This window comes from Punica granatum, chromosome 1, assembly GCF_007655135.1.
Source record: "Punica granatum isolate Tunisia-2019 chromosome 1, ASM765513v2, whole genome shotgun sequence".
NCBI lineage: Eukaryota > Viridiplantae > Streptophyta > Magnoliopsida > Myrtales > Lythraceae > Punica > Punica granatum.
Window position 1 is genome coordinate 15,166,634 of NC_045127.1, and position 71,757 is coordinate 15,238,390.

The 71,757-nt window shown below is 36.9% G+C and overlaps 5 protein-coding genes and 1 long non-coding RNA gene across 13 annotated transcripts in view; 3 read left to right on the forward strand and 3 right to left on the reverse strand.

The window, feature by feature from the left end:
- Positions 1-9,980: 9,980 nt before the first annotated feature.
- LOC116201176 (mechanosensitive ion channel protein 10-like) lies at positions 9,981-14,643 on the reverse strand. Of its 3 annotated transcripts, none has more exons than XM_031532315.1 (6): positions 14,380-14,643; positions 12,343-13,768; positions 11,995-12,115; positions 11,308-11,601; positions 10,697-10,899; positions 9,981-10,446 (listed from the first exon to the last, which is right to left on the reverse strand). In XM_031532315.1, exons 2-6 carry the CDS (start codon positions 13,731-13,733, stop codon positions 10,182-10,184), a joined length of 2,274 nt encoding a protein of 757 aa, XP_031388175.1. In that variant the 5' UTR covers positions 13,734-13,768; positions 14,380-14,643; the 3' UTR covers positions 9,981-10,181. The 3 variants fall into 3 exon arrangements, with proteins under 3 accessions (XP_031388175.1, XP_031388169.1, XP_031388182.1); XM_031532309.1 differs by having other exon boundaries at positions 14,416-14,642; XM_031532322.1 differs by lacking the exon at positions 14,380-14,643 and adding an exon at positions 14,255-14,276.
- Positions 14,644-29,931: 15,288 nt separating this feature from the next.
- On the reverse strand, positions 29,932-35,112 carry LOC116203743 (serine/threonine-protein kinase STY46-like). Its single transcript, XM_031535643.1, has 5 exons — positions 34,800-35,112; positions 34,148-34,462; positions 32,863-33,385; positions 30,227-30,369; positions 29,932-30,123 (listed from the first exon to the last, which is right to left on the reverse strand). The coding sequence occupies exons 1-5, from the start codon at positions 35,040-35,042 to the stop codon at positions 29,932-29,934; spliced, it is 1,416 nt and encodes a 471-aa protein (XP_031391503.1). The 5' UTR covers positions 35,043-35,112.
- Positions 35,113-49,761: 14,649 nt separating this feature from the next.
- Positions 49,762-54,550, forward strand: LOC116203753 (PHD finger protein ALFIN-LIKE 4-like). Its single transcript, XM_031535655.1, has 7 exons — positions 49,762-49,864; positions 50,349-50,387; positions 50,457-50,691; positions 50,900-50,953; positions 51,025-51,142; positions 51,324-51,444; positions 54,432-54,550. The coding sequence occupies exons 1-7, from the start codon at positions 49,762-49,764 to the stop codon at positions 54,548-54,550; spliced, it is 789 nt and encodes a 262-aa protein (XP_031391515.1).
- LOC116197019 lies at positions 53,294-56,545 on the forward strand. Of its 4 annotated transcripts, none has more exons than XR_004154965.1 (6): positions 53,294-53,524; positions 53,612-53,807; positions 54,196-54,350; positions 54,432-55,463; positions 55,622-56,036; positions 56,140-56,545. XR_004154965.1 is itself a non-coding variant. In XM_031527014.1 (4 exons), exons 3-4 carry the CDS (start codon positions 55,042-55,044, stop codon positions 55,782-55,784), a joined length of 585 nt encoding a protein of 194 aa, XP_031382874.1. In that variant the 5' UTR covers positions 53,294-53,524; positions 53,612-54,350; positions 54,432-55,041; the 3' UTR covers positions 55,785-56,545. The 4 variants fall into 4 exon arrangements, 1 of the variants encoding a protein (XP_031382874.1); XR_004154966.1 differs by having other exon boundaries at positions 54,201-54,350; XR_004154968.1 differs by having other exon boundaries at positions 53,623-54,350.
- Positions 56,546-60,187: 3,642 nt separating this feature from the next.
- On the reverse strand, positions 60,188-63,615 carry LOC116192260 (ankyrin repeat-containing protein BDA1-like). Of its 3 annotated transcripts, none has more exons than XM_031520750.1 (3): positions 63,390-63,615; positions 61,721-62,455; positions 60,188-61,212 (listed from the first exon to the last, which is right to left on the reverse strand). In XM_031520750.1, the coding sequence occupies exons 2-3, from the start codon at positions 62,288-62,290 to the stop codon at positions 60,412-60,414; spliced, it is 1,371 nt and encodes a 456-aa protein (XP_031376610.1). In that variant the 5' UTR covers positions 62,291-62,455; positions 63,390-63,615; the 3' UTR covers positions 60,188-60,411. The 3 variants fall into 3 exon arrangements, with proteins under 3 accessions (XP_031376610.1, XP_031376611.1, XP_031376612.1); XM_031520751.1 differs by having other exon boundaries at positions 63,288-63,615; XM_031520752.1 differs by lacking the exon at positions 63,390-63,615 and adding an exon at positions 62,601-62,625.
- A 7,726-nt stretch (positions 63,616-71,341) lies between these two features.
- Positions 71,342-71,757, forward strand: part of LOC116197179 — a 1,245-nt gene continuing 829 nt past the window's right edge. The window contains exon 1 of the long non-coding RNA XR_004155000.1: positions 71,342-71,757. This exon is cut by the window's right edge and continues 300 nt beyond it. This is a non-coding gene — a long non-coding RNA (uncharacterized LOC116197179).

Here is a 71,757-nt window from a genome sequence, read left to right on the forward strand (position 1 = left end):
CACGTATAATTTACTCAAAAATGTAATAGCTTTCCATAGCACACCGTTGATCCCATCGGCTTTACCTCTTTTACCCACCTTGAGGCTTTCGGGCTAAGAATGGTCTCTATCGAGTCAAAGGTTCCGACTTAAGACTCTTTCTTTTCGGCTACCTTGTAGCTAAAACCTACCAAACATGAACCTTCTGGGGACTATGGCCTTATCCTTCCACAATCGGCTTTAGGCCGTGACTTCACCTTTCGGCTACCTCTAGCCAAGACCCACCTTCACGGGCCTTCCTCGGGTCTTGATCCTTATTCTTTAGACTAGCTTCCGATCCGTCTTGACAACACAAAGACAAGCTTTTGGGTCATCTCATATAAATGTTGGGCTAAACATCACGTGCATTGTTGGGAGAACTTAAATAGCTTAATCCTCAAAGCTGTGATATCGTATGCACATGTACAACCTCTCAACCGACAACATCACATCGAAACCTAGTTGCTAGCTAATCCTATGGGCCCCAAGGGCCGTGGTGCAACGCTTTAACCCAATGAGAACGGCTAGTGGTTTCGCATTCACTTACATCTTAGGACTGCACCCCGGCACGTCTGGTAACCTAAATCTCACACGGTAGTTGGAAAGTGGATCGCGAATTCCAAGCGAAACAACTTTCTGACATGCCCGATAGGACCCATCGTGCATACCAATATATCCTGCAAAGACACGTGCAGCCCTTCACAAGGACACAGCCAAACACTACACGGCCGATTCATAATATTAAAGAGGATCCAGCCCACGACAAACAGCCAAGCGACACACAGTTGGTGATAGCTCAACCATATACTATCTAGCCATCACGATTGGAAAAATTAGTTCAAGTGCACGTAATCGTCACGAGGAAAAACATCAAAACTTCATCCAATTCATCCAGCTAGATGCAGTCTAGTTAGCCTAGGCCACCTCATGCCGGCTAGAATTATCCAACGTACCCATATGGGTATTCTTCTTATGGGCCGCCATCCCATACATTAGCGGCCTTCTCTTCTTCTTCAGCGTACAATGTGCGCAAGTGAAACCGGCTCTTTACATATCCCAAGGGGAACAGTGTCATTTTCAGGACAGCTGAATTCGTAGCCGTTGGCCAGCCAGCTGACTATCTATTAGCACCAACAGCCTATGCTGCCAACTATACAGATCTATCAGCTGGCACAGCATTAGCCCGTGCACTCAACCAGTCAGAGGCAAGCACATGTAGCTTTTAACATCCCTTTGGGCAATCCTTTAGGGTATGAGTAGATCCAGACTTATCAGCAGCTGGCTGTGACCTTTTAGCCATAGTTAGCTGGACCTCAGAGCCGTCAATGGCAAGTCCCACAAGTGCCGCTAGTGGCACCACAGAGGTGTGCGGGTTCGGGTACCCTATTTACTTCACAATACCCGAACCTTACCCTGTAAATGATAAGTTCCAAGATTTTAGAATCGAACCCTACCATGTTGAGTCCTGAAATCGAAACATACCTGGAACCTGTATTATACCATAGGTTCCGGGTATCCTATTAGAACCTGTAAATTTTTTTATCTCACTAAATAAAATCGAAAATGTCTAATCCATAATTAGTAATCACGCAAAACAGAGTGTTGACATAGATTAATATTTTTAAAAAAATTAGTGGCTATACTTTTTAAATATAGGAATAGCTTAATAAAATTATATATATAATGGGGAAAAAAATTATCCGGGTCTGGGTATCAGTTCCGGTTCTGATTTTGGGTAGTCTATATGCAAGAACCGGAACCAAAACCGGTTTTCACCAGTTCCGTATTTTAACACATGGACCCTACCCTATTTTCAATACGAGTTACTTGGACCATACCCTAAAAGGTAGGTTTCGACCAGTTCTGGATATATTCGGTATCCATGCACACCCCTAGTACCAGCTAACCAAATAGTGCAGCAGCCGCAACAATATCAGCTGGTTGCGATATGTCAACTAGTGCATCAAATGTAGCAACGCTAGCCAACTACAACACATCATTCAGCTGCAGCAATACATCAACAAAGGCAGATTGATTGCAATCAACGGCTAACATCATCTCCTCTTTCAATTGCAGAATTACACACAAGCATCTTCTCCGCCTCAACTGCAGAATTACATATTAGCTTAAGACAGGGAGAGACGATAAATCAATCCACTTCAGAGGTTCGGCTATGAAAACATGGTTGCATGTGCCTTAAGCGTGCCGAGAGCATTGATTTAGCCGATCCAACTAGTTACTCTAAGGCGGTTTAGGCTCATGATTCCAGCAAGTGGATTACGACTATAGAACAGGAGCTCAAGTCCCTTTAGAAAAATGGGACTTGGTAACTTGTTAAACCACCCACCATGAAGAAGATCGTTGGCTATAATGGGGTGTATAAGAAGAAAGAGGGATCGAGTTCGAAAGACACCAGATATAAGGCTAGATTGCTCACAAAGGGCTCCAGTCAGGTGGACAGAGTTGATTTCCATAATTTTTTTTCCGATTGTGAGGCACACGTCCATTGGGCGTTACTTGCCCTTGTTGCACTATATAATCTTGAGTTTGAGCAGTTAGATGTGAAGACTGCTTTTCTGCATGGTGATGTAGAAGCATATATATGTAGCAACCTAAAGGCTTTAGGATTGAAGGCAAGGAAGATCATGTTTGCCTTTTGAGGACATCCTTATATGGCATGAAACGGTCTTCTCAATCAAGGTTGTCAGAATCGCGATTCTACCTAGAATCGGTCGAGGGTCGTAGAATCGTAAATCGCGATTCAAATCGTGAATCGTAAGATTCTACCTATAATTAAAAAAAATATATATATATATATATGTAACATACTTTCATGAGCAAAAAAATCAATTCTTGTTCATTCCAATAAAGACCACAAGCCAACAAATCAATAATAAGTCATAAAAACACAAAATTTCGTTACAAATTATCGAATTTCAAGGCCTAAAATCCAAATCATAACTCAAATTTCCGAAATAAAAAGTTAATAACATATGTCATAGCAGCAATCAGGAATTCGACAACAATTCAGCAGTCAACTATGGGCCAAATTCAGCAGCAATCGGTAATTCAGCAGTAATTCAACTAGAAATCGACTCCCGGCCGAATCTTTACCATTGGAAATGAAATTAAGCAAATACTCTTAGGGTTCTCTCAGCTAGAACTTTGTTCTGTCAGTACTAATAAGCGGCCTATGGACTTGACAAAAAATACAGGACCAATCCACAATTTGCACAAGGTAAAGCAAAATTGATCAGCGATTACCAAAGAAAAGAGGAGCTCCAGACCAGAGGGCTCTTCCGCTCGGCAAACTCAAGTGGACAACCAACTAATCAAAGCACCTATCAAAACTTTGCCGCTCATTTATCCCATACACGAAGATACTACGCGCTTATGAGTACCCAACAACAGTTAGAAGACAAACTCGAATCTTGGAATGGTCAGAATGGTTTAGGCATTTCATCGAATGGGCCAAGTGCAACACCAACTGCGACCCAAGAAAAAACATATCGCGAGCATCCAAAACTAAGAGCTCAAATCAAAATGTTTGACGGAAGGGGAGACCGTACCTGTAATCAGGCGATTCCACAATCAGTAACCACAGGTCCGCAACTCTGCCAACCGGAGGAGGTGGATGGAAGCTCCGAAGCTCCGAAGGTGGACAAGCTAGCTTGTCGGAAGAAGCAAGTGGAGGACCGTCAATCGAAGCTCGTAGAAGTAAGTAGGTGGATGGAAGATTTCGTAGAAGCAATTGGACTGGAAGGAGGGAGAAATTAGGGTTCATCCGACAGGGAAGAAGAAAGGGCGGGCGGGAGAGGGTTTCCGGCCCGCTTCCTGACCCGGACTTGGGCCGAATTTGCGCCTGAACGTAGAATCGTAGAATCGGCCCGATTCTGCGATTCTACGACCCAGCGCCCGATTCCAGCGCGATTCTACAATTCCGACTCACCCCATAGAATCTGAATCGGGGACCCTCCCCCTCTCGAATCGTAGAATCGTACGATTCTACGATTCGAATCGTGATTCTGACAACCATGTTCTCAATAGTGGTACAAGAAATTCGACTCTTTCATGTTAAGTATCGGTTTTGCTAGAAGTAAATATGATATTTGCGTTAATTTGCATCGCCTAGATGATGGATCTTTTATGTCTTTGCTGCTTTAAGTGCATGATATGTTAATTGTTGCTCAGGACTCATCTGAGATTGACTGGTTGAAATCTTAACTCTAAATTCAAGTTGAAGGATCTTGGTGCAGCCAAGAAGATTTTAAGGATGGAGATTTCAAGAGATAGACACTAAAAAAAACTATTTTTATCACAGTAGAGATACATCGAGAAGGTCCTTGAGTGTTTTGCGATGCATGATTCAAAACGGGTCAGTACTCCCCTAGCTGCGTATTTTAAGCTTTCGGCTTTAGCGTCACCATAGACAAATGAGGAAGAAAGGTACATGTCTAAGGTTCTCTACTCCAGTGCAGTCGGTAGTTTGATGTATGCAATGGTTTGCACTCGCCTCGATATTTCACATGTTGTTAATGTAGTGAGTAGATACATTGATAGGCTTAGAAAGTTACATTGGCAGGCTATTTAGTGGATTCTGAGGTATTTGCGGGGCACTTCTGATATTTGTTTGGAGTTTGGAGAGGCTCGAAGAGTATAGTTGGCTACATAGACTTTGATTATACAGGAGATTTAGACCAAAGAAGATCTCTCACACGTTATCTATTTGCCTTCGGCGATTGTGCAATTAGTTGGAAGGTCACGCTACAAGCTATAGTGGTGTTATTGACTATAGAGGCAGAGTACATGGCAGTCACAAAGGCTGTGAAGGAAGCCATTTGGTCGAGAGGTTTGTTCAGGGAGCTGATTATTGAAGAAGAAGTGACTATCGTGTATTACGATAGTCAGAGTGCCATACATCTACACCAAGGATCATATGCATCACTAGAGGACGAAATACATTGATGCTAGGTATCACTTCGTTCGAGATGTGGGGGCTCAAAGGGATGTTGAGGCTTAGAAGATTAGCACGAATGATAATCCAGCTAATATGATGACCATGTGTTTGCCCATCACGAAGTTCGAGGATTGCGTGGGCTTGGTCGGTATCCTACATAGATCGAGCTAGGCTCAGAGGGGCCTTTGGCAAAGGAGTGCATAGTGAGCATATTATTTAAGTAGTTATGGAAAATTCGAGTCAAGGTGGAGATTTGTTGAATGTGTCTTGCATTTTCGGATATTATGCGGACATTTCGGATCATGGAGACACATTGAAACGAGTAAAGATTGAAGAGAAGATATGAAGATGTCATTTTCTGGTTCGGGAAGCTACTGTTACAGAGAATGAGGGTTGCAGCCGTATGTGCTGCAGCTGCGGCTGTGGCTGTCGATATAGTCCGTACAGTTTTAACCCGTGACATGTTTAACGAACCAAATTGTTTTCTTCAGTTTTAGCCAATTTAAGCGGACCTAAAGGTCATCTTTTAACCCTAATTACTCTGTAATCTCATTCAAGACCTTTTGGGGAAAGTTTGTGAGATTGAGAGCTGTTGTATTTGGGTTAGGTTTTATCGTTTCGGTTCAATTTCTCCACCTTTCGTACTTTTTGATCGTTTGCTCATAGTGAAAGTCAAGGTCTCCTTTACCCGTAGATGTTTGCCTCTTGATCACATCGATTGAGAGGGTTTTACCACTTAAACTGCATGCGTTGATTTCTCTTTTTGTTTTGTTTTGTTTTTTCTCTTTCTCGTTGATCGATTGAGTTGATTTCTCCAACAAACACCAATAGTGAGCCATAATAAAAAACATAGAACTAATCAACTGCAACTTCCCAAATAAGACGTTGGAACTGGAAGTTAATTCTGCAGAATGTGAATTCTATTGTCAAAGCTGCAGAATTCAGGAAGCCATTTGCTTTTCTCTTTGCTTTTCTCTTTGCTATAACTGGGGGAATATGCCTTAGTCTGTTGAATAGAGTGGGGATTCCAAAAATGGTTTCTAACGCTAATTGAGCCGCAAATATTAGAGGCATAATCTTTGATGCTATTATTCTCGGGTTTCTTTGAACTCTTATAAAATTTATCTAGTGTGGTTCGAGTGAAACAATTGGGTCTTTCAGAAATATGTATTGTGGCTGTTGTTATTTGGAAGATCTTTGATTCATCAAGTTGAGAATTATATCTTTGAAAATATTTCCCACGAGATTGATAGTTAAAAATTGGCGCCATTTCTTGATCGCTCAAGACTATCCGCAGCAGGAGAGACTCCATGGGTCTCTAAACAAGGCCTGATTTTTGGCACATAGGCACCACATAGATAAGAGATATTCTAAAAAAAAAGAGAGAGAGAGAATTAGAACTCCAATGATCAATATCTATTGAGGTCCTACACTTCTTCTTTTTTTTTTGTTAAAAGTCCCACACTTATTTAAAAAAAAATTATTGTGTGGCTTAGTGAATATCACGTGACTTTTGCTAATCAAGGGCTCTTTTGCCAATCTCTTTTTCCATAAATAAATTTTTAAAAAAATAGCGGTAAAAGCTATTGCATGCAACAACTTTAACATGAGCAGCCATGTTTGTATTAAATTTTCATTTGGGCTTATATGGGCTTGGACTCATTTTCACTTAAAAGCTCAAGCTGATAAGTGGTGGTACCCAAGCCATATATTAACTCATGGATTTTTCTTTTCTTTTCCGATGTGGGATTTATCCCATTTTACTCCTCAACACCAGCCCTCACGTATAACGTGTGGTCTATTTCTGCCTACACGTTGTCACATGCTCTTAAACACCCGTCCTCAACAATTGACCTCGAGCCAGGCTCATCTTCCGTGCTCGGACGAGGGGGGACACTAACACGAGGCGCACTCTTGGCTGCACTCGACATACTGGGCTTGATGTGGTATGGGTGCGCACACGCACGTAGGCACGCATACGCATAATCTAGACTCTGATACCATATTAAATTTCCATTGGGTTTATACGGGCTTGGACCCATTTCCACTTAAAAGCTCAAGCTAATAAGTGGTGGTACTCAAGACATATATTAACTCATGGATTTTCCTTTTTTTTCCTATGTGGGATTTATCCCATTTTACTCCTCAACGCCTGCCCTCACGTGTAACGTGTGGTCTATTTCTGCCTACACGTTGTCACGTGCCCTTAAACACCCGTCCTCAACAATTGACCTCGAGCCGGGCTCATCTTCCGTGCTCGAGCGAGGGGGGACACTAACACAAGGCGCACCCTTACTGCACTTGACATACTGGGCCTGACGTGGTGTGGGTGCGCACATGCGCGTAGGCACGCATACACGTAACCTAGGCTCTGATACCATATTAAATTTCCATTGGGCTGATACGGGCCTAGGCCAATTTTCACTTAAAAGCTCAAGCTGATAAGTGGTGGTACCCAAGCCATATATTAACTCATGGATTTTTCTTTTCTTTTCTGATGTGGGATTTATCTCATTTTATATTAAATTTCCATTTGGGCTTATACGGGCTTAGGCCCATTTCCACTTAAAAGCTAAGACCGATAAGTGGTGGTACCCAAACCATATATTATCCCATGGATTTTCCTTTTCTTTTCTAATGTGGGATTTATCCCATTTTAGTCCTCAACACCCGCCTTCACGTGTAACGTGTGGTCTATATTTGCCTACACATTGTCACGTGTCCTTAAACTCCTGCCTTCAACAGTTAACCTCAAACCGAGCTCATCTTCCTTGCTCGGGCGAGGGGGGACACTAACACGAGGCGCACTCTTGGCTGCACTCGACGTATTGGGCTTGGCATGGTGTGGGTGCGCACACCCGCGTAGGCACGCATACGCGTAACCTAGTCTCTGATACCATATTAAATTTCCATTGGGCTTATACGGGCTTGGGCCCATTTCCACTTAAAAGCTCAAGCTGATAGGTGGTGGTACCCAAAACATATATTAACTCATGGATTTTCCTTTTCTTTTCCGATGTGGGATTTATCCAATTTTACTCCTCAATACCAGCCCTCACGTGTAATGTGTGGTCTATTTCTGCCTACACATTGTCACGTGCCCTTAAACACCCGTCCTCAGCAATTGACCTCGAGCCGGGCTCATCTTCCATGCTCGGGCGAGGGGGAACACTAACACGAGGCGCACTCTTGGCTGCACTCGACATACTGGGCCTAACATGGTGTGGGTGAGCACACGTGCGCAGGCACGCATACGCGTAACCTAGGCTCTGATACCATATTAAATTTCCATTTGGGCTTATACGGGTTTGGGCTCATTTTCACTTAAAAGCTCAAGCTGATAAGTGGTGGTACCCAAGCCATATAGTAACCCATTTCCTTTTTAGGTTAATATTTGGCTTGGGTACCACCACTTATCAGCTTGAGCTTTTAAGTTGGAGATGGACCCAAGCTCGTATAAGTCCAATGGAAATTTAATATGGTATTAGAGTCTAAGTTACGTGTATGCGTGCTTATGCGCGTGTGCGCACCCACACCACACCAGGCCCAATATGTCGAGTGTAGCCAAGAGTGCACCTCTTGTTAGTGTCCCCCCTCGCCCAAGCACGGAAGATGAGCCCGGCTCCAGGTTAATTGTTGAGGGCGAGTGTTTAAGGGCATGTGACAACGTATAGTCAAAAATAGACCACACGCTGCACGTGAGAGCAGGTGTTGATGAGTAAAATGGGATAAATCCCACATCGAAAAAGAAAAAGAAAATTCATGGGTTAATATATGGCTTGGGTACCACCACTTATCAGCTTGAGCTTTTAAGTGGAAATGAGCCCGAGCTTGTATAAGCCCAATGGAAATTTAACCTTGAATTTAAAGAAAAAGCACTAATAGTGCGTTTGATTTCAGAGTTAAAGTAACTTTGATTTTGATTGTGAAAAAGGACAAAATATTATGTAGCGTGTTGAGTTAAAGTTAAAGTTAAAATTTTTGACTTGGAAAATGTGTATTTTTATTGTGTAGTGAGTTGAGTTAAAGTTAAAGTTAAAATTTTTGTGATTTTAACCCTAAAAACAAACGGACCATTAGTTTCTGTTATGTTTTGTTTATAACAAAAAAACTAAAAGGTGCCATTTAAAAAAACACCAACTTTGAGCTTTGATTAGAATCCAGCCAAAAGTTAATGCCCTTAAGTTTTCCGTTAAAATCCAGCCACATGTCACCATTGCATTGGATAAATTATATTTGAACTCTCTTTGCTATTCTAAAAAATTAGAAAAAAGATATTCAAAGGTTGAAAAATAAAAAATTAAATGGGATAAAAATGGAGAACAACCGCACAACCACGCTCGATATGGGAGGCAGGCAATTATGACAGCCTCGGCGGGTAGGGGAAGGGGCTGCGGGAGCAAATGCGGGCCATGCTCATGCCATGATTCGTGGATGACAGAGGACGGACATGGGGAAGATGCGGCATGTGGTGGAGATGGAGAAGTAGAGGCCGCATTTGGTGAAGGATGCGGAGTTGCAGAAGATTCGGCTATTGATAACGGTGCAACGATGATTAAATCAATCACCGCTCTACAATCCTTCCATTCTTCGAACATTTTTTCGGAAGTCAGGCCAATACCGCCGTTGCTCTTGCTCGGACAGAGATAGGGTCTCCGGTGACCCCATCGCTTGGGTCACGAAGTGCAATTTCAATGAGAACAAGAATGCATCCTTAGCAACTACTTAAAAAAAAAATGCATACTTAGCATATCAATACACGGGAAAGGATCGGAACGGAATGAAAATCTTATCCTTCCACTCCATCTCCATTTTTTCGTATGAAGACACTTCTGAGAGTTAGAACAATTCATTTGGAGTATAATTTTTCTTCAACTCGATGAAATAAATTACTTTTTTCAACAAAGTTAAGAAGTGCTCATTCCATCATTTCTATTAAGTTTTATATATATCATATATTTTCTTTTAATTTTATATATCTAAAAATATATTATGTGAAACGATATCTTGAAAAACTACTAGATCTAATTAATTATAATCCTTCATATTTTTTAGTTCAACTCAAAACTCACTACTTTTCTCTCAATATAATTTACATATTATACAAAATTTCATTCTTTTCCATTTTATTCATGCGTACCAAACAAAGCCATAGAGAAGTCAAATACCAAGAAGCGATGATGCTGGATCAACCTCTTCGAGAATTCTATATGGCCAGACACCTGGTTTCTGTATCCCTTTGACACACGTGAACCTCCTGGGGGATGAGGTTGTACTTGATGTTCAGTTCCTCGAAGATCCTCTTCAGCTCAAGGACTAGCTCGGTCTTCCGCTTGGTCTTCTCCCCGTAATCTTGGAAGTTCATCTTGTGGTTCACGAGCAGTGAGATCTTGATCTTGTTCACATTCTCAATCTCGCTCACCACCACGACATAGTTCTCATGCCAGTGCGCTGGATTCTTGTCCAAGTATCTGAGCACCAGAAAAGGCAAACATTTAGGCATAGATTTCAAAACCAGTCTGGGCATTGAACAACCCGCTGCAAATCGTAAGCTCAAATGATGTTCTATTATTGATTTAGTTTCTTAGATAATAAAATATATATATATATAAAGTATTTTATAAAAATGAAAAGAGAGATATTTGGTAAATTGGAGTTATAAAATGGCAGTTCTGTCTTTCTGATTAGAAACAATGAAGTAGATAGGTTCAATGAGCTTACTTCTTAATCCGCTCTTTCATTGCTCCGATTCTCTCCACTGGGGTCATAAAATCGATTGAGAAGTCCACTTTATCGCCCATGTCTGGGCTCCTGCGGTAATTGCTTATCGGTTTTGTGGCCAAAACCGAGTTCGGGTAATATACCTTCTCGTAGTCGAGCTTCAAGAAGACTGTCGATAAGATGTTCATCTCCTCCACCAGCAACTATCAGTTGTAGCATAAGAATAATTCACATCAGGGAAGCTCATTACTAAGAAAAATGACCATGATAAAAGAAATAAAATAAAATAAAAATTCACAATACAATAATTCTCCAGCAGTTCCTTGAACCATGACATTGGTGATGATTGACCGCATAACTTCTATTTCAAGACGGTTTAATTTGTTTAACTGTAGTTTCATGGCATTTTCACTGTCACATACAACGATATATGGTTGAGGTTGAGCTTAAGATCACAAATTTTATATAAAAGAATGAAGGAAGCTTTGTCGTGTCCTTAATTTTTGAACTTTGAAATAAAGTTTGCAAACGTAATTGTCACCGCCATATTAGTTTAAAGGAGCAGTTAAATAATTGTCCAAAAAGAGAAAGGTCGGCCTCCTGAAATTTACCGGAACACCATCGATGACGCATCGGTCCCCGACATCAAAAGGGTGCATGACAAAAACAAAGATGATGGCCTCAAAGATTGTCTTGCACATGTTCTTAAAGATGAATGCTGCCACGAGGAGCTGAGATGAGAGCAGGACAAGGGCCTTGGTCGAGGCTATCTCAGTCAGGAGGAGCCACACAATGATAGTGACTACGATCAAGATCCCTGTCACGAGCTTATTAAGTTGCTTCACAGCAGTTTTCGTATCGGTCAGGGCGTGCGCCAGTGCCCGACGTTCATCAAAGACTTTGATCTGTGAAATTCAATTCAATGTCATAACTCCTGATAAACAAATTGAACTATTTGAATGTAATTTTGTTAGTACGCAAGGAACAGGGGATGTGATCTACAAGATGAAACAAAATGTTGATGAGATGGAGAGTGGCACACAGATGTAATACTCCAACGAGAGGAGCTAAATTTATACAATAGTTTGAAGAGATCAGAATCAGACCATTTGCTCATACTGATTTTGCTCATGTCTGTCTATATAATGGACGCTTGTCGGAAACAATAGTCGGATCACTTTTGGTCTCATTTATAACGTTTAAAGAAATAAGTTATAAGAGTGAACAACTTAAAAAAAGGACCAGAAAGGCCAAAAATAACTATTTACACAGAAAGGGAAGAAGGTTAAAGGTCTAACCACCCAGTTCCTAAGGGATTTTAGGTCAATTCGATCCGTCTCCCAACCTTCAAACAGCGGGAAGATGAGATCAACCTCCTCTTTTATCAGGAACCTCAATAGATCATCCTCGTCAAAGTACCTGCATGAAGGATGCATGTGGTTACCAAAGAAAGACATATTTGATTGAAAAGAATGATAGAATTCAAAGAAGGGCCCGCACTGCCAGCTTTTCCGAGCATCAGCAAGGGAGACAATCGATCATAACAAGTTTCTATATAAATAAATCCAATCATACCCCAAAAGCCTGTCATTAATGCACTTAATCCCATTTTTGATATACAATTAGACAAGAAGAGGCTTCCTTACTTGCAAACTGGCTGAGCTACATTTCTGAATATATGGTAAGCAGCTGCCATTGCCTCCATGTCATTCGTTATTTGATTGTCAGGCTGCTCCCCTCCTCCATCATTCACACTCTCGTCAAGCGTGTTCGAAATTGTCGAGTGTCCTGAGTTCATCACCGCATCAACTAGCATCTTCATTGTCCAGGCTGAGACCTTATCCCGCTTCATCTTGTGTATCTTCCCCATATCGATCACCTTCTTCTCCTTTCCTGGCTTCCCTTTTTTTGCGCTCCGAAAGCTAAACTGGCCCGCACTCAGCGCCCTGCCAACCTTCCGAGCCTCGTCTATGAGTGGCGGGCCCGAGAGAGTTTGTAGAACATAATGGTGGAAGATTGAATCCTGAATCCGGTCGAAGAATGTCGTTACATGGAAGTTTGAAGCCAAGATCTTGAGGAAAAGGTTCTTTAAAAACCAAAGGAACGATCCAATGAGGATTGAAACAAGAGTCCATGTCACATAGTTGAGGATCTTCTCTGATAATTCTGACCGCTTGATCCCTCCTTTGAACATTAGGATCCACGTGAGGAGAACCAGGGCCAACCATACAAAGACCTGCACGCTCTTCTTTAACCCATGCACAAAGTAGAGAACCTTCTTCCTCAGTAAGAAGTGCTTCTCAATCAAGAAAACAATCAGATGCATGATCCAATTCGTGACCAATAAGCCTGAGAAGATCACCATCACAAGCACCCACCATTTCCACAGCTCCAAGCTCCAGATCACAACATCTTGCAACTTTTCAACTCTTAAGCTACAAATCAAGCATGCAAGTATGAAACCAAAAGTGATCCACTCGATCAGCGCCTTCGTCTTCACTCTCCTGCTCTTTGCTCGGCTCAACTCGAGGGTGACCTGCTTGTAGATCTCATCATCATCGTCATCCCCTCCCGCAGGCCCAGGGGATGCTATCAGGTGTGTTCTTGGAGTGACTGGGATAGCCCTGGGAGTAGTCCCCCGATTGGCAGGGCTCCTGTTATAAGGTGAGCCCTGATCTTGGAAGACCGAGGCAATAGTCTCCTCATCAAACGTGCTCGAATCCACAGGGAAAGGTTGTTCCCCAAACCTCGACTTTTGTTTCATGAGTGATCTCCTTCGGAGCATAGCTTCATTAGTGGTGGGAGGCTTTGGGGGCTTACTTGGGCTCGTTCTGAACCTTCCAGCCTCAGGAGAAGGAATACTGATCGGGGCCAGTTTGTTTGGCTCAGTTGAAGACGAGTCCTTTGTGTTTTTGCTCTTGGTTCCTTCACTTGAGATTGTCAGCACCACCTCATTAGCCCCATTTGTGGTTTTGTTCTCTGGCAAGTATCTTTCGCCACTCTTTATAAGGGGCTTCCCGGCAGCATCCACCGACATCTTCTTGTTCAAAACACAGCAAAGACTCCAATTAACTGCAACAAAGCTCACATCAAGAATCAGGGGGAAAACAAAAACAAAAGAAAAATCAACTTTAATGCTTTATCCGAAGCAGCAACTCACAACCGGAAATAATACTTTTGCAAAATAATATAAGCTGTCCTCACTGGAGCTAAACATTCCCAAAAAAGTGTGAACCTTTCTGATATGCCGCAGCAGTTAGCTGATTCCATGACAAGTATAACTCACTTTAGTCTACAACCAAACTATAACATCAAAAGCAAATTCAGCCAAATCGAAAACGCAAACTCATAAAACCCAAAAAGTGTTTGAAGATCCCTTGAATCAGTGGACCACAAAGTCCGGTTATAAAGTATAGCTTAGTAATGCTGAAATTCATTCAGAGAGTATAAAGAGAAAAGAGGAATCTGAACAGAGATCTGTGAGGCCATATAACAAACGAATTCAAAGAAGGGTCTCGCTGCAAATCTTGAAACATGCTCTATCCACTTCCCACTAACCAAAAATCAGCCCATGAACTGCAGGGCAAGCAAAGATTAAAGCTTTTCCATAGCAGATTGAACACACGATCTGTAATGTCCGAAAGAGAGTGAACGCTTCATTAAAGAAACTCAAAATCTTCTACCCCATAAAGAGAGGAAGCAGTAGAACTGTAGAAGACCTGAAGGCCGCGCAGATGACGGGGCAACTAGTCTCGAGCTCGATCACTAACAGAAGAAAACCCCCATTTTTCTTTCTTTCTTTCCCAATGGCTTCACCGGAAAAAGTTAGGAGCCTCCGGCGAGAGAAATAGATTGAGGGGGAATGGGTTCAGTGAGGAGCAGCAAACGGCTAGTGGGAAGAGAGACACATTGGAGCTCATTTCTCCGGGTAAAAGGAGAAGCAAAGAAACCACGTATTTGTACGAGTTACATGGGAGGCGGCTTGGCTAATATAATTAAATAAAAATTTTAATAGTTAATAAAAAATATGTGTAATTATCAACGAGTATCGAGACTAAAATCTTTTGATTACTAAGCGAAAGACGTGTGTCGTATATTCTTTTTTTCCCGATAGTTGAAATGAGGCCAAGCTCAAAGGAAAAAGAATAACAATTCACGCTAAGCAAAGACGAGTATGGTGGCTCAAATGATATCACTAAATAGTGACCTTTCAATTCCGGTCGGGGTGCTAAAAGATGTGGTTCCCAAGCTGCAAATGAACAGTATTCACGGTTAACTAATCCGACCAAGAATTCCCTTCCCTATAAAGTTGGGCAACCCTATGGTCCAATCTCTGTTAAGAAACTCTATGATAGGCGTCACGATCATTTTCAGCTGAGGTGCACAAGGCTTACGACTTCGATAACGCAATATGCCACCTCTGAATCAACCTTTAGGATAACCTGCGATCTACCTTGCTTCCCTACTAACTCAAACCATACACTCTCTTTTTATTTAAGAGTTATTTCATCTAACTCAATTTTAGCACGTTCTTTAAAATTTTCTAGAAAGGCATGACAATATGTATGTATAGTACTATGAAAACTCTTCATCCGATTGATGAGGAGTTTCCACTCGTAATCCTCAACTTCTAGATGATCGACCATTTGTATCCCCTATACATTAATGTATACATAGATTTTTTTATATTTTAATAGTTAAATGTTTTTGAATTTTCACAATATATTTATACATCAGTTATTTTTTATGAAATTACCTTTTTAATTTTTTATTATTTGAAAATTCATAAATAGAATAATATCAACATAAAATAAAAGCAGTAAAAAAGTCAGCGCAAAGCGCATGTTAGATTACTTGTTTATTTCTATTTCAAATTTAGTCTATCATTAATTTTCCAACCAAATTTGATGAAAAATTAAAAAATGTATAAGAAATTCAAATTAAAAAAAAAATCTCACCCTAGCCCCCGTATGGGGAAGGTGCTTTGCTAAGGGTGGGGACGACCCCGTTGGCCACCGTCAATTTTTTATCTGGGCTCGACGATTTGTGTCAATTTTTGGTAAATTTTGTACGGAAAAGTGAAGGGGGACCGTTGAAATTTCTTTGTTTAAATAATGAGTTAAAATAGGGAAAATTCCCAATTATTGAGTTAGATGAAGTAATTTATCATTTTTTTTATCAAAGATAATATAATATTCCAACTCAAAGTAATTTATAATATCTGACAAGAAAAATCCAAATATTTGTAGAACTTTCATGATGCAAGAAGGTGACGAATGTCTCCAACTTTTTTGTGTCTTGGCCAAACGGCCCCGCCGTGTGACATGATGTTTCGTTTTGCTCTGAATCACGTGATGTTTGCACAAGGAAGCATATGGTTCCTACGTTTTTTTTTTCTATTTTCTTTATTTTTTGAAATCCTAAGATTCGGAACCTCTATGGGTCCCGCCTAATCCAGTTAAGTCGGATTAGTCTATTAAGTAGTAAAACTCTCTCAGCGTGAATTTTCTCTATCCACAAGTAGGGGTGGGTGCGAAATTGTTTAGTACAACTTCTAATATGAACTGTAACCATCTCGAAATCTCGGGACAAGTATTTTACTAGCCATAACCGTAATCGAAACCGAATTAGAAGAAGAAAATCTTCCTGAAAAAATAATTGATTTTACTGTTCCATTACCAATATTGAAAACTCTTTTCTTAAAAAATTTAGACTTATGATTTCAACTGTTTTCATTATTCCACTTATCACAGACACTAAATAAAATCATTTCAGCAACATTCATCCATAAAGAGGAAGTTAAAAAAGAATCCATCTAGAAGTGGGATTAAAAATTTTATACTATTTATTCACTTTTCCCTTCTATTAAAAAATAAAATTTCCAAATTTCACATATAATATATATAATAATGCTATAAATATATATATTTGAGACGGGATGATTAATCATGATTTTCTAATTTTAAAAACTGGAACCGTCTTGCAATCTATTTTTGCTTTGAAACTCCGAACCGACTATTTCTCATAACCAATTAATTCTATTCTTTTGGGTTTGGAACGGAGCGGTTTTGCGGGACGGATTGGTTATCAAGATCTTTTTGCACGGCCATATCCATAAGACTCGAATTTGAGACCTTACTTAAGGAGAACAAGCGTCGAATCGCTTGAATCAACCCACATTGGTCGATTTCTAGCTCTTTGTTGTTTGAGCTGAGCATCTTAAGACTCGATTTGTTTCATGAAAATGGTTTCCACTCATGTAACTGCAGTTGAGATCCTTCTTTGTTTAAGTATGAGAACATAGATGTCATGGGAATATCTTCTTTCTGTCGGCGAAGTTCGTCGCAATTATAAATAATGTCTGATTTCCTTACTTGATTATTTTCTATGGTTTTTTTCATCTGTTTTGTGGATCTTAATTTTGAGATTTTTGATAAATATGTATAGAAACCTGCGTACCAATCTGCATATTAAATCGAAACTATCCCAATACAACCAAAGTAAAAAATGTGGATCTTGTCTAGCACGGGAGCGTCCAATTGTCAACATCTTAAAATATTGGTTTGTGCTTAATCTACAAAAATTTTCTTAAGCATAAGCTCTTATATATAATTAATGAAATACATCTTGGACTAGATCTACAGCTCTTTACAGCAAGGAAACATGCTTACATTATCTTTTTTTCCCTATTTCTATATAAATCAAACAGCACTCACTCAAGCTAGGACGCGGGTGATCTCACCTTGACAGTGGTGGCCGAACTGATCGTGCCATCACTACTCCGATTTGCCGCTTCCCCTCTCTCTTCTATTGTGAATAGAGAGGCAAATTGGAGCCTACTGAAACCATGAACCCCCTTATATCTCTAATTTTATATAATTTATAATATTTAATCAGTTACTTTTTAAAAACCGATCGAACCCGATAAACTGGTGAATCCATGGATTTTCTGGTTTGCATATCTAGTCCAATCCTTTTGTTCATACTAACTTGCAATATATGTAGATATGTCCTATATGTTGCGCGTTGGATTGAACATCTGGTTTTAGCCAATGCTCGTATTCTATCGTTTTAAGTCTGTATGACGTGTGAGAATGTCCAAATATTAGTTGCACATTTCTCAATCAGGGCCTACAAACATATACTCCCATGCACATACGTTATTGGATCGGATGAACATACCATAAGAAAATACGTCGTCTACTATCCTCATTCAATCCATTACTTCTTTCTATCCGCATCAGATGTAGAACATCTCTCTAATTAACATTGACCACAACTTATATCACTTGAGCAACCATTCCATAGCTTAACATGTATCTTGGACCCCTTTTTTGTTAAGACTAGCAATAACACCCGTGCATTGCCGCGGGTCAAAATAGCCCATTCAATTAATACTAAGAGATGAAAATTTTAATCTGATATATGCTGATATGATCGAATCCAAGGATATATAGATTTGGGATTAAAAAAATTATTCAAGGAACAAATTTGATATATAATAAAGGGTAAATTGCACTGGTGGTCCAAAAAGTTTCATGAATGTTTCAAATTGGTCCAAAATGTTTTTTTGGTAACTTGTTGGTACAAAAAGTTTCAAAACCGTTTCAATGTAGTAGATTCCGTCAATTGCCCATGACGCCGTCAACATTTTGCTGACATGGCGTGTCCTATGTGTCACTTTTATTACGTGAAACCAATCATAATGCGCCATGTCATTTAAGAGAAAATAAATTCTAAAAAAGTCCAATAAAAATACAAAAAATACAAAAAAAGGTAAAATTTTAGAAAATAATTTTTAAAATAATAATAATAATTTAAACTTTCAAAATAATTTTAAATTTAATATTAAAATTATTTTTAATTTAAAATTAAAAGTATAAAATTATTTTTAAAAGTTTTTAGAATTTTAAATTATTTTTAGAATTATTTTTAAAAGTTTAAATATTTTTAAATTTTTAAAATTTTTAAATTTTTTAAAATAATTTTTTAAAATTTTTTAAAATTTTTACTATATATTTTTATTATTTTTGTATTTTTATTGGACTTTTTCAAATTTTATTTCATCTTAAATGACGTGGGGCACTATGATTGGTTTCACGTAACAAAAGTGACACACAGGACGTGCCATATCAATAAAATGTTAACGGCGTCAGAGGCAATTGACGGAATGTACTATATTGAAACGGTTTTGAAACTTTTTGTACCAACAAGTTACCAAAAAAATATTTTGGACCAACTTGAAATATTTGCGAGACTTTTTGGACCACCGGTGCAATTAACCCTATAATAAAACATGGATACTTATTCTCAAATCTTCTAGTTGCAATCAAGAACAAAATTGCTAAGGAAAACAATTCTATTTATCAAATCATATTATAGACGCCACGATAAGTGAACTATATATAGAATCGATCCGTAATCCAAGACTTATATCAAGTATGATCCTATAAATATCATAGCTAGGTCATTTCGATTATGCTCATGCCCAATATTGAGCCACTCATTAAGGGTGTGTTTGTTTCTTTGAAAATTTTTTTACTCAACTCAACTCAACTCAACTTATCTTCAATTCAATATCACAATCATTACTTTTTTCATTTTTAAAATTTTTTTAACCATTCAATTCAATTTTTAATATTAAATTCTCTTAACTATTCATTATTTTTTCACAATTCAATAACACAATCATTATTTAATCATTACTTTCTCTCAATTATTTATTACTTTTTTACACTTTTACTCATAATTCAACAATACAATCATTACAAACTAATTAAAATCAAAACTCAACTCAACTCAACTCTACTCTAAATTCAAACGCACTCTAAGCCTTCTATACGGCCTTTCATATGTTAATTGGACCTAAAGTAAAAAAGCAACAACCAACATGGGTTCGGTTAGGTTGTTCGACACCTCTTCTTTTCAAGTAAAGTCTCCGTTCAATTCTTGCTATGGAGAGAAATCACGATAGCTGCATAACAGGTGATATATACGGGAAAAATAACAAAACCGAAAAAAAGCAAAAAAGTAAGTAATTTGAAAATAAAAAATATGAGGAAATTTTAAGAAAAGAAGGGATAGGCGACTTATTTATACTACCACGCAGCCGTAATAGTCCGTTTTCGGAAGCATAAACAAAAGATAACGATAAGAATAAGAATTCTATTTTAGAGTGATAGCTGCACTTGCAATATTATTACGTGGAATGGCAACGATCAATAATTAGCCTTGAGGGGTCTATATCTTTACTTTTATCAGCCCAAAAGAAAAGTCTCTCATCAAACTTTAGCGTGGAATGCATGGGACGATTATTCCAGAATCCTTTTGCCCCTCAACAATTGGCGTTTTAAAGTTGCTTTAGCCTAGCTACATGTCATTATCGATCACTCTTCAATGCACCGCCACTAAAAAGAAGAATAGACAGATGATAATTAATTAATTTCCTGAGAATGATAACATATTTAAGGGGCAATTCTCTATTCCAACCGCTGAATATTCATTCAGGGTCCCGTACGAAATGTTATTCTCCTTGTACGAAATGTTATTTCTCAAGTGCTAAAACATTTTGTACAAAATATTAATCGATTTATTATTTTGCACAAAATGTTATTCTCTAAATATGAAAACATTTCATACAGGACGCAATGACTAAATATTCAGTCACTGAATCTAAGAATTTCTCCATTTAAGGAGGAGCATTTTTGAATATATGATGTGGTTGGTAGTTATTGATGATCGATGGGATATATATCTCATAACATATTTATTTTAGATTAAAAAAGAAGTTTACGAGTTGAGAGAGTTTTATGAAAAGTCCCAATAAAAATTGATCCCAATAAATATCTTAGTTACCTGTGATAATATATGCAAACATGTATTACACCCCTTTCTTATGCTATTAATTTTTCTCTATCATAACGAAGGCCCATAGAATCTAGTAAAAGTATAGGAAATAAAGGGGAAAAAAAAAGACTCATGAATCCTACTTGTGAAAATTGAACTGAATGATTTTTCATTGAATGACTATTCTTCATTTTTACCCAAAAAAATTACTATTCTTCATCTATTGTATTTTCATGGAAATAGGGACGAGAAATTTCCATGGAAATATGGTGGTTCAATTCGATATTTTCTAAGGGCAACTTAGAATATAGGTGTGGCCTAAGTAAATCAAACGATAGTTCCTATTGAAAATACCAGTATAAATGAAGACGCAGTTATAAATGATAAGATTCATAGTTGGAGTGCTAAATCTAATTACAATAATGGTAGGATTCTATAGTAGGTGTAAAGAATATTCGGAATTTTATCTTTGATTACACCTTTTTAGTTAACAATAGTAATAGTAATAGGGATATTTATTCCATATATCTTGATATTCAAAATCAATTTTTTGAGATTGACAATGATCTTTCTTAATTGAGGGTTTCCGTTGATAACAACGCGAAGGAAGAAAGCGAATCGGTATACTAATTCTTCCTAATTTTAGTTCCATGACAATTGTTCAATTTATTTGATAGATAAGTTTTCACTTGTGTTTTTTTTTTCCTTTCAATAGTTTATAGTTGTTCAACTTCATTTTAGAAATATTTCTTTTATAATTATATTGAGCATACTATACTACATGATAAAAGAGAACCTCTTAGTTTTGAGTCGGCACCTTATGCCACTATACTAAAATCTCTTTTCTTATCCTTTTAATTGAGATACTTAAGTATGCATCAAGTTGAATTTTTTAAAATATTAAGAAAGATAATTAATATAATATCCTATGTGCTAAAGATTAATGAATATCTTCAATTTCATATTCTTATATTAGGACATGGGTCTTCCTTACCATTAAAAACGAAAAGATTGATGGATATCTGCTAAAGATTAGTGGAACCCATGTATGTTGGCCCCCGTTTTGGAACCTAATTTTCTCCTCATTTTTCCTTCTTAAAACTGTACATGGTAAGGTAACAGGATAAAGCGCTTTGACGTACTCACAAGAGTTAAAAGAACATAAAATACAAATGAAGTTTTGATATATAAGAAAAGCAACTTTAACTGGAATCTTTCTCTTGCATCATCCCTAATAAAAGTTCCATTTTTAACTTTTTCGATAGGCGCAGGACAGGTAAATAGATAATAGTCAAATAAAAACTCGTGGCTGCCTATTTTGTTGATGAACACATAAATCACGTACATGTAAATAAATTTGCAAGCATGCAACTATATTACAACTTACTGACACGGATTGATTCAGATAATTCTATACATCTTCCTCTTAAGCAAGTTTTTATGCGTTTATTGATCCTCGTTTGACTAGAAAGTGATGAAACAATATATCATCTCACTCAATCTTATGTAATTTTACATACACCCATTTGTTTTGTTTCAACATATCTATCTATCTATTGAAGAATGGAAATTGAAAACCGAAAAGTTCTCCGTGAGCAAACAATTTGCTCCCTCTCATATCATTTTCTCCATTTTCTTTTTTATACTGTGTGGAAGTTTTATAAAATCAATGACTACTGGCCAACGTTTCGTTTTTATCAAAAAAATCTTTCCAGATATATATCATTCAGCAATGCTATCCACATATATACGAGCTTTTTGACTCAATGACTTGACATTAATTGCATGCTTTTCTTTATTGGGGTCCATCTAATAATGTACTCTTCTTAAATAATTGAGCTTTCACAAGGAGGAGCTCATCCCGGGGGACTTTGAAGTGTGCCAATTATGATTCCGGTGTTCATTTCATACCACGAACTGGAAGTAATAGCGGAGCAAAACTTCATAGAAGATATTATTGACATATATATACAAATCATAAGTTAATTCTAACTCTTTTTTCCAATTATTTACATTCTTGTAATTGGATAAGGCATTGCGACCTTAGGATTTTCCAATATTACTGGATCGGGATGTATTTCAAACCGTACGTTAGAATCATTTCAAAAGGCTATGCATATAAGATCGCCATTTCCCATTTTTTTAAATATATTATATCCAAAGCAAGGGCAGAGAGAGGGTAAATGCGAGCAAGAAATGAGAAAATTAAACAGACTTTTAAATGTGTAATTTTTCGGTTAGTGTCAATACTATGCAATATCAATCTACACTATATATAAAGTTGAATACACGTGCATTAAGTAGTGATCTAATTGTAAATATAAATAATTAATTCACATTAACAAAATATTCAAATAAATAAATGATAAAATAACTATATATGTTCTAGATATATATATATATATATATATTAATTTTCTCATACAAAAAGTTGTTTAATAATAATAGCTTTAAAGTTTTACTGATAAAGATTTTACTTTTTATCGGATAAATTTTTAATTTTATTGAGTGCATTTAATTTTCTTATACAAAATAATTTCTATAATAATAGATTTAATGCTTTGATCGAAGACTATTTTTTTAAAGAAAAAATCTTTATATTAAGAGAAAATGATTTTTTTAAGTATATAGAATTTTTTAGAATTTCAAAAATATGTGTAGCGGTTATATTAATCTTCTTATGAGAATAGTTCTTTGTAATTATAGATTTAAGGGAAAACTATAGTTCTAATCCCGTAAGTTTAAGCACTTTTCTATTTTTGTCATTTTCCTTTTTTTTCGTCTTATATGTTTAGATGTTTTTCTATTTGCATCCTTCCGTTACTAACACCATTAACTATCTTGAATTGGAGCCACAAGACCGCCACATAGGATGCCCATGCCACATCGATATTAGAAAAGGGCAAGTCAACAGGGAAACAATAAAATTAGTGGTAAAAAAAGAATTGGAGAAAAATCAATAAGCTATTGAAGATTTCGCCTAGCAATGGCAGTGAAATGTCGAGAATGGAACTGGATGGGAGGCCGATCAAGTCGATGACGATTTTTATGATCAGTGCCAATGGGTGATTTGGCTCTGAGTCTTGCATTTTCTAGAACTTCCAGTTCTGGCTTGATGATTTTGCATCTTCATCTTCTCTTTTCTCTTTTCTTCAATTTGGTAACTTTATTTTTTTCCATGTTGACTATCCATTTTCTAATATTGACATGGCATGGGCATCCTACGTGGCAACCATCTGGCTCTAATTCAAGGATAGTTAATGGTGTTAGTAACGGAAGGACACAAACAGAAAAAGCATCTGAACGTATAGGACGAAAAAAAAAATAAGGAAAAGGACAAAAATAGAAAAGTTCACAAACCTATAAGATCAAAGCTGTAGTTTTCCCAAGATTTAATGAAAAGTAAGTTTTTTAGTTCTAGTTTTCTCGTTTTGAACTAAATATCTATTATTTTGTAATAATATATTTTTTTATATTTTTTATGAAATTCTATTTATGGGCGAAGCATGGGCCAAAATCCTATTATGAAATCCTTTTAATAAACAAAATATTTATCAAATAAATAAATAAATCGTAAAATAAATATATATGTTCTAGAAATATATATATATATATATATCTATTTTGGCAATTTTTTAAAATAATTATTGGTAGATAATTGATCATATATTTGTTTAGACAAGTGAAGTAGCACGTGTGTTAACCATATTTGTCCTATATTTAACCTATATGTAGGTGCATATATTTTGGATATATTAAAACTACAAACAATTAAGTGATTACCGAAAAGAAGGTGCAATAGATAATCGTTAATTCCATTGGAAATTGAAACTATTTTCGTTGGAAAAATGTTGGTTTCAAAAGGCTTCCGACAATTTATTTATGAAATTGTTCATCAATAAAAATGTTGATAGTCTGAAATAACCGATGAAAGACTCCGTCAAACAATAAAAAGTATGAAGATCCACCTTCAAAATGGAAACAACCATGGGCAAACCGGACCGCCCACGCACAAGATTTAATCCGTCCATTGGGGTGGTTCAAACTCCTTACCTCCCCTTAAAATGTCCAGCACTTTTAAAATGCGTCGGAATTTTCTTTAATAAATAATTTAAACGAAATTAACTTTCCGTCAGGAATTTCTAACGGAATATTTCGTCGACAATTCAAATGGAGATTTTTTAAAAAATACTAACGGAACTCCATGAGTAAGTCCGCCAAAACTTACCGACAAAATTACTCAATAAAAGATTTCCATCGTTAAAATCCAAAATTTCTTTTAGTGTGTAATGCTTGTATGGAATAGATCTTTAATATACACAGAGCCAAATAATGCACATAATAATCTCAGCTGGAGATTACTTAGAACAACCTCTCTTTGAGACGACATGCCATTGCTAAAATATATTCAGTTATACTGACGTACTTTGATATAATTTAAAGGGCTATGGAGTTCTAATATTGAAGCTAGCGATGTCATTGTCTATGATGGTCTATGATGGCCTTAGGCGGTCCTCAAATTCAAACCTCATCAGATCCCATAACCCAAAAATGAAAGCCTCTTTACTGCATGGAAAAAGAATCTAAAGTCCACCTGCTTCTGTTTGTTACGTTTTCCCTGTAAATTGTCATTTAGCATAACATTACTATTTTTACTGAAATAAAATCTTAAAAAAAGGGAAAAACTGAATAATGGGTACAATTATCTGATAAGAATATTATAACTTGCACCAAATCATCATCCTCGTGTGGATCGATTCACTGATAAACATATTCTGGTAGCCCGTTTACCTAGATAGGAGGACCACGAATAATGAAATCCATGGAAGTAAGTCCAGATTACTCGCTTGTGATCTTACAAAAGTCATTGAGAGTCAAACCTATAACAGAGGTGCACACATCGGCTAACTAAACTTGATGTTGTCTAGTTATAAGCACCCCCAATAGTTTCAATAGGAGTGAAAAATGAAATATTTCAACAGCAGTGTAGTAACTTTGCAAGTGGAAAATTGCTTACATAGGTGCAAGTCCATGCAGCATTTGAAAACAGATAGAATGTTAATATTCCCAACGTGAATTCATCAAAGGGGAGGTAACTACTCACAATGCACTTGCATATTCATCATTGCAATGAATTTGGAAGAAACAACCAGCAAATCCCTGTCACGTTTGTTAGTACAAAGCAAGAGTAGAAAATTGTAACAATAAAGTGAGAAAATTTCTTAGATTCCTGACAAGATTATGGAAAGCATAAGGCTTGAATATTCAGGATAAAGTAACAAATATGGAATATTATTACCAACTTTAAGTTCAACAATAACATCTTTTAAATATGCTATTCTAGCAAGGTTAGAAAAACCTCTTGGCAACTTTTGAACCATGCATTGCAGCTAGACACTAACAAATACGCACCAAAATTCTACACTGCACTCTAACTAAGCTCCCCTCTCCGATACATTAACCAACAACAAAAGCCCCAAACAGTCAAACTTGTTTGCCTTCTTGTATTGCTATCAGTGTTTGAGTAATAATTGGCCAAAGAATATCAGGAATGAGGACCTAAATGTGAAAATCTATCCACATTATGAGCATAGGAGCATACATACACATATTACTAATCACTGCTTGCACCTTACGAGATGTTTTCACAAGTGGAAATTTCCAGCTTGGGTGATGCCTATAATAATCTTCTGAAGCAGTCTATAGAAAGGCCTTAAACATGTATCACTAGGACCCCTTGTCCAAGAGATGTATAAGTTCTTGCTCTGTAACTGAAATCTATGCCGTTTGGGACAATCCTATCAGAAACTACTGCAATTGAAGACCATGTCCTCACGAGAAAACTGCCATAGAAATATCTAATTGTTTCTAATGCAAGGGAGAGACTAACCTTGATCCCCTGATGTACGTGAAAGCAATTTCGTCCCACGCTGTTTGTTGGACGAAGAGGATCATTAATGTGAATAGGATCAATGCTGCAGAAAAGCATGAAGCAAGTTCATCATTGACTCCCAACGGCTAAATCAAACATTCATTTCACATATTGAACAAACAGAGCTGGTCTGATATTCCTTGAATAAGCAAAGATGCAGACAATAAACATTTCTCAAATCCAAAAGGAAACTAGCGAAAGCAGGAGGACAAGCAAACAGGAGGCAGAAGATTAGAAAACGTTCATTGCCGCCCACCGATCCCCCCCACCCCCCCCCCCCCCCCCCCCCCCCCCCCACAAAAAAAAAAAAAAAAAAAGAAAGAGACAAACGCTGAGGGATGGGAGGGCTGGAACAGAGGAAAACGCAGAAAAGCTCTCCTCTCCCACGGGGAGCATCGGCAGTTTAAGCGGGCGGTTTGTAACGGTAAGGAAGAGTCACGTTGTTTGATTTTCCCGAAAGGTACATTCCTGTCTTTGGGCGGTAGGTAGTGTCCGAAGGGGGCGGAGTGGCATGGATGGACGGTTTACAGGCGGCGTCACAACGGAGCATAAGGCGTAGGGGGCAGGCGGGTCGGAGACAGAGGGCAGGGGTGATTGGTCTGAGCGCGGAAGGCCAGTGCTGTATCTAGGCGGGAGGTAACGGGTTGTGAGGAGAAAGGGAAGAAAGGGGGCCTGAGGGGCGCGAGCGATGTCAGACTCAGTGGGGTGGCAGACTAACGTTCTATTTCTTTTAATTGTATATACAGAGTGATATATAAAAATTTCTTTTTGTTAATTTATTTGAATTATTGATATTATTATTGAAATATAATGCAATTTTTCGTTTTACATAATTCTACATATTTATGTAATTATAATTACTAAATAGATCCCCAGAAAAAAAGTTCACTCTTAGATTTAACTATATTCTCTTATTATAATATACTCAATATAATAATCATAGGATTTAAAAGGATTCATATGGTCTATCTTTTAGAACAGAAATATCCTCACATATGTACAAAGTAAATATAATTTATTTATACTATGTAAAAGTGAAAATAGTGAAGAATATGAATAAATTATGTATTTTCATTCTATATTAATTTATACAGTGTAAAACAAATTTTGTATGTTATATACATTTGTAACTATAAAATTCACATTAGCAAATATTATTGAATTCAATTCCTTATATTATAAATAAATTAAATCTTCTATTGTGAAATTCCGTTTATAGAGTGCGTGCAATGTACGGATCTAAAAACCTAATTATAATATATAAACTAAGATACAGAATGTGATTGCATCATGTAAGCCAAATCTAAAACTCTGAACTCCATGTTAGTTGACCTTTCAAATTCAATTAAATGAGTTTTTCTTATATTTTATTTGTGTCATATTCAATAAATTTTGAATACACATCCATTTTATTTGTATGAATTCATATATAATTATTTACCTTTCCAATCAAAGGAGAATAATTGATATAACTAAAAAAGAAAAAAAAATTAAATGATAAGAAAACCTTCCAATTGTTTGGTTTTTTTGAGTTCAACTCAATTTATTCTACTCCACTTAACACTACTTGTCTTCAATTCAATAACACAATTATTATATTTCTCTTTTTCTTCAATTTTTTTCTCAACTACCATTCGATTCAATTTTTAATATTAAATTCTCTCAACTATTCATTATTTTTCTCTTAATTCAACAACACAACCATTACTTTTTTTTATTTTCTCCCTCCACCTTATTATTACATTCCAGTTAAATATATATATATATATATATATATACATTGTTGGAATGGAGTTGAGTTTAACAAAACCTTCCCTAAATTGTTTTGAATTTGGGGAATTAGAAAAACCTCTTTTCTAAAAATTGTTTATTATTTTAGGTAGATAAACACATATTTTATGATTTTCCTTTTTATGAAAATTATCACAAAAGTTAGGAAATTTTCTCAAAGTAAAGAGAAAAAAAATGTTTTCAAAAAATACGAAGATTTTTGGAGAAATTAAAAAATTGTTCAACACTTAGATAGAGGGGGCACGCAGTTGCCCCTGAATTCGGGAAAAGTTATGAAATTTCTATTAAAATTTGTCGAGTTTATCATACTTTCAAAGGAATTATCCTATTTCCCCCCTCCCCTTAAATTTTATGATACAAAGTTCCTTCGAACTTCACATCCCTTGGACAAAATTCCTAGATCTGTCCCTGCACACATATGCTAGTCAATTACACCAAGACGATATCATTTTCCTTCACTCTATGTCCTAAGGTGAATATTGTTGGTCGGAAGAAGGAGTCCTTTTTATCCCTTTTCCGGTTTCCTTGCCAATCCATGAGAACTATTAGGTAAAAGGTCTTGTTTATACTCCTTCAATCCAGATGCTCGGAAGAGGCTCAGCCCGAAATCACAGAGAAAAGGTTCCGCAGTCCAAATTGATATGGTTCTAAAAAAATATACTGCGCGCTTCCTTTGGGTTGGGTAGCCCTGTGGGACAGACTAGGTAGTAAGGACAGATCGATTGATACGGCATTGGAAGTTAATGGTGCAGAAAGTGAATTCCATTGTCAAAACTGCAGAATCCAAGGGCCACTAATATGCTTTCAACTTGTGCTGTCGAGAGGGGTATATGGCTTAGTCTATTGAATAGAATGGGGATTCACAAATTGGTTTCTAACTGGTATATGAGGTTGATTGAGGTCCAAATAACAGAGCCAGAACTCTGGTTGCAATTATTCTCGAGCTTTTCTGGACTAGTTGTATTTATCAAGCGCAGATTGAGTCAAACAAAAGGGTCTTTCAAAAGGAGACATCTACCATGGCTGATGTTATTCGGAATATACTTGATGCGGTCAAGTTGAAAATTTAGATCTTTTGCTGAATGTTTTCCCGAAAGATTGCACAGGCTTGGAGGCCTGCTGGCTTCCCTTATTGGTAGCAACTCCATCAAACTGCATTCGGAAAGTAAGCGAAAAATATTAGAAATAGTCGATCGCTAAATCACATGATTGATCATCAAATCAGAAAAAAATTGATGCTTACTTATCAGAAACATCAAACTGTTGATTTTCGAAAAATAGCATACAGCCACTCACAATAACGCCTTCAGCTGAGTCTTACACATTATTTTATGTAAATTTTTCCTTTTCACTATTGGGAATAGATATAATCATAAAGGGGTACACTGTGATAAGCTGCGTCCATCGACCCCTTTTTTCCCTTGTAATTTGAGTTCGTTTCAAAATGCATTATTTTCGAAATATAGTGGATCAGTTTTTTTCTTTTTCTTATTACTTAACATAACTGTGACATATCATAATCTCTTCTAAAATTCCAAAATTGATACGAACAGCTGCACAAATGAAGCTCATGAAAAGGATGTCCCTCCTGATCATCTCTTATGATCATCGGCAATTAAGTCTGAAATCATTATCTAATTTCTCTTTATATATAAAATCAATCAGATTATGATACATTAATCTCCGCGAATTTCCTTTGGATCTCTTTGAGTTTTGGGGTTATTGAAGATAAGGGCAGTCTCAAAGAGGGGTCCTGATTCCATGAAAGGCAGATCAGCTCTATAAGCTCTCCTAATTGGACATCATTGTCCGCAGGAAGTGCAGGCCTTAGGATTCCTTCTGCCACCTCCATTGCTATCTGTTTCATCGCAACAGAAAAATAAAAATAAAAATCACATATAGGTTTTTTCAAGTTCGAACAAGTAGGCCATTGTGTTGGTTTAGTAATTATAGCAACGTACCTTTGCTGGACCAGCATCGATGTCGATATAGGGATGATCTCCGGTGACAAGCTCATTGACAATGACCCCGAAACTGTACACGTCACATTTCTCATCATATGGCTCACACTTGATCACTTCTGGTGCCATGTAAACATAAGTACCTGACAAACATTCATAAATAAATTCACTCTATTTATCTTATCCCCATTATTAGTTACATGCATATACACATTTACGAGACGTGGGAGTTCGGACTACTAGCTAAACTTTTCATTTAAATAATGTTATTTTGACAATAAAATGGGGATTATACGAGATACCACCATTAATCCTCAGAAATCTCAGTTCAAAAAAGTTAGAAATAGTAAATTAGCAAATTCGATTGATGAATTAATTTAAATCTGATACTTTGAAAAAGAGAAAGAAAAAATAAAGATAGAATGGGTGGTTTTAGAAGAACAAGAGACGTGAAAGAGAAATTATTTGTAAAAATACTTGTCATGCAAGAAATCTAAACATATGAAAATTAATTTATATTTTAAAAAACAATTTAGCTTCCTTTCCTAAGAATTAGATGAAAGATATATATTTTTGAAAATTGAGGTTTTAAGTTAAAGATCCTGATTTTAATGGTTTTATAGTAATCATTATAGCATAGGTAAAAATAAAACTAGATTAAAAGAGTATCTGGATTTGATTCTCACTCCTCGTGTCTCTCTATTTTCTCTCTCTTATCTATTACTTTTTATAACACGAGTTTTTTTGTAAAATAAAAATAAGGTAAATTGCGAAAAAAGCTTATTATACTTTACTTTATTTCCTAAATATAGTAAAAAATTGTTTTTTATAGTATATCCACTAAGTTTTCTTTTTTCGTTAATTTTTTCTGTTTCCCAATAATTTTTAAAAATTATAAATTAAATAAATAAAATCATAAAAAGGGAAAAAAAACCATAATAACGAAGGGAGCAAACAGAGGCTAATGAGGACACAATGTTAAGGACGCTACAGCTTTACTTAAGCAGTAGTGGTTGGCTTCGAACAGGAAATTGTCAAAATTTTAGGCTCTATTTACTTTGAGAAAATTTTCCAACTTCTTGGAAAATTTTCATAAAAAATGAAAAATCGTAAAATAAGTGTTAAAATGAAGAATAACTTTTTTAGGAAAATAGATTTTTCTAATTCTACAAATTCAAAACAATTTAGAGAATTACTTTTAGGGAAAAAGACAAAAAAACTCCCTTGTGGTTTGGGGTCGGGACAAATCGCACCATATTCTTTTGTTTGGAACAATTTAGCCTCCATGTGGTTTGCTCCGTTAGACATAGGGGGTTACGGTGTTAATTTTTTTTCTATTTTCAGTCCGAAATATTTAGTTTTTTAATCATTTTGATCGTAAATCTTTTTCTTTTATCATTATTATCCTCAACTTCCCCTCCCCCCTCCCCTTTCGATTTTTCGTTATAGGACTAAAATGAAACAAAATGGAAAGTTGAGGATAATAATGATAAAAGAAAAAGATTTATGATCAAAATGATTAAAAAGCTAAATATTGAGGATTGAAAATGGAAAAAAAAAATTAACGTCGTAACCCCTATGTCTAAAGGAGTAAAATGGAAAGTTGAGGATAATAATGATAAAAGAAAAAGATTTACAATCAAAATGATTAAAAAGTTAAATATTGAGGACTGAAAATGGAAAAAAAAATTAACGTCGTAACCCCCTATGTCTAACGGAGCAAACCACAGGGAGGTTAATTGTTCCAAACAAAAGAACAATGTGCGATTTGTCTCGATCCCAAACCATGAGCAAAATTTTTGGCTTTTTGCCTTACTTTTAATTAATAGCTTTCCAATTTTTTTCCTCTTTATTGGAAGGTTCTTCATCAATCATTTTTTTAATTATATTAATTATCATACTTTTAATTAAAAAGTCTTCAATGGTTATTAGATATTGAGTATAAGTTAAAATTTTAAATTTTGAGTTTGTAAACACGATTTCTCATTTTTCTATACAAAAATAAGTTTAGAAAATGAGAAGAAAAATTTAAAAAACTTTTCTAAAGGTAAACTAGCCCTTATCCTCTTTCTGTCTTCTTGGAGCTAATCACCAAATCCCGATTTTGTGATGGCCGAGGCCCCTCCACCACCATCCTAACTCCTCTTCAAGCATCTTTATTTTCTTTATCTTTTCTTCTTAGTTTTCTCAATTTTGGGTTTTATTAAATTTTAAAAAAAAACCTAGTGAACAAGTTAACGAAAATTAAAAGTGGTTATAAATAAGATAATTTTGATTCAATCTAAAAAATAAGAAAATATTGCGAGTTGCTTTAATTTTAATAATTTATTTCAATTGAAATATATTTGGAAAAAAGAGTAAAATATATATTTTTTTAAATAAATCCAAAAATTTAATACATGATCATGCAAATAGATCAATAAAAATAAATTTTATTTTTTCGATTATAAGTGGTGTCTATTGGCTAATACAACAATAACCAAATCTAAATAACAAGGCATGCAAATACTCTTGATGAGGATTGAATCCGAAATCTCATGATTTTGGTAACTTGTACCACTGTATCGAACCCCTTCCTCGACAAAATAAATTTTGTTTTTGAAAAGATACAAAAGGAAAAAGAAAATAGTGTGAACCTATTTCGGCAGTGAGCGCGTATTCCCCATCCCTCAGGAAGCGAGCATGCCCAAAATCTGCCACCCGCACATGCAGAGCATCGTCCAAGAACACGTTGCTCGGCTTTAGGTCACGGTGCACGACCCTTGGCCTTTGTTCGTGGAGATACTGCATTGCCTGGGCAATCTCCACTGCCCTCGCGAGCCGCTCCTCCATGGGGGGCAACGGTAGAGAGGAGGCTAGGTCCCGCGGCTGGTGAGCCTTGCCGGGCCCATGGAGCCACTCCTTGAGGGTGGTGCTTAGGAGCTCGGTGACGACCCATGCACGGTCGGGCGGTTGGAGGCAGGCACCCATGAGCTGGAGCACGAAGCGGTGGCGTTGCCGGGAGAGGGTGTGGAGCTCCTGGGCGAAGAAGGCGGCGCCGCTGGGGTTGGAGTGGAAGAACTCCGGAGACATGTACTTCACCGCCACATCGAGGCCCCTCCACGTGGCCCTGTAAATGTCGGCCGTGCTCCCTCGGCCTATTTGATCTTTCATTTCGATCTACGTCAACATGCATAGGTTAGCTTACCAAACAGTTTACTACATTGATCTTTGACAAGGTCAATATATAGCAAACGATTGTCTTTAAAAAAAGGAGGGGGATATATATATATATATATATATATATATATATATATACTCATCATATTAGTAAGGACTATTCTGTTTTGGATGTCAGCTTGTTCCCTAACTAGTTATGTACACGGTGTTTCCAATGTATTTCGAACCGCCTGCATTCACTATAGGAAAACACATTTTTACGAAGTTAATTTTGAATTTAAAGTATCACCTAAACTAATGCTTTTGTTGACACTTTTGAAAGCGCCATCTAAAATATAATTGGCATAGGTACGCACCGACACTTTATCAAAAGCAGTGCAATAGATTCACATATTGCAAGTAAATTTCATTTATTAGAAACTCAATTTGTCGTTGAATCACATTATCATAGTTAAGAATGCTCCTTTTATTTTCGCCTGGACTGTGCAAAAAGAATGATGGTCCAACAATTAATTTTTGAGATTGCTCCAATTATACGTATTATCTTTTGATTATTCCGGGAAGAATTTTCATGCAGTAAATGTCAAACGAAGTCGGACACATTTAAATCTTAATGTGTGAAACAAAATCGTGCAGGTAGTTGGGGCTTCGGTCCTGTAATTCACCCAAAACAGTCGTGCGGGTAGTGATTTATAGGCCTAGCAATAGTCTCGGCCCATGATCAGGTCTAATTTGAAGAGATATATATTGAGGGAGTCTCACCTCGAGCGGGTCAATAGACCACCCATTAGCCCGGGCTTGGTTGGAGATGAGATCGAGGTCCGACGGTTGGGAGGGTACCAGGGCCGGGAACTGAGCTGGGCTGCCGTTCAGCCAGACGTTGTTGCCGATCATGAAATTGTGGGGGGAGAGGAGGCATTCTTGGGTGTCCTTCGGGTTCATGAGGAGGTGCAAGAAGCCATTCTCTTGGGCAACTTGGAGGCAGTACTTGAGGTAATCTTGAGTCCTCTCCATCCTCTTCCCGTACATGATCCTCAGCTCCTTCTGCTTCTGCACTTCTCTTTCCAGGTCTCTCACCTTGATTATTAAAGACCAAAGGAACAATCAACATATCGTATAATGGTCAGTCGGAACTGAAACCATCGGATTTAACTCCAAGGACACGGTTGTATCATGCCAACTACGTATTTATCGGAGCAGCATATATGGTCATAACTCACAGTTAAGTATGGTACACGGTCTCACTTTTGCTAATGGAACGATGTCTTTGATTCTAGAAGTAATTATATGTAACGGTGCACAGCGTGACTTCCTTCATGTGGTCCAATAATCAGTTTTCACGCAAGAAGAGAAGAAACGTGAAGAGTGAAAAAATGAAGAGCACCAATACATACTATATATATGCACATTGTACCTGCTGCTCCAACTCAGAAATGGATTGTTCCGGTGACTGGTGGCTGCGATTCTGGAGAGGCTGCTGGTGGTGAGGGTGGCTATGGTTCGGGGAGGAGACAACGGCACCCATTGGCATTTCCAAGCAGCCGCTGAGGTTCCAGCAGCATGCTTGGGACCGCCGTGCATCTGCGGCGTTGCTCCTTCTTGGATTCCGTCCATCGGTATTGTTAGGGTTGTAGGTGCCGTTAAGGCTCATTATCATCAACTAATTAATTATATATAAGTCTCCGTTGTTAATGTGAGAAGAGATAGAGAGAGAGAGAGAGAGAGAGAGAGAGAGAGAGAGAGAGAGAGAGCTGGAAGAGGGAAATTAGAATAGACGACCTGTTGATTTTTCATAGACATGTTATGCGGAGTTTGGAAAAAAGACAATTCTCTTTGACGGATATTGTGAGGAAGAGGCAGACGCAGAGACAACCTCTTCCTGTTGTTGTTTCCGTTTTCTCGACAAGGGGCTCCTTCATGTAACAAATCAACAAGCCCATGGCATGCCGCCAGACGATCTGGACAAGAACACAAGTTCGGATTCCATCGTATTGGAAGAATATTCATGATCCATCCATCTGCTGTACCATACGACGGTATGATCATAAATTGTCCGATGGGTGCTTGCTTACACGGCCAATAGTACTTATACTGTGTTACGCGTACCATCAAATTGATTGGTTTTATTTTTGACTTGTACTCAGTGGATGCATAAGAAACTGAGTCCGTAATATGTCTAGGAATACTTAGGTCCACATTTACGAGCGACCAGATACCAATAGATTATCTAAACTCATTTTCTCAGCTGTTCCCACTCATGGAATAAATTGTTATGTATCCTGTATTGCCGTCAATTATTGATAAAATGAACCCTATATCAATCTCAATCTGACAAGCCGGTATTTTTCGGATCGGAGTCCCATGATCATTTCCTCCTTCCGAGCGTAGAATGGTCACACACTTCCGGTTGATTGGACATCGAAGGCCCATGAAGTCTCTTCTTATATGCAATTGCCACCGGACCCAGCACTGATGCATGTCATAGTAAAAACACAAGGGTTGGACCTATTAATTACATACTTCACCAGGAAGTGCCCCTTGTAGACGGCCTTTCCGATTTTTCCTCCAAAAGTGTTCCCAACTTCTCTCTTATTTTCGAGGCACACTTTAGTATCCTAAAATCCAATAGATCTGGCTGATTAATTCAACTTGAGTCTAATCAGTCCACTAAAAGCTAAATCTCTTCTAATGTTAATTATTTTCATTCACAAAACTCGAACCTGAAAACTTGTTTAACGAGAACAAACGCCGAATCGCTTGAAGAAACCGCACCGATACCTTTCTTTCATTTCTCTCATCAAATGGCAAGCCTTGCCAACTCAGCATGCCCTTACATTAACTAAATATTTTATCTGTGTGTTTCTCGAAATTATTATTCGTGACATAAGCTAGTGTATTGTATTATATAACTTGTTCGTCAGACATAGTATATTAATTTATGATTGTACATTTTATTTTTTAGATAATAATTACATTGTTTATTAATAGAAAATATTAAATTCATAAGTTTTTTTTTCCTACTAAAATACTTTATTTTCAAAATATAATACTATATTAATACATTTTGCCGATAAGAATGGTAATCAAATAATAAAATTATTTTAATAAAAGTTAACGTAATTAATTAGATTTTTTTAGTTTTAAGATCATGAACTTTAAACATCTTCTAAATATAATAAAACCATCCTTATATTCAAAAGTTTTAACTTATATTAATACTAGAGTTTGTACTTTCGCTCTGCAGATATGGTTTTTAATGTATCTAATTAAGTATAATCTATTTTCAAAATGTGACGATCCTATTTATTAATAATATCGTAATGTACAAATTTTATTTGATGAAATCAATGAAAAAGAAATTCAAAAAGAGTATTCGGTGTTTTATTTAGGGGGAATGAGAGCGTAAAGAGAAGAAAAAGAGAGGGAACGTAACTTCAGAGAGGGAGGGGAGAGAGAAGGAATGGGAGAGAATTAAAGAGGAATTGGTAGTCAAAGACAAATTCAAATCAGTTTGTTTCTCATGAGAACATTCTTTGGGAGAAGGAAAGTTATAGCGACTAACTTCCTTCCCCTTCTATAATAAATTTATTTACACATTAATTTTTATTAAATTTACTTAATCTTTTATCTCATACATGCATTATGCAGTCTCTGTGTACTATTTTTTTTAAAAAAATTTCTCTATGATGATGTATTTTTATTTCATTATTAATATCTTTTAATTTTCTACTTAGATCTTTTCATCAAATTGATATTTGCTATTCAATTAAAAAATGAAGTATTTTGATTATCAGTGTATGGTAGTTAGTAAGGTTTCATGCATAATCTATCTGTGTGAATAGTATTGTCGTAGTCGAGTTTGATGACTTTAGAACCTCAAGAAGAAAATTGATAGCCGATCCAAACATTGGGGACGAAAGCAACAGTCATCTTTATGGCAGGCTAACTCCTAAGATCAAAGTGTAACTCCAATTAGATGGGGGAGGAAAAAGAAGACAAATTGAGCCCACACGAGTGCCAATTGGAATTAGGTTGATTTGTCTTTATACTCAAAAAGTTAAAGCCCACTGGACCATTTCCATAATTGAGCCCACACGAGTGCTGGGTCGAATCGAATCGACCCACTAAAAGAGTAGAGCTCACAGCGTAAATTTTTTTTTTCCGCTATTTTTTTCTCCTCCCCTTGCAGCATAAGTCCAAGAATATTGTAATTTTTTTCCCTACACAAATATCACAGTATCTCATTTTTATGCAATTTCTCCTTGCAATTATACACTTAAATGACTATTATATGTAAAACACCGTAGACTAATATCTGCAATGTATGATTTTTTTTTCCGGTTATAATAGAGGTCAATGAACTTGATAAAAAAATAGAAAATAAATCGAAGTTAAGTGACACATAAGTATTCTTAGTGAGAATTGAACTCGGGATCTCTAAGTGACGTTTATAAAATTTTATATTTAATTACTTGCCAATGGAGTTTTACACCAAAGTATTCTCCATTTTAAAAATAATTCTCAAACTAGTCTTCTCCAGAAAATATTTCCCGATCTTGACTTCAATTTGCCACATGGCTGCCACCACCTTGCTATTCTCTCACGTGTCATCCATGTCGACAATTCACTTAAAATTTTTATTAGTAAAATTACCAAATCACCCCTGAGCGGAGGTCAGGAAGCTTTTACCCCATAAATTATTTTTTCGGGAACATTTACATTGCCCCTCAAAACTATCGCTCGGGAAAATTTTCCCCCTACCGTTACTAGTTCTATTCAAACTAACAACTAACATAATAATAATAATAACAACAACAACAACAACAACAACAACAATAATAATAATAATAATAAAGCAAAAACGAAAGAAATTAATGAAAAAAAAATTAAAAAAAAAGGGAAACACGCCAAGACATTGTCGTGGCCTAGGAGCCCATGCTTTCTAATCATCACTGGCTATCACCCCTACGACATCGTCGATAGAGTTTGACACCACTGGTGACCTCGTCTTTAGTGGTATTAACTGGGTTGAGCCAAGGAGGTGCAAAGGGGCAAAAGTTGCTTGGTTTCATAGTTTTGGGAGCAAAAAGTTGCTCGGTCTCATAGTGTAGGGAAAGATATGATAATATTTATAATTGAAATTTTAAGTAGATCGTTGAGGTGGATGACACATAAGATAATGGTAAAGCAGGTGACAACCATGTGTCAACTTTAAGTTTAGATTGAGAAATATTTTATGGGGAAGATTAGTTTGAGAATTATATTCAAAATGAAAATTTTTTTGGTGAAAAGCTCCGTGCGAATATCATAAATTTTTTAATGGATTTTTGCCTTTAGACTCGGACTTTTGCCTCTACGACAAAGTCTTTTTTTTTTTTGGTGAAATCCTCTACGACACTCCAAAGGATTAAAGGAACTAGAACATATATATACAAGAAACCCCATTTTGCCGAAATTGGCCAAGCAGCAACTGCTGATCCTGCCTTTAAATATCGTAAACAACCACATTGATGCCCCACATTGAGTGATCTGGTCTTAATCATGAAGTAGCACATGGTCTCAAGTTTGGAAAGTTCCCCTCTGCCCATTATAAATATCATAATATATATATATAAACTCATTATATTTATATACAGAATATTTACACATTTCTCAATGAATTTCAGAAGGAAGAGTTTCCAAACTCATAATTAATTAGATACAGTATTTTCATTATCAATTAAGTGATGGTAATTAGAAGCTTTTAATTTTTTAGGAAGATCTTCATGATCAAAGAATTAACACATCCCCATATATCGTCCCCTTTCACAAGAAAATAAAAATATATTGTAATATATAAATAAAATATATAAAAAGATAAAGGGATCGATCGATGTTCACTTTTCTCCATATATCATGCTCCCAAACTCAGTCTCAGGATGCAAAAAGGAATTGAATGCACCCATATATTTTTTTACTAACAATTTTTCAGAATAATTGTATGTGCAGTGCAATAACATACGTCTTCGTCTAATAATCTAGAAACTTCATATTTGATTCTTAAGATAGGACTACCTGTGTCTATTTATTAAATTTTCTCATCTTTTACGGTTTGACGATTTCTCATAAAGTGAGTGTTGATTACAATTTCTGTAAATGGTAACGTATGGGACTATTGCGTGCCCAAGTTATCACTTACATGCATTCTGATTGAAGTTCTTCCAAGAGTTTCTCATTATTTAGGGCTTAACAAATTCTCATAGAGTGAGTTTTGGATGAGTAACCAATCAAAATGTCTATAGTGATGAAGATGCCTTGGTACTGTGACAGAAAAAAAAAAGTTTATAAGCGGAGAGATCTGGGACCATTATATGTCAAATTTACTACTTACATGTATTCTGATCTGCAGTTAAGTGTAACCCCTTGAATGAATATTTGCTTGTTCTCATATTCTTGGTGAAATTCCCCCATTGAAATTCAGCTAACAATTACTCTAAGGCAAGAAATTTACGGGTTTGGATGAATCAGAAGTTGTGCACATAAACAAAGAAAACGCGCCAGATTTAGCAGAACAAGGGGAGACTGGGAAAGATGACAAAACTAAGCAGAGGGCCAGAGAACAGAGAAGGGGAACAGAATCTGGAATTTCTGTCAGAATCCAAACAAAAAATCTTTGAGAGACACAGCTAACAACGACAAACAATCTAATGGAGGAAGGAAGCCGACGGGTTCTGTTCTGACTCTCTGTTCATTTGCTTCATTATCCACTCCGCTTTCACTTTACAACTGAAACTGAAAAAAATGAAAAATTACCATAACAATATTATAAACAAGGTAATGTGGTTCCTCTGATTGATCATAGGCGGCATGAAACCATAGTTTGGATAACATTTCAACAGATGGTGCGATTCGAATCGAGCCGGGTGGTTTCATACACGGGGAACTCAAAAAGATCCGAACTCGAACAATTGAACACATCGTCATCGGTGTCGTTGCAGTACTCTTCATATTTGCTTAGACGGGTACTGCCTCGATGTAATTTTGTCTCAAGGCCGGTTGGCTGAGGTTGTAACCTCAAAAGCCCCTTCTCAGGTTCTTCGACCCAATCGCCGCAACGGTTACTCTCCCTTAGGGGCCGGCTTGTGGGGCGGTCTTGATCAGCTCTTCTCGACTGCGTCCTCCTGATCATCCATGCCTTCGGAATCGAAACCAGCAGTAGTCCCGAACTGTCTCCTCCTCCTCCTCCTTCTGGATACAGGCATTTGTGCTCGCCGGGTCTGCAATCTCCGTCCATGATCACACTGACAGGATGAAACCGGACACTCCTCTGAGCCCCATTTCCGACCTGTTCCCTCTTTGGGGGAGAGTGCCTGCTGAGACAGGACCGCGAGAACGTCGAGGAAGCGGAAGAGCATGTCGATGACTGGGACGAATGCATCTCCCTCTCCCAATTCACCTCGCCATCGTGAGAACGAACATCACCGGTCTTCTTTCTTATGGTCCTGTGACAGGACTCCTGTCACTTTTAGTAGTGCTCGCGGAAGATGAAAAGAGTGAATTGATGAAATTTACGAGTCTGCCGCCCGGCGAGATCGGCTGCTTCGACTTCCTCAACTGGTCAAACAAGATCAGCACCTTGGACCTCAGAACGCCATTACCGCCGCTTTCGTTGCTTAGCTTCGGACTGCTCTTTTCCTGAAACAGAGCCCTCTCTGTCTTCTTCGATTTCTCCGGCGCTTTAGTCCTCACCGGCTTAAGCCTCAGTGGTACGAAACAGGAGGTCCTCGTCTCCGATAACAGACTCGCTCTCCAATGAAGAAAACGGCCCCAAGCTCGACTCCGACGAGCAGGAACTCGTACTGAAACAAGGCGCGTCATTGCCGAAATTGTGATGGTGATCTTCGTAAAGCTGCGTCCATTGCAGATTAGAGGCCGTCTTCTCCATTGAGTTCCTTTCAAGATGAAGGGCTTCTTGAAGGGTCTTCTTCCCGCTAGACTCCGCCACATCTCTGTAAAATGAGGACGCTTCGGGCTCCGTAGTCTGATCACATCCTTCGTCGATTGAATTGAAGATTCTCTTGAGGACGGAAGAGGAGAAAGATGGGTTTTGCTGCTGCCGCTCGGAGAACATCTTCCTCCTGTACCGGAGATTGTCTTCCGGCTTCTTCATTGTTATCGAGGAGGGTGAAGCCGCCATGGGAGCCCCGTATGTTGAAAGCTCTGTAAATGGGAGTATTGCCTTGAAGTAAAGGAAGAGATGAGGAGAGTGAGGGGGGCTTCATATATAAGGGGGACGAGTTGATTCCATGCAATTTAATGCATTGCGCCCATGGTCCTATCCTTAATTTCAGCCAATCACAGGTCGGGCAAATGATGACGTGGCATCAGACATTGTCTTTTACTGTCTCGGGTAACCTAATCACAGCCTTGATTGAGGCAGAGAAATTATCATTTTCCCTTTGTAGAACAAGTTATTTACTTGATCTCTCACCCAAAAAAGAAGTTAATTATTACGACCACCAAAAGAAGTTAATTACTTGATAAATTTCTCATGTAATAAGCTGAAATGTGAGAACCAATGAGTTGTAGCTAGTTGATAACACCTTAGTGTTTCAAACACTAGGTTAGGGATTGAAGTCTTGGGAGCAAATAAGGGGAGAGAAGAGTCCCCATATATGTTGTTAAATACACTCACGGTAGTAATACTCCAACTATAAACTTGTGGATGGATGACGTTTTTCTGATACCTCATTGGGGTCGAGCTAACTAACCCATGCCCTTGGGTTCTTGTGTAACTATGGCTTAAATCGGATATTTCACAGCGGGATTTAGGCCTATACAGTTATGCTTGTGGGGTTGATACACCGATCCTCGACCCCTTTTTACCTATAAGAAAAGGCTGAAATGTTGATAAATTATGGACGATTAATTAAATTATACGAGACAAAAAGAATTCTTAAATGGCAATTTCTTATGATAATATGGTAAGGAATAGCTAATAAGATTTTTGGAGTATACATACTACTTACATCCTAATAAAGCTTATTAATCTATTTACTGCAATTTTCGAGGTGCATCATTTGATATTGAGAAGCCCAATGGACTTTAACTAATTCAGGATTGAGTCAGGTCAGTGCATCTAGGATAAAATTCTACAAGCTTCATTCACAATATTCGAATTAGAGATCTTGCTTTAGTGAAATACGCTTCGAATCACTTGAAACAACATACGTTAACTTACTGCAATTCTATTTGTGTTTATTCATGTCATATGAGAAGTATCAAAGAACTTATCTCATCTGAATGACTATAATTTATGAGGAATTTTTTGATAATCCTATTTCACTAAACACCAGTCAAGTTATAATAAATAGGGGAGTAGATACCAACAAAAGTGTTGGTTGAGTGATAAGCACCTCACTCCCATAAGGAGTAGAACACAAGTTCGAATCCCAGGAAGCGCACTTGTTGGGAGGAAAAATAATCTTTAATACTTGATCTCCCGACTGGATTAGTCAGATCCCATTGGACTTTGGATACCAGGGTACACATTGGAAAAAAATAGGGGAGTAGATATTAATCACTCATAATTGTTTTTACTTGCAACAATATTATTAGTTTTTCTTCACTATACATTATGACGTAGAACTATCTAAGAATTTTTTTGTGATTCACATATAATGCTTGGTTTGAGAGTACTATTCTTTAAACAAAAGTGTTGAAATATAATTGTTAAAAAATAAGTGTTGATTTCATAATAAGTAAAAGTATTTGAGAGGTAACAATTTAAAATTATTAAAATTAAAATAATATTTAAAATAGAGAATAAGCAGAAGTTATTCTTATAACACCTAGTAACCCGATGGAGAAAATCACATTTCAAACCGCCAAAATCGACCAAACCATGGTTTTGAAATTATTTATCGAAAACTGTTTCTGCTTAAAAATTAGCAAACAAACACTTCTGCAACTGCAAACCGAACTCCCAATTGAAGCCTAAGAAGAATTAAGAAATCCCTACACTATTATAAATGAAGAGATGCAATTTTTTTTTATAAGTAAGATGCAAAATTGTATGGATGTTATATTTACTTCCAAATATGTATCTGCCACATTTTTTGCACGAGAAAGTTTCTTTTATTATTTTCCTTTAATCTATATATAATATATAAAAGCAGTAGAGCAGAATCGTGATACCTCTATTTGAAAACCCTCAACTTCTGGTAAAATAGCCTTGATTACTCGAACCACTCCATTTGATAACTCTCAACTCCACGTGAATTAACATTTTATTTTAGTTAAATGATATTTATTGGTGTTATATTCAACGAATTGTAAAAATTTGTCTCGATTATTTGCATGTAAATTATTTTTGAAAAATTAAAAGTTTTCTCGATTATCGGAAAACCAGGGTACACACCGGAAAAAAATAGGGTAGTAGATATTAATCACTCATAATTGTTTTTACTTGCAACAATATTATTAGTTTTTCTTCACTATACATTATGACGTAGAACTATCTAAGATTTTTTTCGTGATTCACATATAATGCTTGGTTTGATAGTACTATTCTTTAAACAAAAGTGTTGAAATATAATTGTTAAAAAATAAATGTTGATTTCATAATAAGTAAAAGTATTTGAGAGGTAACAATTTGAAATTATTAAAATTAAAATAATATTTAAAATAGAGAATAAGCAGAAGTTATTCTTATAACACCTAGTAACCCGATGGAGAAAATCACATTTCAAACCGCCAAAATCGACCAAACCATGGTTTTGAAATTGTTCACCGAAAACTGTCTTGCTTAAAAATTAGCAAACAAACACTTCTGCAACTGCAAACCGAACTCCCAATTGAAGCCTAAGAAGAATTAAGAAATCCCTACACTATTATAAATGAAGAGATGCAATTTTTTTTTTATAAGTAAGATGCAAAATTGTATGGATGTTATATTTACTTTCAAATATGTATCTGCCACATTTTTTGCACGAGAAAGTTTCTTTTATTATTTTCCTTTAATCTATATATAATATATAAAAGCAGTAGAGCGGAATCGTGATACCTCTATTTGAAAACCCTCAACTTCTGGTAAAATAGCCTTGATTACTCGAGTCACTCCATTTGATAACTTTCAACTCCACGTGAATTAACATTTTATTTTAGTTAAATGATATTTATTGGTGTTATATTCAACGAATTGTAAAAATTTGTCTCGATTATTTGCATGTAAATTATTTTTGAAAAATTAAAAGTTTTCTCGATTATCGAAAAGAACTCATCGAAATATGTGATATGCTTCAAGTTCAATGTGCTATATTTTCTATAGATATCCGGCAAAATTCATTTATTACACAATTACGGTCTCTCTATAAGAATATCATTCGTTTTATATGTCTAGACTATAAGTTTATTTATTGTGATCATGATTTTACTTATGTGACTGCCTTATTATATATTTTTATCTATATTCATTTGCAAATCATATGTATTGATTATCTATTTTGTAAAAAAATAAAAATTACGGTGCAATGCCTAAAAATCAACTAGTTTAAGATTGTACAAGAAAGGAAAGAATTAAATAGGGGAGGATGAAAAATTATAGTAGAATGTTGAGCTTTCCTTTTTCTCTCTCTTTTTATAGGTCACAAATCGGGGCTGACTGATTGATTGAATAATGATCTTCAATGGTTCTTTTGTTAGATCTGTCGCCAAAAGTCAATTATGTGTATGCAGGAACGAAATTTCATAGTAGTATGGGTAAATTGCACATGTGGTCCAAATTTTTTTACAAATATTTCAATGTGGTACAAAAAGTTATTTTTACTATTTTATGGTACAAAATGTTTCGAAGTTATTTCAGTATAGTACAAACCGTCATCTCGCTATTGACGCCGTCAAGCCGTCTTTTACAAGATCTATAAATTTTGCATCATTATATAACTTACGTAAAATATTTTGTACTATTAAGTTACAACGTCAAAATATTTTGCATCATCATGTAACGTCCCACAAAAATTGGTTTTGCACCATCAGCGTCGATTTGACGGCGTCAATGGCGAGATGACGATTTGTACTATACTGAAACAACTTTAAAATATTTTGTACCATCAAATAGTAAAAAAAACTTTTTATACAATATTGAAATATTTGTAAAACTTTTTAGATCACCAGTGCAATTTATCATAACAGTATGTGTATATGTATATTTTTCTTTTTTGAGTTTCTCTTTCCTCGCTAGATTGCCTTTTTTTAATGCAGTGAACAAAATTTCTAACCTTAATAAGATCACCTTTTTTTTTCTTTGTTCTTTTTTTATTTTTTAGACTTATTCCCATGTCTCCAAAAACTAAAATTATACATTTACCACTTTTATTTTGTCAGAAAAAGGTGGGGACCATATTTGCTATTGAGCTTATAACCGTAATTAGGTATGAGATGGTTCTGTATATAACATCAAGAATAGAGAAACGACAAATCATATAATCATGACTCGATAATGCCATGGTTATATTGTTTATTTTTTTGGGTAAATGGTTTTATTATTTATTCAATATTTCTTCTCATGCGTGGCCTAGAATATATATGAGTCTCTCACTCAATGGGACAGTTTTGGGTCACTTTGCCGCACATTCGAACTTTTTTCTTCCTTAGAAAGTGGAATTTTTCTACATTTTGACGAAATTTTTTCAAATTATATCAACTTATTTAAGAAATGTCTCAAAAATCAATATCCATTCGTAATTTCACCTAATAATGAAAATAATAAAATTTTAGATGTATGTTTTTTTAATATACGATTAATTAATGGATTAGGTCTGCGTAGTAACTTAACGAGAAAAACACTACGTTATTTTCGTCCTCTAATTCAAACAACTTGTTTGGATTAAAGGTAATGGAAGGGTGGGTTACTGAGAGTAATCATATAACTAGTCCTTCAACCTGCGCGTTGCTCGAATACTTAAATTTTTAGAGATGCATAAGTATGTTATACATTTATTGGATAAAAATTTTGAGAAATCCAAAATTCAAGTGTGCCTTTATGAAAGCAAGAAATTATGGTGAAAATTACAAAAGTCAAAGCATCTTTGTTGCTTTAATGTAGGGAACATGAAGAGACTGTTCACTAGGAGCTGAGAGTTTTTGTAAAACTAGATATAGATTTCGACAGAAGTTGATGTGGCATGTCCTCGTACATCCAACGAGAGACTTTGGCAGGTTTTCATATGAATACTTTGAATTACATAATATATATATATATATATATATATTGTATAATAACCTTGTATGACTCACACTTTCATAACTTTCCATGATCTGCAATCCAAACAATCTAGATGTGTATGAGACAATGAGAGTCAATGTGGCATTCTCTTCAGTTATTAGTCGGCATTTGAAATATATTCTTTGGATTAATTTAGGCTTTTGATAGGGTTTAATAGTGTGTTTTTGTTTCAACTTGTAAGTGCTGAATTTTCAAGTGCTAAATGAAATAAGTCTCTATGTAATTAAGTTAATCTTCTTTGGCTTGATAAATGTTGAAAATTTTATATTATTTGAGATCCTAGTTATGTAATGGTCATAAAACTTTTTTTTTCCTTTCAACTTTGCCCCAATATTTTATATTATTTATTAAAAATAAAAAAGAGTCAGATCGAGATCTGACTCTGAGAAGGGGAAAGAGACTATGGTGGCCTTGACTCCGGCCACTACCATCTTAGGCGAGGTCGCCGGCGACCACGACATGGGTAGTGGTGGTCGGCACCAAAGTCCCACTGTCTTCTTGTGAAGTCGGGTGCCCCGTTTAACCTAAACATTTCTGTAATTTTTTTACTGTGTTGACTAAGCAATTCAGTAAAAAAATAAGTAGGTCTTCTTTGAGTGGTTTTTTGACTTAAGTCTACTATATTAGGCAAATTCTACAATGAAATGTCAAATTATGTTACATAGTGGAGAGTTAGTTTTTTCTAGTCCATTTAATATTAAAGATAATGTTTTGGTCCCTAGATCTTCAATGGTGTCACAAATTCATCGGGGCCACATGTAAAGTACAATAAAATTGGAGGGTCACTTATGTGTCGATGGCGTGTTGTTAACATGTTGTTGACATGTATATAAATTAAAACCTGCTTATGTATCGATGACGTGTCGCTAACGTGTTCGGTTATATTAGACCAGTTTTCTTTAAAAATCGATTTTTATGGTCAGGTTTGGTGATGTGGCGATGATGGGTGAAGTGGCAGAATGTGATTTGTACATGTGACGGGAAGATTCGAGAACAGTGGTATAGTATTGTAGGCAAAAATTGTGAAATAATATAAAGGACTAGAAATACTAGGGTATAATATGTAAATAATGGACTGATGAGATCAAAAGTTAGTAGCATCTAATGGCTAAAATCAATGTTCCATCATGAAACACAAGTTGGGGTTCCATTGTAAAATCTACCATGATGTTAAGTCATTTTTTGTGTTTTTACAGAACAAGCTTATCAAAAGAACTCAATCCTCTCTCAAAGATTATATGGCTAAATTTTCAAATTCTTTTTTCAGCGTGAAATACCAGAATCTGAATTAAAATTGAGGGTTGAAATAGGTTTGATACCGAACTTGTGAGAGTAAAATGTAATTATGCAGCTTTTCTTTATTACTGTTTGATGAATTGTGATGCTCTGCAGAAATGAGCAGGAAGGTGGTGAATGTGGATGGAGGAGGATTCAACAAGAGAGGGATGCAATACAACTGGAAAATGAAGCTCAGAACCTACTTGCCTGACCCACAATCTCCGATCATCAGTTCTATTCTCTTCATGCCTTTAGCAGCAGAACACACTGATCGAGGCCACTACAGTATAGCCCAGTCCATGGCTTGTTTCTCTGCCGCGGTCTCCTCGGGAGTTCCTATCGTCTTTGTTAATATCTAGACAGAGTAGATATCGACTCCGGTAAATGAAGCAACTTGAAATTGCAGAATATTTCAACTCAATGTCAACTTTTCCTGATTTTGCTCTTATCTATGTTTTTCTCGTGAAGGATAAAACTAATCCAATAGCAAAGGAAATCAGTTGGGGTAGACAACAAACCCACCCAATGAACTTCCACATAGTGCAAGGAATAAGGCTATGGTTCTTGCCAGGGATTGCAGAAGTCTTAATCGACATCGTATCCGGGCATGGACATCAAATGAACCGAAGAGGTTGGAGAGAAGAAAGAATATAGCCAGAAGCACCATTATTCGTTTTTATTGGCATGTATTCATCAATTTAAGCTTCTGGATCTACTGACTGCTTAATTACAGGGATTCATATGCATCTACTCAGTGGCATCGGGCTCTGCTGCAGAGTGTGCCGGGTTAGGCTACCTGCATGAAGAAGCGAACGCGAAGGGGCATCTGCTGATGATCTCCAGGCTTGAGGGCAAGAGTGTGATGCCTTTGAGCGTGTGCTCTTCGCGGCTCATCAACTGTTGCGATCACAATGAAATAAGAGATGTCTTGACAGAGGCAATTGAGAGAATGGAAGGGATTCGGATCCAAATCATGGTTTGGCCGAATCAGACCCGCTCGGCTAGTCCTCGAGGGATGGTTTCAACACTCTGGCCGCCCAGTGGCATTGCTCCTACTCTTCCATTGTGAAGAGATTGTAAAGTTGAAATTGATTCACTTATTATTATTATTATTATTATTATTATTTTCTTTGAAATAGATTCACTTGCTAAAAGAACACTTGCTTTCGATGGGTTTCGTTTCATTTGATAACTAAATTTCCATACACAACATAAACCCTCAAATTTACATTGTTGATACTATAAGACAATGTGATTTGAACCGGAAATAAAGAGCAAATCGTGTCCAAGTTCCAACATTACAGAGGAATAAGTAAATTCCTCTCATAATGGGAATGTACTTCGGTGGTGGGTTGTTATTGACACACACGAACAAGAGGCACAAGTAAATCATATTTCCTAGTACTGTACTCAAAATGGATTGTGGCATCAGGATGGCTGCAACTAGAAGTGTAACCTGAAATTGAGCACATACTCAGATTCGAGAAGTTTGACCCTATTACAAACTTACAAGCAAACTTGCTATATCAAAATCGTGACCAAGATTCCGTAAATTGCCATAGACAGGCATGTCGTCTACCTTACAAATTTCTAAAGCCAATAAATCTTAGCGCATTTAAATCCAGTTTTTACACGACATGGCAGCAGCGAACAGAAATTTGCAATTAGCGGTTTTACAAGGGCAAACCTGAGACAGGTTGCAAACCAGAGGGGTTGACCTGAGAATGTATAAGAAATTGAAACGGGCATAACTGGAATTTAACCCCCAGAGTAAATCTTTCCCTCCTTTTCTTTCCTTCCTTCTCTCCCGGTGTTAAAAGAAAAGCTCCGCACGATGATCCCCAAATGGAGGAGGAGTGCCAGGCTCTCTAAGGTGACGAGAGTCTTCAAAGATTTCGAGGGCTGCTGCGCCGCCTTGATCAAAGGCCTCACAACCGGTATGTACTGTTTCTTGAGGCCCCATTTTCTTGTTCTTTCAACAATCTGTTATCGACCCATAGCCGAAAAAGAAAGCAGAAAATGAAAAGAGGATAAACAAAGTTCCCTTATACGAGTGTTTTTGTGTTGGGTAGACTTGGATCGAAGGAATTCAGGGTTGGCAAGGTTTGGAACCGAAGAATGCTTAACGACCCGACCCTGTTATTTCAAGAATATAGAACCAAGAAAAATGGACTAGCTGTTAAGGCTTTCATTAACTTCAGAGCCAGCTATTATGATCTGGTGGCCGAGTCAATGAATTATATGGCGCACTAAAACAGGGGATATTTACTGAAATTCGTAGCTATTTGCAAGATTTTTTGTTTAAGTGCAGACATTACCATGAATTTGCCCAGATGGATGCACGGGCAACCATGTATTTGTCTTGTCAAACCTGTGTTGAAATTATTCTGATCTCTGTTGTGAACATTTTACTTTTTCCAGTTGCAGATTCAGCTGAGTTTTACTTGCAGTGCGATCCTGGTTGGTTTTGAAGCTCTTTCATGTTCAATTCAATGTGTCTATTTAATTCCATGTCATGCTCCTGCTCAGCAGATCTAGAGGGAGATCAAGCTCTCTACGGGTTTCATGATGGGCACTGGAAAGTCAAAGTTCCTGAAGAAGAAATGCCACCCAAACTTCCGGAACCCACAATCATCATTGAAGTTCCCAAAGATGAAAAGCTGTTTGAAGAATGGCTATCCAGCGTTGCTGCCTTCAGTGATGCATGGTTGCTTTTTGTGATGTCCCACTATGCTAAAAATCTCAAGTTTAGCAAGGCTGATAGGTAATAATTCTCCTATATGTATGGTTCTCATCTCATCATGTTTGTTGGAGTCAAATCTCCAAGAGAAAACTCGGGTTCATACATTGATCCCATTTCCAAACACTTCTCTTCTTTTGTATAGCTCGGCGATGGGCGTTCCAGACAGGTAAGAAATGAATGCGATTTGGATTGTCCTCCTGTTAAGAGTCGGTATTGTTCTGTAATGCAGGTCTATTTGGTGGAAGAGTCAAGAGCCCGAGCACTCTTCTACATTGACTTTCTTGTATATGCTGGACTTCTTAAGTTTTATTATCTCTTTTCTGTGCCATGTTATGGTCGAAATTTATGGTGCAGGGGACAGCTTTTCAGTATGATAAGCAAGCTTCCAACAGTACTTGAGGTTGTGAAGGAGGTGAAGCCAGCACCAGCAGTCCTGAATAATAGCAGCTGCCATCCTGGCCCTAACTCTGAGGTAGGATGAACCTCATGTTCATATGATGTGTTGTATACACTTGTTTTCATTTTCTGAAGCCAATGTTTTCAAATCAATTATGAGAACAATGTCCAAACAATGCGATGGGAATGAATGACAGGCTCCCATTTCTCGTTGTTCATCCATTTAATGATCCACTCTCCTCATGATTTGATTGCAGAATCAGAGAGATTCAGAACCGCATAGCGAGAGCCATCTGGTGGCTGTTCATCCGAAGCCTGAGGATAAGGATAGGTCGGCATTGCAAGAAGAACGCAAAGATGAACCTGGAGGAGACAGATGTGCAATCCCAGCGGGAATAATATTTGGAGCGTGTCCTGGATCGTCTATAAAGTTTGCAAGAAATGGGTGCGAATGCAAAAAATTTGAAGATTCATGAGTGCCAAGAGAAGAAAACTCTACCTTGAGATAGTATGAGATGATTCTTTTACTCGCGTTGGTAGGAGTTTGAATCGTGAAGTGAATGACATTGTCAATCCTCTGATGATGAGAATTAAATTCTCATTGATGTTTACCAGTCTCTCTTTTTTCCCTAGTGTGGTTCCGCAAATTCTTTTGACAAATGAAAGAGAGTTATTTTCATTTCATATTTATCACAGTTGTATCAAATGATCAATTTACCAAGATGCATCGCACAAAAATTTCCGCATGAGGCTAGCTCTTCAACATGGCTATATTCAGATGAAGCAACATGAGAGGTGTTTTCCCTTGAAAAGACTTCAAGTCAACAGTTTTCACAACCTGGACTGGAGTAGATAATTGAACTTGTCACGAGTACGATTGGTTTCTTCTCTGTAAATTATCAGGAGAAACAGTTGATGTCATTCCCTTGGTCGTAAAATTTAACTGACTTTTCATTGTGTAGAAACACTTGGAGAACATTTGAGAGTCTAAGACACACAAATTGCTAAACATATCACATGAATCAATATCAATATATTATATACTAGGTACTAACCCGTGTGACACCGCCGTCAAAAATCATGTTCACTATTATCTTGAAAAATATAAAGCCAAAAGAATTCACTATTTACTACCTCTCTTGTTACAATAAAAAGATAATAACCGTAGAAATAACTTAAAATAGATGTGGTAGGTGAGTCTTTTTCCGATAAGTGGAGTGGATCTCATTGTTGATCATGTTAGCTACATATAAATCCTACTTTGCTCATTTGTTTTCTTAATTCATGATTTTTAATGATTATTTCACATACTGCTTACTGTCAAAAAAAACCTATAAGTTAGAAAATTTATATACTTAATAAATATCTACTCAATCCAAGTTAGCTTATTTCTCTAATTTCATATTATTTTGATAATTTATTTTATCTATGTCTTGTGAGGATACAGTTAAATCAATATATTTTAAAATTATCTTACAAAAAAGAATACTAACTAAAATAGCATATAGTGGAGCACGTTTGGTAGAGAAAATATTCAGAAGAAAGTCAATTACTTCAAGGGTTAGTGACCTAGAAAAGAGGTGACAAAGTTGGAAGAATATAAATATAAAATGCCCATTTATATTTTTTTTGTGTGTGACACTAGAAATGGATTTACTTTAATGATTCGAACTGGGTTATTTGACGGACAATAAACAATTTCAAGATAAATGGGTACATCAATTAATTAGAAGTTATTTTTAGAAGAATCTTTTAATAACGATGTAAAGTATATATACAAATTATGTTAAAATAATTATAGATTAACTCTTTTACCATATAAATAGCATCTACTCTGTCGAAATCAGCTTGTTATAATGAAAGATGTGAAAAGGATTAGAAGGATAAAATTGAAACCTCATATAAGTCACAGAAATTTTTAAAAAAACAAAAGAATTTGGGAAGCTTTGAAAAAGAACAAAGGACACGGGATGACACTTGCCTTATTGAGGTTCACATGGACCTTTCAGTTTGTTACTATAACTATACTAAAATATAATAATAGACCCTTGAGACGCAACTGACACCGCCACTCATTAAAGGCGTCCCACGTCGCCATGTCATCACAATGAAAATCACATTCTCTCGTGCTGCCACGTTGTCAGAATAGTCTTCTCATGTCGACAGATTAGCATCTAATATTTTACAAATTTTTAAGAAGGCGTCTCCACATTTTTTTGACTTACTTTTCTTATTTCATCATTGCCACATCTGAATTTTTTTTTAACTTACTTTTCTTGTTTCGGTTGTCCGTCCTACTTTCGAATTGGATCGCGGCAGTTTTTGCAAGAGAAGCGTAGAGGATGTGTTGCTGCCAGATCCCCTCTCCAAATACTAAGAAGCCATCTGCGTTGGTCTGGCTGGGACAATAACATCTTCGCTGTAAATGACTCCTTCGAATATTCTGCAGGAATTTCAGGTAATAAAGAAAGAATGCTGTCTTTGGCTTCCACCAGAACTTTGGAACGTACATATTGAGCTTCGGGACTCGATTCTTAATTGGCAGAACTCAAATAGGACTCATAGGAGGCACCTAATGAACAACCAGAAGGTGCTTCCCCAGCCAACCAATAAACAGAGCCCGTGCAGAACAACCACGCACCCACTGAACCACCGGAAGATGCTCCCCCAACCGACCAACAAACAGAACCTGAGCAGAGCAGTCAGGTGGAACAAATCCTAGGACCTTCCTAGCTATACAGGTTGTGCTGTTATAATCATTCCCTTTAGATATCAACTCTGGATATTTTCTGATTTTCCATTTCCCAATGAAGGAAGGAACAATTTCGGTCGCAGTTAATGAATGTTTGGATAGATGATGTGCCGAGAAATGCAATCTTACACCCACATTAATGATTACGTTCATCATTCAACCGAAAAGAAAATGATTACGTTCATCATAGTTCAATATTTTAAGCTTTCAGAAAAGGAAAGAACACTAGAATTACTATACCCCGAAACTTGTCGTGAAAAATAAAAATTCGAGAAGATTTAAAAAGCCGAATTTTAACATAGATGACCTTCTAGTTTCGAACTGAGATTGCTTCTCCATCTTTTCACTGATGACCTTCTACTGTGGTTGAGGATTAGTGCAGAGGAAGAGGACTGGAAGGATGACACTAAGGGACCTTGCGGCATACTTTCACCTTCCCATTGAAGCCGCTGCTTGGAAACTAAACTTGTGCCCGACTGTAGTTAAGAGGATTTGCCAGCGGGGCGGACTCAAAAGGTGGCCCCATAGAAAGGTATGCCTCTGCCATCCTCTTTCCTTTTTCTTTTGTGGATGATGAATATGTCCGTTCACAATCCCACTCCGGTTTAAACAGATCAAGAGCATCGAAAGGCAGATCTTGAAACTCCAGCAGATTCAAAGAATAGGGAGGATAGGCTGTTTGCTCAGAATGAAGTTGAGAGGCTGCAGCATCAGATTTCCATAATCCGATAAAGGGTCTCAGAAGCTCCCTAGTCGATCAAAACAAACGTTTCAGTATTCTTAGGTGGATTTCTAGCTGTAGGAGAGGAAATTGTTTCAGGACCAAAATGAATAAACTGTCCGTAGAAGTCACATCTGAACAAAGATAGCTATTATCTTAACTTTCATGCGGTTGAAGTATATTCTGTTTTCAATGAGACTGAAGCTGTACCTACTTAATTTTGATCAGCCGGCTTAATTGGCATTACCTTAATAAAATACAACCTTAAACAGAGAAATCTCGAACAAATGTCTCAAAGAACCTTAACTAAGAATTAACAACAGGACGTGAAGATCCAAAGAGAAAAATTGACCTTCCTTGTATTCAACAAAAATAGTTATTCTTCGTGCATCTCTAGGACTTTCCTAGAATTCTGCTGTATCGAAGTATAAGCCCCAACAAAGTTGTAAATTGGGGATTCCACGGACAAATACCCGTCTGTGTTTGGGGGAAAGGGACCGAGATGGGTGGTGGGAAGATGGTGCTGTGCGTGAAGCGGGTGAAGCAGGAGCTGCCTGAGGAAAGAGATGACACCATGCCCCTGCCTGGGGACATCATAGAGGGGCTTGCCTGTGAGGAGGATGATGATTTGGCAGGAGAGTCTTTCATTCCCGCGCAGGGCCGCTCTGAGTTCACCTCTCAGCTCGGCAAGATTGCCAGTCAGTGGAAATCGGAGGTGATTTGGGTTAAGATGAGGAGAGGGGAGAACGTGGTGAAGATCAAAGCAAGGGTTGTGCCCGAGAAGGGCGGGATGCTTCAACGGAAGTTCACGATTCAGGCAGCAACTGATGATAGGCATGTTGCTATTTTGAGAGACTTGAACTTGAAGGAATGCACTGAGCTGCAAGGCAAGAGCTTTCAATCCACTCTCAAAGATTTTACCATGTAAAGTTTCAAATTCCTTTTTTGGCATGTCATTCCAGAATCTAAATTAAATTCAAGGATTGAAAGAGGTTGGATGCCGAATTCGTGGGAGTAAAACGTAATTATGCAGCTTTTCTTTATTACTGCTTGATGAATTGTGAATCTATCATGCTCTGCAGAAGTGAGCAGGAAAGTGGTGAATGTGGATGGAGAGGAATTCCACAGGAGAGGCATGAAGTACAACTGGAAAATGAAGTTGGGTACCTACTTGCCCGATCCACGATCTCCGATCATCAGCTCGATCCTATTATATTGTTATACCTCATAATAATAGAAAGCTAACATCATGTTCCACTACCAAATTGCATCAAATCTCTTGATTTTGCCGTTACTTTTGTTTTTCTTGTGAAGGATAAAAATAATCCAATAGCAAAGGAAATAAGTTGGGGTAGACAACAAACCCACCCAACGAACTTCCACATAGTGCAAGGAATAAGGCTATGGTTCTTGCCAGGGATTGCAGAAGTCTCAATAGACATCGTGCCCGGGCCAGAAGAGACTCGTTTCAGGATGGACATCAAACGAACCGAAGAGGTTGGAGAGAAGGAAAAATATGGCCAAAAAAATATAATATTCTTTTCTGTTGGCGTGTGTTCATCAATCTAAACTTCTAGATCAATTTACTGCTTAATTACAGGGATTCATATGTATCTACTCGGTGGCATTGGGGTCTGCAGCAGAGCGTGCTGGGTTAGGCCATCTACACGAAGAAGCGAATGCCAAGGGGCACCTGCTGGTGATCTCGAGGCTTGAGGGCAAGAACATGATGCTTTCGAGCATGTGCTCCTCTGGGCTCATTAACTGTTGTGATCACAATAACATAAGAGATGTCTTGACCCAGGCAATCAAGAGAATGGAAGGGATCCGAATCCACATCATGGCTTGGCCGAATCAGGCCCGCTCGGCTAGTCCTCGAGGGATGGTTTCCATACTTCAGCCACCCAGTGGCTTTGCTCCTCCTCCTTCATTGTGAAGAGATTGTAAATCTGAAATTGGTTCACTAAAAGAACATTTGCTTTTAATCGATATCTTCTCATTTGATACTTGAGTTGCCATACACAACATAAACCCTTTAGAAGCTACGTATCTCACGGCCTCTAAATCCCGTTCTTCATACGGTGGAAATTCCACATTCACACTTTACAAGGGCAAATATGGGACATATTACAAACTACAGGGGTTGAACGGAGAATGTGGAAGAAATTGAAACGGGCAGCAACTGTCAGGGGCATATCTGCAATTTAACCAACAATGAATTCTAAATTTTCCCTCCTTTTCTTTCCCTCCCTCTAAGGTGGTGAAAGTCTTCAACTATTTGAAGGGCCGCCGTGCTGCCTTGATCAAAGCCCTCACCACTGGTATGTCCTGACTGCTTCTTGAAGCCTGTTTTCTCATACAATTTCCCTTCTTGAATTCGAAGATGGCAAGATTTGGAACGGAAGACGCTGTAATCACTCGACCATGTTATTTCAAAAATACAGAGCCAAGAAAAATGGAAAAGCTGTGCTGGCTATCACTTACTTCAAAATTAATCCTTGCGATTGGATTTTGCTAAGACAATGAACTCTGTGGGTACTAAAACAGGGGATAACTTACTGAAATATATCAGCCATTTGCCAGATTTTGTTGTGGCGCAGACATCAACTATGGGCAATGGTGAATGTCTTGTACAAGTTGTGTTGTTCATTAGGATTATTTTAATAAAATTATACTTTTTCCGATTGCAGATGTAGCGGAGTTTTACAAGCAGTGTGATCCTGGTTGTTTTTGAAGCTCCTTTATGTTCAATTTTAATATTTAATTCCATATGTCATCATCTTGTTCAGTCCGTTATTACTCGAACTGATATTACAGATAAGTAAGATCAAGCCCTTTACGGGTTTCCTAACGGGCATTGGGAAGTCAATGTGTTTGAAAATTCATTCTTGGAGTAGTTTATCAGAACTAATAATTTCAGCAAATGTTAATGTATTGAAGCATAAGAAATGTATTGCATACACTTGCTTTCATTTTTAGAAACTGATGTTTTCAAAACGATTTTGAAAGCAATGTCTGAAAAAATGCGATGGGAAGGAATGGAGGTGCTTCTCTTTTCTTATCTTTCATCTGTATAATGATACAATCCCTTATGATTTGATTGCAGACACAGAGAGATCCAGAACCGCAAAGCAAGGGCCATCAGGTAGCTGTTCAGCCAAAGTCTGAGAATGAGTTGGCTTTGGAAGAGCATAAAGTTAGACATGGGGGTTACAAAGGTGTAACATGTGGTGGGAATGATATTAGGCGCATAAAATGGGTTTTCTGTAACATTTGCAAGAAGTGGGTAGGCGCTCTAAGTTAATTCCTGCAAGGCCAAAATATTTGAAGATTTATGAGCGCGCATCTTCTAGAGAGCAGAAAACTCGACCTTGAGACATTACAATATCATTCTTATCCTATTGAGGAACTAGGAAAAGTGTTGTATACACTTGCTATCATTGTCGGAAACTGATGTTTTCAAAACGACCATGAGAACAATGCCCAATCAATGCGTTGGGAATGAATGATGGGTTCTTCCCTTTCCTTATTGTTCATCTGTATAATGATACACTCCCCTCGTGATTTTATTGCAGACACAGAGAGTCAAAACCGCAGAGTGAGGGCCATCTGGCAGCTGTTCATCCAAAGTCTGAGGATTAGTAGTCTTTGCAAGAAGAACACAAAGGTGAACATGGGGCCATGAGGGAGACAGATGTGCAATCTGTGGCGAGAATGATACTAGGCGTGCATGTTGGGTTTTCTGTAACGTTTGCAAGAAATGGGTTGGTCCGCTAAGTTGATTCCTGTAAAGGCAAAAACATTGAAGATTTACGAGTGCTTGTCTTTCAGAGAGAAGAACACTCGACCTTGAGGCATTATGAGGTCATTCTTTGCCTTGAGTTGGTAGGAGTCTGAATGGCGAAGCAAATGACACTGTCAGTTCTCTGATAATGAAAATTAAATTATCGTTGGTGTTTGGCAATCTCTCTTTTTCCCCACTTTGGTTCAGCCAGTTTTTTGAGAAATTAAAAAGGGTGACTTTCATTTCATATTTCTCACAATTGTATCAATGATCAATGCATCTCAGATGCTTTGCACAAAAATTTCCATATGACAAGCTCTTAAACACAGCCATGTTCAGATGAAACAACACAAGTGGTGTTTTCTTTCAGAAGGCTTCCACTGTTTTCAAAACTAGGACTAAAGCAGATGATCGAACTTGTCATAAGTACATTTCATCTCAGTAGTTCTTTATAAATTATCAGGAGAAACAGTTAATGCTTATCCCACTGAATTTTAAGATTTTTGACCGACTTTTCATTGCGTACAAATACTTGCAGAACATTCGAGAGACTGAGACACACAAATCGATAAACGTACCACATAAATTGCTTGATTGCTATAAACTGAAGGTCTTCGAGCTATATCTGAATACCTGAGCTGAAAATAGAGCATGTCACGGCAAAGGAAAAGTATATACAATAAGAACTGAGCGAGGAACCTAATAAATTAAGAACATTAAAAGATCAGAAAGCAAAACAACATCCACCCAAAGTCTAGATTGAACCTCATGAAGTTGATGCCTCACTCAATCCATATAGAAGATTGAGTGACTCAATATCCTGACCTCTCTTTCCGTGATTGACATTAAAATTATTGCATCAGTGCAGGCAACATGTCAGTTTGCTGGGAGGTCCCTGGAGAATGTGCTCCAATGCAGAACTAAATTTAGATCTTCATGGTGCAAATGTGCCTGTGAGAAAGGTTGAACTGAAACGCGTGGCAAACCCTCAGGAGCATAACTGAAAATCAACTGAATGATAAATGCCCAAACTTTACCTCTTTTCTGGCCCTCCGTCTCATCCTCTCTATGCTTTCTGCCTTGGAGACACTTTCTTTCAAATTTTAAGAGTGAGAAATACAAGCTCTTCCCCTGCAAATTTAGGACCACACAAAAATGAAAAATAGACGGGCCTTATGATCTAATTGTTGAGAAAGTGAAATATGTCGAACTTATGGCGGTGAATTTGTGAGAGTTTTTTGGAACCGAGGTATCTGAGAATTGTACGAGCAGGGTGATCCTAGTTCAAGTTGAGAGCCCTTGTTCCATTTAAGTTTGACTTATGTTGATTTAAATCCATATATCTGCCCTTTGGTTAGTTTGTTATAAACACAAATACATTCACAAAGAATGTAAACAAATTCCTTACCGGGAACCTGAAAACCGGCACTTGGAGACCAACGTTTGAATGTAGATATCTTGCACGATCTTCCGGACCCACGATTGGAATTAACCGTACTGGAGACAGCTTGAAAAATGATTGTCAAGCTTTGCTTCCTTCATTGATTAATGGTTGCTTTTCATGAGTTTTCATTCCAAGCTTAGCCGGCTAATAGGCATACATCTCCTAATTGTTCAGTTATTATCTTGTGATTAGGTTAGATCTGGTACAATTTAATCTTCGATAGAAGATCCTATCTTCTACATTTCTATTACGAATGCCAATAGGCATATATATCCTAACTAACAGACACAGGAGATAACTGGTGTTAGGTGACATTCTTTGCATTCTTTTCAAGTGATAGTTACAAATTCAAAGTACGAAAATGAGGCAAATACTCTTATCTCTGGCTGTTCCTAGCGTCTAGCGTCTTTTATATATGTATGGATGTGGAAGATCATCCTTTATTGAAATGTTTATTTGAGTATGATGTCAGCATCGTATTTGGAATCCATTTAGGCCCAATTCTATAAACGCATGGACCCTTGTCATGGCCTACTCAATATCAATAATAGTCCTGTAAACTCACATTAAACAAGCACTAAGTTCAATATTTATGGAACTCCTGCATAAAGGTATAGACTTGGAGAGGACATGGATTTTGAACACTAAACCGTGAATCGTTTTCTTCGATGGGTGACTGCTTTTATGCACGCACGCAAGGCTTTCACGATCAGGCGAATAATGTGCGAGACAACGAGGAGAGTCATCAAGCCCGTCCATGCAAGGATACCGAATGAAATGACCTTGAATGACAAATATTGTTCCAGAGGTGTCAAGAATTCAATGGAGATTGCATAAGTCAGTGCCATGGAAGTGACTACGATCCACATGATCACCGTCAGGACACTAATGAATAACCTCCGTCGCATTGGAAGTCCACTTATGAGCAGGATGATGATGCTCAAAGATGCAATGAAGCCGATAGTGTTGAATACGAGGAAGGTAAAGTACACACCATAAGAAGAACCTCCCATTACTGTGTTTCCTGCACGGAGTGTGATATTTGAGTTTTCTGGCATGTCATGGCCAAAGATGGAGACGGTATATGGGACCGACGTTGAGTTGTCCCCTGCTTTGTCCTGCCACACACCGCCAGGTGGGTTCAGGCCTGCCTGGAAAGCCATGGAGGCAGTCAGAGTTGCAACAACCATCAGCGAGTTCCACATCCGTTCCAACCAGCTGTTCTGCCTCTTGAAATGCTTTTTCCAATTGTACGCTCCTGATGGGAACTTGCTCGCACGACTCGAGGATGAGACCCTAGTCTGTTTTGACATGGTCTGATTATCTGCAATTGCCTTTTCTTTGGTGCCGGTTGTGCTTTGTGCTAAGAGGTCAAGTGCCGTGAAACCTTCAAGGTTGCGAGAGTGATTGTCTGCTCTTGTGTGGGTGGTTAGGAAATCCACTGTCTGCACAATGAAGCAGAGAACCAATTAAGACACATACTACATGAATTTTGTTTTTATGATGAGGAAAGTTCAGCTTCTTTTATCTAAGTTTCCTCCTTGTGACTTGCCCCTGTAAATGCGCTTTAAATTCTATTAGCAAAGAAAGGGGGTTGGTATAATGAAAATCACTCTCCACCTGAGATCAAATAGTTCCTGAGTTCGGTAGAGGATATATATATGAACTGAGAAAGGGATTTACTTGGGAATTCCAACCACTCATCCAACAAAACATGTCGGTATAGCTTCAATCGTATCAAATCTAGGGCCGATATTTTTTAGGGAGACAAAAGAAATCTGTCGTGAAGATAGCGACGGCTCAAATTGGTGAATTCCTATTCGTTGTCCGTTGTTAGCGGGCAAATTGTACACCATAAAAAAATTTCCACGAATCATTGACTTAATTATCGATAAAATCTAAATTAACTGATAGAAGTTAAAAGTAAAGGCAAAATAATTAAGAGAGACTTACTTCAAATTGCCCATCTGCAGCAGCAAGATGCAAAGCAGAGTTTTCATCTTTGTCCTTCCAATCAATGAACTCATCCTCTCCCCCAAACATCCCTACCAGTACCTTCAAACTCTCCAACTTATTATTTTTGACACACATATGCAAGACCGTCTCCCCACTCTTATTGACGATCCGAGCAGCCTCCGCTTCAACCTGAACCAATACCTCTAGCACCTCGACCTTCCCTTTAACGGCAGCAACTTGCAGAGGGTTCCTCCCATACTTGTCAGACACCAAGCATGCCTCCTTGCATGTGTTTAGCAGGCCCTTCACTATGTCTGCGTACCCTTTTGCTGCTGCCAGGTGAAGAGGCGTCGATCTCTGAGAGTCGAGCTCACAGGCAAGCTCGGGCTTCAAGGAAAGGATCTTGCTCACAAACTCTGAGTGTCCTAGCATCGCCGCGATGTGAAGAGGAGTGTCGGAGTGGGACCCAACAAGGGATCGTTCGAGGAAGAGTTCATCTTCCCAGAGGAGCTGCAGCAGTGAAGGGACGTTGCCTTCCAGTGCAGCCCTGTACAGCCTCCTCTCCATCACTGTCGTGCTTTAGAGATTGAGACCGCCCTAAGCTTATTAGCTCCGGCAAAATGTCGAATTATTCTTATGTTGAAGACTAGAGAATTTTTATGGTTTAGGGAGAGTCCGGCCCCAACCTACGTTAATTTTTCTTTCCAGCCATTCAATTCAGTTTGGATTTTCCTGTAAGACAATTGGATTGATCGTTCTTATTAGATATAAGAAATAGTTAGGAATTTGACGCAGACAGCAAAAGCAAACAGCTCGAAAGCAACTTCTCATGTTGTTTGGTTTGGTATGAAACTTCAACATGTATATATATACGCACACAATTATATATTCACAGAGAATGTGCAGGTGACAAATTATACGCGTAAGGCTCCATGCGTTCGACTCTTAGTTGTATCCTCGGGAAAACGTTGACCTGTGAGCGTCACCTAAGGCAGCAGTGAGAAAGTGTGCGTTTACTTTGATTTAATACGAAATCAAGATGTATCAAACTCAATAAATCTAATATTACTGAGGAGGCTCACGGGCCTAAAAAATGAGCCTTAAAAGGGATGAATAAGGAAGGGAGAATCAGCTGTCGTCACTGCAGCTAAACATTCCCAAAAAAGTGTGAACCATTCTGATATGCCGCAGCAGTTAGCTGATTCCATGACAAGTATAACTCACTTTAGTCTACAACCAAACTATAACATCAAAAGCAAACTCAGCCGAATCGAAAACACAAACTCATAAAACCCAAAAAGTGTTTGAAGATCCCTTGAATCAGTAGACCACAAAGTCCGGTTATAAAATATAGCTTTAGTAATGCTGAAATTCATCCAGAGAGTATAAAGGGAAAAGAGGAATCTGAACAGAGATCTGTGAGGCCATATAATAAACAAATTCAAAGAAGGGTCTCGCTGCAAATCTTGAAACATGCTCTAACCACTTCCCATTAATCAAAAATCAGCCCATGAACTGCAAAGCAAGCAAAGATTAAAGCTTTTCCATAGCAGATTGAACTCACGATCTGTAATGTCCGAAAGAGAGTGAACACTTCATTAAGTACTCAAAGAACATCAAAATGTTCTACCCCATAAAGAGAGGAAGTAGTAGAACTGTAGAAGACCTGAAGGCCGTGCAGAAGACGAGGCAATTAGTCTCAAGCTCGATCACTAACAGAAGAAAAACCCCATTTTTCTTTCTGTTTTTCCCAATTGCTTCACCGGAGAAAGGTAGGATCCTTCGGCGAGAGAAATAGAATGAGGGGAAATGGGTTCAGTGAGGAGCAGTAAACGGCTAGTGGGAAGAGAGACACATTGGAGCTCATTTTTCCGGTAAAAAAGAGAAGCAAAGAAAGCATGTATTTGTAAGAGTTACATGGGAGGCGGTTAATATGGTGAAATAAAAATTGTAATAATTAATAAAAGAGTATGGGTGATTCCCAACGAGTGTCAAACTTAAAATCTTTTGATTACTAGGCAAAGAGGTGCACTGTACACTCTCTTTTTTTCCTGATAGTTGAAACAGGGCCAAGCCCAAAGGAAAAAGAAAAACAATTTACGCTCTACAAAGGCAAAGTATAGTGGCCCCAATGATATCACCAAAAAGCGACCCTTCAATTCCGATTGGAGGTGCTCAAAGATGTGGTTCCCAAGCAGCAAATGAATAGCATTCGTGGCTAGCCAGTCTACATAAGAATTCCCTTCCCCGTAGAGGTGGGCAATCCCATGGTCCAATCCCTATCAAGGAGCTCTATGATAGGCAGCACGAGCATTGCCAACTGAGGTGCACAAGGCTCATGACTTAGAATAAGGCGATATACCACCTCCGAATCAACCTCTAGTATAACTTGCGATCTGCCCTGCTCCCATACTAACTCAAACCGTACACTCTCTTTGATTTAAGAGTTATTTCCATCTAACTCAATTTTAGCACATTCTTTAAAATTTTTTAAAAAGGCATAACAATATGCACGTATAGTATGTGATTTAGATTCCTCCCATAAGAGTTTATGAAAACTCTTCATCCAATTTATGAGGAGTTTCCGCTCGTAATCCTCAACTTCAAAACGATCGACCATTTGTATCCCCTATACATTAATATATACATAGATTTTTCTAAAAATATTTTCAAAGTTAAAGTTTTTCAAATTTTCACAATATATTTATATATCAGTTATTTTTTAGGAGATTATTTTTTCAATTTTTTATTATTTTAAATTTCATAAATACAATAATATCAATATAAAATAAAAAGAGTAAAAAAGTCCGCGCAAACCGCATGTTAGATTATTTGTTTATTTTTATTTCAAATTTATTCTATCATTAATTTTCCAGCCAAATTTGATGAATTTTTTTTTAAAAAAAATGTATTGTTTGACTAGAAAGTGCTGAAACAATATATCATCTCCCTCAATCTTATATAATTTTACATACACCCATTTATTTTTTTTCAACATATCTAACTATTTATTGAAGAATGGAAATTGAAAACCGAAAAGTTCTCCGTGAGCAAACAATTTGCTCCCTCTCATATCATTTTCTCCATTATGTTTTTTTTTTTATGCTGTGTGGAAGTTTTATAAAATCAATGACTACTGCCCAACGTTTCGTTTCTATCAAAGAGTCTTTCCAGATATATATCATTCAACAATGCTATCCACATGTATACGCACGTTTTGACCCAATGACTAAACATTGATTGGATGCTTTTCTTCTTTTCTTTTTTTTCGGTGCAAAAGGGGGCATTGGATGCTTTTCTTTTTGGTGTCCATCTAATAATGCACTCTTCCTAAATAATTAAGCTTTCAAAAGGAGGAGCTCATTTCATACCACAAACTGAAAGTAGTGGCGGAGCAAAACTTCATAGAAGATATTATTGACATATATATACAAATCATAAGTTAATTCTAACTCTCTTTTTTTTCTAATTATTTAGATTCTGGTAATTGTATAAGGCATTGCGACCTTAGGATTTTCCAATATTACTGAATGTATTTCAAACCGTACGTAAGAATAATTTCAAAAGGCTATGTATTTAAGATCGCCATTGCCCATTTTTTAAAAATATATTATATCCAAAGCAAGGGGAGAGAGAGGGTAGATGTGAGCAAGAAATGAGAAAATTAAACGGACTTTTAAAAATGTAACTTTTCGGTTAGTGCCAATGCTATGCAATATCAATCTATAGTATATATATAGTTGAATACAAGCACATTCAGTAGTGACCTAATTGTAAATATATACAATCAATTCACATTAACAAAATATTCAAATAAATAAATAATAAAATAACTAAATTTTTCTAGAAATATATATGCATGTACATATATATTAATTTTCTCATAGGAAAGTTGTTTAATAATAATAGCTTTAAAATTTTACTAATAAAGATTTTATTTTTATCAGATAAATTTTTAATTTTATTGATAACATTTAATTTTCTTACACAAAAAAATTTCAATAATAATAGATTTAATGCTTGGATTGAGGAGTGATTTTTTTAAGAAAAATTCTTTATATTAAGAGAAAATGATTTTTTTAAGTATATAAATTTTTTGAGAATTTCAAAAAAATATGTAGCATAATTAACATATTAATCTTTTTATGAGAATAGTTCTTTGTAATTATAGATTTAAAGGAAAACTATAGTTTTAGTCCCGTAAGTTCAAGCACTTTTCTATTTTTGTCATTTTCTTTAATTTTTTCTGTTTTTGTCCTATACATTTAGATGCTTTTCTGTTTGCCTCCTTCCGTTACTAACACCATTAACTATTGTTGAATTGGAGCCACATGACCGCCATGTAGGATACCCATACCACATCAATATTGGAAAAGGGCAAGTCAATAGAAAGGCCTTAAACATGTATCACTAGGACCCCTTGTCCAAGAGGCGAGTAAGTTTATGCGCTGTAACTGAAATCTATGTCGTTCGGGACAATCTTATCTGAAACTACTGCAATTGAAGACCTTGTCCTTATGAGAAAACTGCCACAGAAATATCTAATTGTATCTAACAACTTGCATGTCACGACTACACTAACCTTCTGCCATTGAGAAACGTTTGGGGGCGCAGAGCATAACAAAATTGGGAAACATTGCGATGGGGGCAGAGAGGAATAGAGAAAACGCAGACAGGGTCTACCATGGGAGCATCGGCAGTTTAAGCGGGCAGTTTGTAACGGTAAGGAAGATTGATGCTGCAGAAGAAACGACAAATCGGTACCTTGAAAAAAAAAACAAGTTCTGACGACCTTGTTTCGAGGGAAACGGCCTCCGGAGCATAGCATTCACTGGCAAGTGTGTGATGAACCAGGCCTTGCGACCATTCATTGGCAAGTGTGTTGTCGTTTATTTCGATGATAGTTCGATTTATAGTGCTAACAAAGCATAGCATCTCTAGCACCTGCGGGCAGTTCTGTGTGTGCTTCGCAAGGAGAAATTCTATGCTGCCCTTAAGAAGTGTGTATTCATGGCATCGAAGGTCTTATTCCTTGGATACGTGGTGCCAACTGAGGTGCACAAGGCTCATAACTTCGAATAAGGCTACCACCTCTGAATCAACCTCTAGGATAATCTGCGATATGCCCGGCTCCCATACTAACTCAAACCATACACTCTCTTTGATTTAAGAGTTATTTCATCTAACTCAATGTTTGCACATCCTTTTAAAATTTTCTAAAAAGGCATAACAATATGGATGTATAGTATGTAATTTGGAATCCTCCCATAAAAGTTTATAAAAACTCTTCATCCGATTGATGAGGAGCTTCCGTTCGTAATCCTCAGATCTGGACGATCAACCCTTTGTATCCCCTACTGATTAATATATACATTTTTTTCATAGTTAATTTTTTTCAAATTTTCACAATATATTTATATATCAGTTATTTTTTAGGAGATTATTTTTTCAATTTTATTTTAAAATTCGTAAATATAATAATATCAACATAAAATAAAAACAATAAAAACGTCCGCGAGGTTAGATTACTTGTTTATTTCTATTTCAAATTTAATCTATCATTAATTTTCCATCCAAATTTGATGAAAATTTAAAAAAAAATGTCAAAGAAATTCAAATTAAAAAAAAAACTCACCCAAGACCCTGTCGGGGGAAGGCGCTTTGCTAAGGGTGGTGACGTCGCCGCTGGCCACTGTCAATTATTTATCTGGGCTCTACAGTTTGTGTCAATTTTTGATGAAGTTTGCATGGAAAATTGATGGGGGTGGAGAATTGGAACAATAAACCATTGAACTTTCTCTGTTTAAATAATGATTTAAAATTGGGAAATTTCCCAATTGTTGAGTTAGATGAAGTAATTTATCATTTTTTTTATCAAAGATAATATAATATTCCACTGAACTCAAAGTAATTTATAATATCTTACTATAAAAATAATATTTATAGAACTTTCATGATGCAAGAAGGTGACGAATGTCTCCGACTTTTGTGTTTTGGCCATACGATCCCGCCCTGTGACATGATGTTTTGTTTTGCTCTGAATCACGTGATGTTTGCAGAAAGAAGCATATGGTTTCTAGTTTTTTTTCTTTTTTCTTTTTTTAAAACCCTAGTATTCAGTACACTTTGAGCCCGACTAATTCAGTTAAGTCAAATTGGCCTATTAAGGAGTAAAGTTCTCTTTGTGTGAATTTTCTCCATCCACAAGTAGAGTGGGTGTGGAACTGTTCGGTACAGCTTCTAGCATGAACTGTAACCGTAACCGTGATTGAAACCAAATTAGGAGAAGAAAATCGTCTTGAAAAATATCTGATTTTACGGTTCAGTTACCGACATTGAAAACTCTTTTTTTGAAAAAATTTAGACTTATGATTTCGATGATTTTCATTATTCCACATACTAAAAACACTAAAAAAAAATCCTTTAACCAACACTCATTCATAAAAAGGAAGTTAAAAAAACAATCCATCTAAAATTGGATTTAAAAATTTTATACTATTTACCTCACTTTTTAACCTTCTATTAAATTAAAATTTTCAATTTCATATATAATAATGCTATAAATATAGACATTCGAGACAAGATGGCTAATTATGATTTTCTAATTTTGAAAATCGTAACTGTCCGCAATAGATTTTCGTTTTGAAATCCTGAACCAACTATTTCCCATGACCAATAAATTCTATTTTTTTCGGTTGGGAACGAAATAGTTTCGCGGGACAGATCGATTATCTGGATTTTTTGCACGGCCCAATCTATAAGACTTGAACCCGAGACCTTACTTAAGGGGAACAAGCGCCGAACCGCTTGAATCAATCCACATTGGTTGGTTTCTAGCTCTTTGTTGTTTGAGCTGATCATCTTAGGACTCGATTTGTTTCATGAAGATGGTTTCTACTCATGTAACTGCAGCTGGGATCCTTCTTTGATCAAGTATGAGAACTTAGTTGTCATGGGAATATCTTCTTTCTGTCGCTGAAGTTGGTCGCAATTATAAATAGTCACCTAAAAACGTGGATCTTCTTTAGCATGGGGGTGTCCATTTGTCAACATCTTAAGTGGTTTGAGCTTAATCTACAAAAATTTTGCTTAAGCATAAGCTCTTATAAATAATGAATGAAATACTAAATCTTGGACTAGATGTACAGCTCTTTGCAGCGAGGAGACATGCTTACATTATCTTTTTTCCTATTTCTATATAAATCAAACAGCACTCACTCAGGCAAGGATGCGGGTGATCTCACCTTGACAGTGGTGGCCGAACTGATCGTGCCATCACTACTCCGATTTGCCGCTTCCCCTCTCTCTTTATTTGTGAATAGAGTGGCAATTCGGAGCCTACTGAAACCATGAACCCCATTATATCTCTAATTTTTATATAATTTATAATATCTAATCCATTACTTTTTAAAACCCGATCCAACCCAATAAACTGGTGAATCCATGAATTGTCTGGTTTGAATATCTAGTCCAATCCTTTTGTTCATACTAACTTGGAATATATGTAGATATGTCCTTTATGTTGCGTGTTGGATTGAGCATCCGGTTTTAGCCGAGGCTTGTATTGAAAATATGGTACGATCCGGGTATTAAAATTAGGAACCGGTAAAAACATATTTCGATTTCGATTCCTGCATATATGGTACCCAGAACAGGAACCATAACTAGTATCTGGACCCGATAATAATTTCTCTTAGTTATATTTAGATATATTTCTCCCTTTTACGTTACCCTCTTCCCCTTTTTTGTCGTTTTCTCTTTCCTGGTGGAAGTTTCGCATTCCTTATCATCGGCAGCTTTGGTACGACGACGATAGGTGTGTCCTCGGTGAGGCTTGATTGTATTACGGATGTTTAGTTATCTGGATGGATTGATGAGACGTATTACTCTCTGTTGCAGATCTATTGTGGATTAATCTAAATCTATGTCGATATTCTGTTTTGCGTAATTAATGATTATGGATGAGATATTTTTTGTTTTATTTAGCGAGAAATTTTTTTTTTACAGATTTCAACATGATACCCAGAACCTGTGGTATAATATAGGTTCCGGGTAGATTCCGGTTTCAAAACTTAACATGGTAGAATCTGGTTCCAAAATCTTAGAACCTGTTTATTACATGGTAGGGTCCAGGTATTATGAAAAAAATATGGTACTTCGGACTCGTGCACCCCTAGATAATTCAATACCTCTTCCTCTTAAGCAAGTTTTATACGTTTATTGATCGTTGTTTGACTAGAAAGTGATGACACAATATATCATCTTCCTCAATCTTATATAATTTTACATACACCCATTTATTTTGTTTCAACATATCTAACTATCCATTGAAGAATGGAAATTGAAAACCGAAAAGTTTTCCGTGAGAAAACAATTTGCTCCCTCTCATATCATTTTCTCCATTATGTTTTCTTTTTTATACTGTGGAAGTTTTATAAAATCATTGACTACTGGCCAACGTTTCGTTTCTATCGAAGAATCATTCCAGATATATATCATTCAACAATGCTATCCACATGTATACGTACTTTTTGACCCAAGGACTTGACATTGCTTGCATGCTTTTCTTTATTGGGGTCCTTCTAATAATGCACTCTTCCTAAATAATTGAGCTTTTGAAAGGAGGAGCTCATCCCGAGGGACTTTGAAGTGTGCCAATCATGATTCTGGTGTTCATTTCATACCACAAACTGAAAGCAGTGGTGGAGCAAAACTTCATAGAAGATATTATTGACATATATATACAAATCATAAGTTAATTCTAGCTCTCTTTTTTCTAATTATTTACATTCTTCTAATTGGATAAGGCATTGCGACCTTAGGATTTTCCAATATTACTGAATGTATTTCAAACCGTACGTAAGAATCATTTCAAATGGCTATTTATATAAGATCGCCATTTCCCATTTTTTTTTAAAAATATATTATATCCAAAGCAAGGGGAGAGAGAGGGTAGATGTGAGCAAGAAATGAGAAAATTAAACGGACTTTTTAAAGTCTAATTTTTCGGTTAGTGTCAATGCTATGCAATATCAATCTATACTATATATAAAGTTGAATACAATTACATTAAGTAGTGACCTAATTGTAAATATATATAATTAATTCACATTAACAAAATATTCAAATAAATAAATAATAAAATAACTATATATGTTCTAGAAATATATATACATATATATATATATTAATTTTCTCATACGGAAAGTTGTTTAATAATAATAGCTTTAAAGTTTTACTGATAAAGATTTTATTTTTATCGGATAAATTTTTAATTTGCTGATAACATTTAATTTTCTTATACAAATAAATTTCTATAATAATAGATTTAATGCTTGGACCGAGGACTGATTTTTTTAAGAAAAATTCTTTATATTAAGAGAAAATGATTTTTTTAAGGGGAAAATTACAATAATGGTCCTAAATGTTTGCTATTTTTTGACTTTGAGTCCTAAAAGTTTGACTTCGGTAAATCAAGTCCTAAAATGTTTTGAAATGTGGCAGCACTGGTCCTATCTATTACGAACCATTACCGAGCTGATTACATGGACCTAACGGCATCAAATCCGTCCAATTGGCCGTTAGCAGGAGGATGTGGCCTTGGTCGATCCATGCAACTCGGGTTGAAGCTCTGGAACGAACAATATTATCAACCAGACCTGACATTATGAAAAGAGAATTGGATTCCCGCTCTTTCCCAAATTGAGTTGGAAACCTAATTTCACAAAACCCCCGAAATCCCCCTTCGAGACCAAAGTAGTTGAAAATCTCCCTAATCCCTGCCGAAATCACCAAAATCGTTGAAATCCCCAAAATCACTGTGAAATCTCCTGCAATCGGAGCCCTAAATTCCGAAATTCTTCGAAATCTCCCTTCAAACCAAACCAATTGAAACCCTAATCCTCTAATCAATGCCGTAATTGCCAAAATCGGTGAAATCCCCAAAATCCCTTCGAAATCCCATGCAACTGGAACCCTAAATTCCCAAATTCCACGAAATCCCCCTTATGTCCAAACCAATTGAAACCCTAACC

Coding starts and splice junctions, on each gene's coding strand:
- LOC116197019 (XM_031527014.1), top strand. CDS start 55,042: ATGGGTGGTGGGAAGATGGTGCTGTGCGTGAAGCGGGTGAAGCAGGAG. Junction 55,464..55,621: donor ACTCTCAAAGATTTTACCAT/GTAAAGTTTCAA, acceptor CATGCTCTGCAG/AAGTGAGCAGGAAAGTGGTG.
- LOC116203743 (XM_031535643.1), bottom strand. CDS start 35,042: ATGATAATGAGCCTTAACGGCACCTACAACCCTAACAATACCGATGGA. Junction 33,386..34,147: donor GGTCTATTGACCCGCTCGAG/GTGAGACTCCCT, acceptor ATGTTGACGTAG/ATCGAAATGAAAGATCAAAT. Junction 30,370..32,862: donor CGCGCTCACTGCCGAAATAG/GTTCACACTATT, acceptor AATGTTTGTCAG/GTACTTATGTTTACATGGCA.
- LOC116201176 (XM_031532315.1), bottom strand. CDS start 13,733: ATGTCGGTGGATGCTGCCGGGAAGCCCCTTATAAAGAGTGGCGAAAGA. Junction 11,602..11,994: donor AATCCCTTAGGAACTGGGTG/GTTAGACCTTTA, acceptor TGAATTTCACAG/ATCAAAGTCTTTGATGAACG. Junction 10,447..10,696: donor ATGAAAGAGCGGATTAAGAA/GTAAGCTCATTG, acceptor TCTGGTGCTCAG/ATACTTGGACAAGAATCCAG.
- LOC116203753 (XM_031535655.1), top strand. CDS start 49,762: ATGATCCCCAAATGGAGGAGGAGTGCCAGGCTCTCTAAGGTGACGAGA. Junction 50,388..50,456: donor TTACTTGCAGTGCGATCCTG/GTTGGTTTTGAA, acceptor GCTCCTGCTCAG/CAGATCTAGAGGGAGATCAA. Junction 51,143..51,323: donor ATCCTGGCCCTAACTCTGAG/GTAGGATGAACC, acceptor ATTTGATTGCAG/AATCAGAGAGATTCAGAACC.
- LOC116192260 (XM_031520750.1), bottom strand. CDS start 62,290: ATGGAGAGGAGGCTGTACAGGGCTGCACTGGAAGGCAACGTCCCTTCA. Junction 61,213..61,720: donor CTGCAGATGGGCAATTTGAA/GTAAGTCTCTCT, acceptor TTCATTGTGCAG/ACAGTGGATTTCCTAACCAC.